Below are 60,948 nucleotides of genomic sequence, written 5' to 3'. Positions count from 1 at the left end.
CCAAATCTTTTTATATAATTATTATAAAAATGTTCGTTATACATTGGTTGTTGGGCTGTGCAGTTATGTGTTGGAGGGGGGGGGGGGGGCAGCTTTACGTTGTGCAGGGGTGGATCCAGGTTTTTCATCTAAAAATTTACAATCTAAAGGTATTTCGCCAAAAATTTGTCAAGCAAAAGAAGAAGAAATGACCTCGCGTTCAAAGGAAGGGAGTGCATACGTGAGTAAAATATGGCAGATTTACTACACAAGTTTTGATTACTGCTCTCAAAAAGGTGCCCATTAGAGAAACAGTCTTGAATAAATGAAATGTTATAATCATGTGACTGCACAATTAAAAATGAATGTCCTGTATTATGTTCATTTTTCGAGCGATATGGGAAGAGTCTTACGTAATACCAAGTAATTTGCATACCCACATAAACAACGAAACGTTCACGCATGGGATAAAGCCATCCTTCCCTCAGCTATATTAGCCATGGTCCATGCCTCAGCTCACGACACACGCAAAGCTCGAGAGACCACATGTTCTTATTATATTCTCAAGTACATGTATGATGTTCTGGATCGCACATATTTTATTCTGGTGCTACACTTTCGCTTTATCTTCATGTAATATTAAAGTACATCGCCCCAAATTTGCCACGTTACTACCATCCCGGCGAGGAGTCAGTAAGTCTGCATTTTTCTTATCTTAGATGGTCTGTACATATCTTTCGTTGCGCTATCAGAATCTGTTTTTCTTCTTTCATACTACTTTCTCTGCTTCGACTAGAACCGTCAAACGAGCCAGCAGAGAACATGCGCTGCATGTAATGTTTACAATTCTCGGTGCATGCCGGCCGGAGCGGCCTTGCCCCCATTCACTGTTGGTTGATTGACAGTTCTCGCTTGCGTGTCCGTTACGATCTCAACGCGGAGGGAGGCATACAATTTTATTTTCAAATCGGGATGTCACAGTAATTTGGGAAATCGTCTAGTAGACGAGTTCTAATATAATCACATTTTCCTACCTACTAACAACTTTTCATTCAAAATAAAGATGATTTCTAGGGTTTCTTAGAACAAGTACATAAACTCATAAACATAATTCATCTTAATTTGAGAATTTTTTAAATCAGCTTCTCACAATGTTAAACGATCCCTTTAAGTTAAAGAGTACTCTCTAGGAAGAAATTCTTTGAATCCTTGAGCGCTCGATCATGGTAGACATACTAAAGCCTGTGTAATAGTATTCAAGTACAAAACTTTGTAAAATTGTTGTATTAAGTGCTATAAAATTGTTGGATATTATTATTATTATTTTCATGGAAGTTGATTGAAATAACAAAAAAAAAATTGTGAGTTATTGTTATTATTTTCATGGAAGTTGATTTGAATAAAAAAAAACTTGTGAGTTATCGTTATTATTTTTCATGGAAGTTGATTTGAATTAAAAAAAACTTGAGTTTTAAAATAACTCACCAGCTACAAAGAACTTGCAATAACCCGCTATATCCCACTCTCCCCTCCCCCTCTTATCCAATCATGTAGGAGTACAAGCAGAGAGGAGTGATAGCTGCATCGGCAGGCAACCACGCCCTGGCCATGGCCTACCACGGGAAGCTTCTTGGTATCCCTATCTTCGTGGTGATGCCTAAGATTGCTCCGATCATGAAGGTGGATCGATGCAAGCAGCACGGAGCTACCATTCTCATCAAGGGAGAAGACATTGGAGAGGTGAGCCCATACTAGTTTGCCCAGCAAACCCTTCACTCGAGTAGGAAACAACCGTCATTGTGGTTGGTATCATAGCAAGTGTGCGCCTAACAAGGTGCTAAAAAGCTATGAATAATAATATATTGTATTGCGCACGTTTACACCTTGCTAGGTGCTCAAGGTGCTCCTATATTACCCCGGCTAAGCTAGTCTACCGAATCTGGTGTGCACAGCTTTTTGAGGAATTACTTCCTGCTGTTAACCATTTACCTCACCTGGGTCAATTGCAGCACAGTGTGGATAAATTTCTTGCTGAAGGAAAACATGCCATGGCTAGGATTCGAACCCACGACTCTCTGTTTGAAATGTGAGAGTCAGAACCACTAGACCACGACGCACCCACTAGTGAATCCAGAGACTGGGTAATAATAATTGTGAAGTGCTTTGAGCAGTCGTAGATCGATAAAGCGCTATATAAAAGCCAATTATTATTATCATTGATAATAAGGGGTCTGAATGCGCAGCCTACAATGAAGGCCCTCCGAAACAGCAAGTTTTATATACATGTGCTAGCCTTTGTGTGAAGACCCATAATTTTGTTGATCAAAGTTTCAATCAGGGTCTGTGCCTGCAGACTATTAAGGTTTATATTCTTCCTCAGTGCTTTCGTGTAAAGCTTGAAAAGTTAAACAGAAATCACAATATAAAACTTTTTGTACAAGTTTGTTTTTTGAGTTTATCAATATTTAAATTACATTTATCATTTGTAGTTTTTGTAACTCTGGGAAACAACCTTGTACATTCGCTGATGTGGTTTACGGTACACCATGTGAAGTGTTGTAGAAACAGTGGATAGGATCTTTCCTGGTTTACAGTCCTTTTCAGGACTACTTTCAAGAAAGAATACTCTACTCTCAAATCTCCACTTTCTCGCCTATCCATTTCTTCTCTTCTCCTATCCACTGTTTCTACAACACTTCACATGGTGTACCGTAAACCACATCAGCGATTGTACATACCACCATGCAAACCTTCAAACAACATCTAACCTTGTACATGTTCCTTTAACCTCTATTTTCTTTCCCGAGACATGTTTTTCACTTGTCTGAATAAAATCAGTTCAATTAATTCAGTTTAACTTTGGCAGCTCAGTATCTGTACGGAAGTGGTCATGAAATCGTGGCCAACTTCTCAAAAAATATTTTCTTTGTTAAATGTTGGCTATGAGCTGTATTTTGTGCTGTTAGACATTGGAATGTACATAAAGTTCAACTTGACTACTCCACAGTCATTTCAATTTATTTTGAATTGTAAATCTGCAAATGTTATGGGAGATCGTGACGTCACTCTATGATTGACATGTTTGTTGCTTACAGTGATTCCAACAGCTTTATGATTTGAAATGCAACTCTTTCTGCACCTTGGATTTGCGAGCTTTATCCTGATTAAATGAATTTTGCTCCGAAGCCCCCGATTTCTTAAAATTTGTATGTTCATGCTTTCACAGTCCAGCTGAACAAATAGAACAATTGAATTCACACTGTATCACATACTTTGTATTCATGTACATTTTTTAAATTTTTATTTACCAATGTACTTGGTATCTATAGTGTACCAATGACTGTGTATAATTTTCATGCTGAGTATGAAGTTTGATTACCTTGAAATATTGAATTGTTAATTTTGCTTCTTTATTTTTGTCTTCACAGTCCAAGAAGCTTGCTACGTATTTAGCCAAGAAGAGGGGATATTTCTATGTCAATGGGTAAGTAAAAAAACCATGATGATAATTTAAAGTTTTGCTGAGGTTATATTTTAGCCATACTACCTGGTATTCATTACTCCTGACCCACAATTGAGAATGTTTTCTCTTTGATTGCCACATAATCTTACAATGTTTTGACATGTCATTATCTTTTCTTTCTTTCTTTGAATCATTGCGCATCATTTTGTGCCAAGTTTGGAACTCGCATGACCATAAAATATGCTGATTTGAAAGTTTTTTTTATTCATTTCTAGCAACGAAACAAGTTTGGAATTCTAGGAACAAACAACCTATTTTTTTTCTGCAATGGCAAAAAAAAAGAAAGAATGAATGTTCTTTTAAATAATGGAAAGTTATTTTAGCATTAGGTACCCTGCCTTTTATACAGCACCAGTTGATTTGTAATGGGTTCATTGTGTGAAGAAAAGTTGTCTGATACTTTAGTCATGGCTTTGCTAATATTTTAATGAATTCTTGTTTTCCACTACTACATGTAAGTTGCATGATCTATGTTCCCATTCAAAGTTTGCAGATGGTTTTTGGTTGTCATCATTGATGGTATGCGAGAGCTTAACATTTGCATTTGTACTGTTGAATGCTATTAAAATAACATTTTGCTGGTAGGTTGTATGTAAATCTACCTTCACTTTTTATTCTGTTGAATGAATTAAGTACCATTAATAATGATATAGATAGGTAATCCAATGCAGGTGTCACAGCTTGAAAGATAATCACTGATTAAAGGGATGCTCCGGGCTGAAAATATTTATATCTAAGTAAGTAGAGTAAAATTCACAGAGCTAAATGCGGAAAATTTCATCAAAATCTGATGACAAATAGCGAAGTTATTGCATTTTAAAGATTTGCATTATTCCAGTGAAACAGTTCTAGGCATGTCTTCATGAATATACAATGAGCAAACTGATGATGTCATATCCCCAACTGTATTTTGTATTTTATTGAAATTAGATTTATTCAATTTGTTCCTTCAAGAACCAAAAATATTGGAATAACAACTGATAAAAGTCATTAGATATTCATTGCTGCAACCTATTTCATTACAAGGGAGACATATATTCACACATGTATGAAAACAAGAAACAATTATGATTTCATGTTATAACATAAGAAAAAGGAAAGTTGGGATGTGACTTCATCAGCCCATCTAATGAATATTCATGACAACATACATATAACTGTTTTCACAATATATAGCTAAACTTTAAAATTCAATAACTTCGCTATTTGTCATCAGATTTTGATGAAAATTTCAGTATATTGCTCTGTGAATTTTACGCTATTTATTTTGATATAAATATTTTCAGCCCGGAGCATCCCTTTAAGAAAAATTGCAATGTTTTTCTGTAATCAAGTAAGTTCAAAAGTGCTCGATCAAGAAAAGGGCAAACAAGGTGAATAATTGTGGATACGTCAAAATACAATGGGTGACTGATGCATAACTGCTACTTATTCTTTCATATTGAGAGGATTATTTCTTTTCATTTTCTTCTTCATATTAAGAATATTTCTTTTCATTGCTGTTTTCATATTTAAAAAGAATGTATCAACACTGATTGTATCAACTTTATTTTGTGCTGTCTTCAGATATGACAACCCACATATCATCTCTGGACAAGGCACTATGGGATTGGAGATTCTTGAACAAGTCCCTGACGTGGATGCGGTCGTCTGTCCCGTTGGAGGGGCAGGGCTTATCGCTGGTTTGGCACTCGCAATCAAGAGCCTCAACCCTTCTGTCCAAATCATTGTAAGTTTGAATTGATTTATTCTTGAATATGACTTGTCAGGTATTAAAAAAATCATTTGTACCAAATCTTGAAATAGATATTTACCATGTTAGCCTTTAGATTACTACATACATGTAGACTTTTTTTTATATGGTGACTATTTTATTAATTTATTTTATATATTTATTTTATTTATTTCATTTTATTTTATTTATTTTTTAATTTTAGTTTATTTATTTATATATATTTATTTATTTATTCATTTATTGATGTACTTCATTTCTATATACATTTTTTAACATACAAATAAACTATACAAAAATACAAATCAATTATTAGCAAAAATCAACAAAAAATCAATCTTCTAATGTTCATTAATATATTTTGAGATACCAAGATTTTAGTCACCCAGTGGCAGTGGTACTGACATTGATCATCTGTCACCAAGATAATTTGAATTGCCTTATGACCACTCACTATCTGTATCTTATTTTATTTTATTTTTTTTGAAAACAGGGTGTAGAATCAGACCAGACTAAGAGCTTTTCAGCAGCCCTTGAAGCTGGCAGACCAACATACTTCAAAGTAGGACCAACATTGGCTGATGGTAAGCTTTTAATTGCTGTTACCATTATATAGGAAATGCTTGGATTATTTTTGTCAGAAACATTGAACTTAAAAAAAAAGAGTGAATCTCTGTTTGTTGAAAAAAAACCCACCGGAAATTATACTTAGTAAAAAATTGCATTTAGCACTCAGATAATGGGTATAGAAATGTCATTTTGTTCAGAACTTCTTGAAACATGAAAACAAAAATTTTAGACATGAACAATGTCAATAGACATTCACATACTTCCCTGACATTTCCAAGTTCATTCACTAAAAAAGTTGATTGGTCATTATTCTCTATCCGTTATATCTCAACCGTACAAAGTTTGAAAGGGACAGCATGTGACCAGTCAGGCAATCATTCAGTAGGTTGTTTGCTTCAGTTCGAATTACTCCCTCAATACTCAAATATCGCCCACAAAATTCAGCACACAAATTCTTAAATTAGGATGATGATGTAAAAGAACTACAGTAGATCCGATTGTTTCTGAACTGCATTGCCATGGTATGGCATATGGTAGTCTTACCATATCGATTTCCATGTTAATAATAATCAATGATCTCTTTCACCCTCAGGTTTGGCAGTTCCAGTAGTTGGTGTCAACTCCTTTGCTACATGTCATCACCTCATTGACAAGATGGTCACCGTTGCGTAAGTAATGCTTTCAGGATGATATCAACTACATTTGTAAGATTGTATCATGTCCTAAAGTGGTGTGCCTAGGTTGTATTTAGGAAAGTTTTATTTACCAGAGAAACACAATATTTCAAAGATGTTAGTTACCACTGTTGCATTAAAAAAAACTGTTGTTGTTAGTAAAAATAAATGTCTTTGAGTTACTCTGATTAGAGATTCGTGTAGGCTTTCATTCAATATTATCAGTATCATGAAATAATGATAATAACATTTGGGTTGGAGCATATGCAAACATGAAGTGCACATTGAGTATATATGGCTCCTGTCACCTGACTTGTCACCCCCCCAAAAAAAAAAATCCTTCTTGTTTCTTGTGTGATGACAAATGTTTAAGAGTAAGTAACTGTAAATCTCAGAAAAGCCATGTACAATAAGTCACATTCAGTTGTAAATAGTAATAATTTATCTTTACTTGATAACATCCCCCAAATACTTTGTAATGATGCGCCCATGTTTCTTGTCTTGGTTTTGCAGGGAAGATACGATTGCCTTAGCCATTCTCAGATTGATTGAAGTAGAGAAGGCCGTAGTGGAAGGAGCAGGGGCTACCGGGCTAGCAGCCATCCTCAGTGGACAACTGCCTGAACTGGCTGGCAAGAGGTTAGTGGATCATAAGGACATGTTGTAATGTATTGTCATTTATTTATAATAATGGTGATGATAATGATAACGTTATTGATAATGGTAATTGTAATGGTAACAGTAATGGCAATGGTATATGGTCATTGTAACACGGAAGCAAAGTACCTTTTTCCTCATATGGAGAAATATCTGATTATACTTTGTACCGAATTTCTTTTATTCTGAAATTACACATAAATATTGTGATTAATGGCAAGTCTAAAAAAGTCTCAATCTTAGAATCTACTTATTTAGTGTTTTTATCCTAAAGTAAAGTCACTTACTTGTAAGGTGCACTGTCCAAAAAATTTGGGGGTGGGGGGATCAAATCCCCAATTCATAGTTAGGAAATTAACACCAGTCGGATTGTACATTGTATTAAAAAACCCATCAAATTATGCGTGAAAGACATATATAATTAGACTAAAGTAGGCCTACTTTGATATTGATGAAGTGTTTTTTGCCAAATTTTGTTAATGAGTCATTTATGAACAACTTTATTTTCTGATTTCAGCATTTGACTGGTTTTGTTATAAATTTATTTCGATCTCAAAATTCTTATTACAGAGTGGTGGTGCCCATGTGTGGCGGCAACATTGATACCACAGTTTTGGGGCGTGTCTTGGAGAGGGGTCTGGCTACCGACAGCCGATTGGTTCGATTCATTGTGACGGTCAGCGACAGACCGGGTGGCATCGCAGAGCTCACACAGATCCTCCTCAAATTGGGGGTCAGGTATGGATGGTTTCCATGGTTATTTATGTGTAACAGTTCATGATAATCTCCTTTTTATGTTGTGCTTTGACATAAATAATATATCATAGCATAAATACCCTCGCCAATGAGAAGGCTGTGTAATGATTACAGTCAGTGCGTATTACATGGGCTTGTGTAAATGTCAGAAGAAAAAAAAAATCATGTGATGTCATCAGGCTTGCCTTCAAGTGATGTAATACACATTCTCCACTCCCTTTGCAAGCATTCCAATACTAAATATCTTCATTACATCGGGTTATGATTGTGGTAAAGGTTTTGTTTCAGAACTATGTAATTTTCATCTGGCTTGCGTTTAAGCAGTTTATGCACATTCTCCACTCCCTCTGCAAGCATTCTTATACTTAATATCTTCATTAAGTCGGGTTATGATTGTGGTAAAGGTTTTGTTTGAGAACTATGTAATTTTCATCTGGCTTGCGTTTAAGCAGTTTATGCACATTCTCCACTCCCTCTGCAAGCATTCCAATACTTCATATCTTCATTACGTCGGGTTATGATTGTGGTAAAGGTTTTGTTTCAGAACTATGTAATTTTCATCTGGCTTGCGTTTAAGCAGTTTATGCACATTCTCCACTCCCTCTGCAAGCATTCTTATACTTAATATCTTCATTAAGTCGGGTTATGATTGTGGTAAAGGTTTTGTTTCAGAACTATGTAATTTTCATCTGGCTTGCATTTAAGCAGTTTATGCACATTCACCACTCCCTCTGCAAGCATTCCAATACTTCATATCTTCATTACGTCAGGTTATGATCGCGGTAAAGGTTTTGTCTCAGAACCATGTAATTTTCATCCGGCTTGCGTTCAAACAATTTATGCACATTCTCCACTCCCTCTGCAAGCATTCTTATACCCACAAGTATATCAGGTTATGATTTTGGTAAGGGTTTTGTTTCAGAACCATATGCATTTGGGTCAGGGTTGATGTTATGGTGTTTGGTTTGATTTTGGCTCATCGTAAATACTTTAAATGGAACAATTTTTGTCTGAGTAAATTGCATTAAACCTCACATTATTGAGTATACAACACTATTGTTTGTACAATATTGATATTTTATAATTTGTCTTATGTCTTGCAGTATCAAGGATATTTTCCATGAGAGGGCTTTCCTGAAAAGTGCAATATTTCAAGTTCAGGTAGATTGATCCGAAATTCTTATTTGAAGTAAAGTAATAGAAATCATCTATCACTATAAAGATCCGTCCTTCATTGTATAATATCCTCGAACAGAATGGGAGAAGAAGGTGGAGAATACAGAAGAAAAAGAGGAAGAAGTGGATGTGGAGAAGGATGGGAAGGAAAAAAGATGAAGAGGAGGAGGGCGAGAAGGAGGATGACAAAGAAGAGAAAAAATAAGAAAAAAAGAAGGGGGTTGATGATGATGAGAAGATGAAGATGGAAAGAGAAGAGGAGGGAGAATGAAGAATATGAGGGAGAATGAAGAATATAAGGGAGACAGAAGAAAAAGATGGAAGAGGAATAAGAGAAGAAGGAGGAGGAAGAAGAAAAGAAATGGAGGGAGATGTGGAAGAAGTTTTGTTGTTAGAGTCTGGGAGACCAGAATGAAGAGCAGGAAAAGACAAATTACAAAGGAGTTGAGGAAGCTGAAAGAAAAAGTATGAAGGGGAATGGAGATATAGAGGAAAATGAAAAACTCAGTGTGACAGAGGAAGAAATATTGATAGAATTCAGATTTCAGAAACTGATGTAGAAATCGAAGGAACAAGATTTGTAGGTATACATGAAATGACATTGATCTTTCGAATGAGTATTGAACACTGTCCTTGGCTTTCCTTGATACACCAACAGGTCAAATGCATCGTGGAGACAACGGGCCAAGCCCACGCCGAGCGACTACATACGCTGTTGAAGGAAAACTACTCCAATGTCATCTGGGGGCCTGAAGACATGTGAACTCGCCAATACCATCGTCTGTTCGGAACAAGCAGGGTGATCACACGCATTGCATGATAAACGCTCTTCTTGCTTCATACATGGGTTTTGATTGGTGTAAAATCTCCTTGTACGAGTTTGTGAACACATTATGTTTCATATCCGTTTTGTAGTCGGTATTCATCCATTCTCTGGGAAGCTTTCCTCTTTGGGTGGTTCCTGATACGGGACGTTGAGGAGTAAAGACAAGAAGAAGAAGCTTTAAAAGCTTTCAGGTTCTTGTATAATTGGGACAATCTAATAATATTTGATGGCACAGATTTTTGTCCTGTGTTTGCTCAAATCATATTCCGGGCTTGTGTTTCGTAAATTGTACTTGTGACCAAACAAGGCACACAGGGATGCAATGGAAGAATTTTCATTCAGAATCACTAATATGTTTCAAAGTGGGTTTGCTTGTATGAGCAAGATTGAAGTAGTTGTGACGGTTTTCTTTCCTTACATTAGTTTTAAGCATGAATAAATTGATATTCAATGAAAAGAGCTTTATACTCACATCTTGTTTGTGATTAGGATCTATAATGATTGGTGATTGAAATACACTTGAAATATTGCGTTTATCAACTTTATGAAAAAAATTGGAGATCTGTTTTCAAGACAATTCCAAAATTGTCAATGAGTAAAAGTGAAATTGCAAGAAATCTAGAGACATCATTCTTTATCAATAACAGTCTCTTTCATACCTTGTTTTATTATAAGTTTGCATAGTTTTTGTTTAACTCACCTTACTATGTAAATTAAAAGTTGTAAATAATAGAGTTATATAAAGTATATGTATATTTCTCCTTTCTATGCATGTCTAACATGGAATGTAAGGGCCTATTTTTAACTGAAATGGAAAATTAAAAGCTAAGGTTAACTGTAAAGGCTTATTTAAGTTAAGTTGTCTTTAATAAAAGTGATATTATTTAACACTTTGTTTGATGTTCCATTATGTTTATTTATTATGAAAGGATTGATAATTTTGTTATTTTTAACTGTGATTATGATTAATATGTCTGTATAATGGATGTGAGATATCTTGTTTTACATTATACTTATATACAAATAATTTGATTGTATCGGACAGTCTCTACTATTTGATATTACGCATGGTGAATATTCACGGGGAAACGTAATGAAACAAAAATATTATTTTGATACTTTCTTAGCACTCTGCTTTCTTATAATAGCTTTTGGTACACATATTTGTTCTATAGATGATATGACTTGCAAACAATCAAACTATATTTTAGTTCCATGTTGATATAGGCGAGGAAAAAACCAAATACTATGATAAAGATTGTATGCTTGTATACATGTATGTAATAGTGTGATAATTGGTTGTAGCTGTGAGGAGTTACCAAACGTTTTGCTCTCTACCTCATATATTACATATCACTTTGATTCCAGGCCATTATTCAATTCAATCTGCAGATTTCTTCCTTTTTCCAACTTTGCGTAAAACTCATGGTCACTTTTGGTGTTCAAGCTGCTTAAATTTTTCACCCTAGTATTTATGGAACTTTTCCGCGAAATTTTAGGCAAATTGGAATCCTCTCGAATCTACAATTGGGCCACTAGAATCAAGAAATGCAGATAAGAAAAATGATTTCCAGTGCTTTATGAACGGAAAGTTTTTCACATTACTGTACACAAATAACAAAGATAATTAAAGAAGGAAAGAACGTTATTATGACATCATTATCATTCACTATATTGTGCATAGGAGTTTACATTGACAGTGTGTGAATTCATCAGGAATGATAATTGGCCAAAAAAATTCTTTTGTAAAATGCCACATGTTGTTTTGAATGTATCTAACAGTAAATATATTTCTTTGTAAATTGAATACTGATCCAGATATGTTAAGACCACCGCACACCTTACTGGTCTGTGACTGAGTGAGGGGACATGAGTCGCAAGGTAGTCATAAGCCTCGACAACGCACACCTTGCAATCCGACTACCCTTCTGTCAGCGGCTCACGCATGCGCTTTTTGCCATAGCAACTGAGAAAATGACGCTTACTACTGCGTATGCGCGTTGCCTATCATGTACGCGTCGGTATTTAAGTGTGCCTCTCATGTCTGATTGGCTGCTGGAAGTTGGATTGAGCTTGTGATCCAGTCGTAAGGATTCAACATGTCAAATCCTTACGATTTTCCTTGAGATTTGTCTCTGACCGGTCTGTGACTCTCAAGCTGACAAGAGCTGTGACGTCACTCATTCGCAAGCCAGTCGTAGACCAGTCGGGTCGCAAGGTGTGCGGTGGCCTTTAAGCAGACGTTGGATTGATCTTACTGTGTGTGAATTGAGATCAACAACTATTCTTGCTTGTAAATTTACCCGCTTTTCAAATTTGACCACCTGACCAGGACAGTTCTGGGGCCTGTTTCACAAAGACTTAAAACCATATTAACTTAACTACCATGGTAAGCTTGACTCTGATTGGCTGCTGAGCCATGTTGCCATCATGGTAGTTAATAACAAAGTTACTATAATTGTATATCTTAATGAAACAAGCCCAAGGACCATTCAATACAATGCCTAGTGCAGAGCTGCCAACCAGTACGTTTTTGCAACCAAAAAATACGGCAGTAGGTTTTTTCTTTGAAAAATATGTTTTTTTTATTTTTTTTTACTAAATCGTAATTTATTGAGAAAAATAATCTCTATATGTCTCTATTTCATAAAACGTACACAAATATGGTTATTAGATCAATGTAATTTCATGTAACTTGTTTTTTTTTTCAATCATTTTGTTAAAACCAGGGTGAAGATATACACATGTTTTAATGTTGTTTTTTTTTCATCTGCAAGAGCAGTGCGCATTTTAGCTTGCATGCAGCTTGAGCGCCGCGATGAGCTAGTGCGGCAAGCATTTTATTATGAAATACACTTTTTTGGGAAAAATAAATTTTTTTTTATCACAAAACAGTTTTTCATTCCCAGAGGTTGGCAGGTCTTTATCTCACACGGTAAAAATACTGATTTTGGGGGATAAGAATACTGAAAATGCAAATGCAGCTCTGCTAGTGATTGATTGTAAAGATAATTTTTTCACGATTGGTAGCACATTATGATCAATGTAGTATCAGACATACAATGAATCACAAAGTTTTGTGCTTCCTGTCCTTGCTCCCAGTAACTCTTTTATTGTTGAATCTTCCCACACAGGCGTCGGCAATTTTTAAAAACCAAGTTGCACAGGGTAAATGAATTTGTAAGCATTTCATTTTTGCCGATATCTTCGGCCATGGTGCTTCATAATCATGCTCAAATTATCCTTTTAATATCTTATGCTTAAATTATCCGTGTAATATTTATATAATGTATTATGTTTATCATGTAGTTCTTGTGTGACATAGATTCCTCATTAGTGATACCTTGCATTACCATACAGGTTCTTTGAAATGACACTTTTTTTCCTCTGTTTATTTTCCAAAAGTCAACTTCTGCATCGTGGCATTATGTTTCTATACAGTGCAGGTTGTAATTTCCATGTACTAAAAAGGAGGGTAATTCATTGGCTGGCCTTTATCATCATGAATATTTGAATTTTTAGTTACATATTTGAAATAATGTATTCTGGTTTGTTTATTAATTGTATATCATTAAAGTAATGATTTTCTCACCAATTCTTTGTATTTTCTGGGTGTCTTTAATTTTTTCATTGTGAGAATTTTGAAAAAAGTGAAGAGTTGCTGTGAAAGGCTTGACCAGAAGACTCTAAATGAAGATGTCAGTTTGTTAGAGCATCTATGTGCAGAGCATGTCTTTATCCAAAGCATGTTATAAGATGTGTTTTTCTTTATTTCTAAGTAAAAAGGAAAAAGATTTTCAGTAATTTCCAATCTAGCATTCTGGATCCTCTTTTCATAAGTGCTCTATTGTTGCAATTCTCACTACCAACAATGACCAAATAGTTCCTGGATCAGGGTTCCCAGCCCATCATCAGGGAAAGTTATTTACTTTTTTCCAGTCAGGGAAAAATCAGGGAATTTGATTAAAAAATACCTGAAATCAGGGGAAATGTCTCGAATGAGGGAAAAAAAAAAATCGGAATTTTGATCGGCCCAAAAGTCGAAAGCATGGTATTCAGTCAGATTCAGTTCTTATTTGTTGCATATCAAAACAGCATCCATTGAATGACTGGTTATGGAGTTTTTTTTTTCATGTAATTACTGCAACAACTTAGAAAACGTGCAAAACTGGGAATGGGTTTAAATAATCATCAGGGAATTTTTGAACTTCATCAGGGAAAAATCACAGGGAATTTTGTTTTCTTGAAAAGCTGGGAACCCTCTGGATGTAGCTCATGCCGTTTACTTGAGTGACTTAGTAATGTCCAGTAGATTGAGTGTAAGAATACAGCAAGAGGGATAACACAAATGGCAAGTATTATGATGATTTCCTCCTCAAATGGTTAAAATATAATGAGATAAGCAGATGCAACTAGACTTGTGCTAGCTATGGTATACGAGTAGACCAGGGGAGTGTTTCACAAAGATTTAAAGGTAAAATCCACCCCAGAAAAATGTTGATTTGAATAAATAGAGAAAAATCAAACCAGCATAACGCTGAAAATTTCATCAAAATCGGATGTAAAATAAGAAAGTCATGGCATTTTAAAGTTCGCTTATTTTTCACAAAACAGTGATATTCACAACTCAGTGTCATGCCAATGAGTCAGTCGATGATTTCCATCACTCACTATTTCTTTTGTTTTTTATTGTTTGAATTATACAATTTTTCATTTTTTACAGATTTGACAATAAGGACCAAGTAAGCCGAACCATGTAGTTTTAAACAATGCCAATTCCACATGTTCAGGAAGGAATTACTTGTTTCACTTGACAATGAGGAGAAAATTAGAATATTTCATATAATAAAATACAAAAGAAATAGTGAGTGGATGACGTCATCAGTCTCCTCATTTGCATACTGACCAGGATGTGCATATAACTATTTTGTTAGCATATGATCTAGGCGGAGGCTGCAGTTATTGTCTTTGCTGTTATGCTGAACGTAAGTGATACGTCTGATCTGGCAAAGACAACACATTGTGGCTGCGTTAGCTAACAACAAAGACAATAATAACTGCAGCCTCCGCCTAGATTATAGGCTATACTGTTTTGAGAAATTAAGCGAAACTTTAAAATGTCATAACTTTCTTATTTTACATCCGATTTTGATGAAATTTTTGATGAAGTGTTATGCTTTTGTTGGATTTTTCTCTTTTTATTCAAATCAACTTTTTGTTGGGGTGGACTTGTCCTTTAAGTATGACTTAGAGTCGCACTGAAAGGCTGACGCGTACATGATTTGCAACGCGTGATCTTATTGTTACGCAGTAGTGCGCATCCTCTTGGCATGATCTGACCAATGGGGTCATGCCTTTTATACCGCACGCAACTAGGCATTTAAGTGCGACCCTAAGTCGTACTTTGTGAAACAGCCCCCAGAAGTTGTTGGGTCACACATCACTGAACAAGAAGAAGAATTTCTAGTTCAGTGCACAAAGCGAATGCAAATTCATGCTGTGTGCTACATTTGCAAATTTTTGGTTGTCGATAGCGTGATTATACTTCTGTGGAGTGCCTGCTGTACTGTCACAAAAATGTTAACAATCAACAACAGTTACTCTTTACAGTCGTGTTAGAGATAGAGATTTTATTTTGAATCCTTATTCAAATTGAAGAAAAAAATGTTTTATTTACAGTATTTTTTTTCTCAATTAGAATAAGGATTCAAAATAAAAAAATAATCAAAATCTGTAGATATTTCAATGTTATGCACCAATTATGATAATAATTATACTTATTTCCTTTATCAATGATCTCTACAATGATGATGGATAATAACCCAAGCATTTATAGCAAACAGAACATCTGTTCCATGCTTCTGAGATTGATTATTGGGGAAAATAATTGCAATGTAAAGCACTTGAAATCCAAGTGTAATAAGCGCTATATAAATGTACCTATTATTATTATCAAAATGTCCGACTTGCCATATCCCTATGCATGTACGGTTGTGAATAACTTTACAAACAATTTTATACCCACTCCCCCCCCTCGGGTGCATTTCATAAGCTATTGTTGAGTTATGCATATCTTATGCACAACTTGTGACATGTTGTAGCGCTAAAAGTTATATCCCTGATTTGCGCACTAAGCACCAAAGAACATGTTCCAGTTGATGTTTGAAGGTTTGCATGGTGGTATGAGCAATCGCGGAAGATGTTTACGGTACACCTCTCCTGAACGATGGACAGTCAACCTGCCCGAAAAGTTGAGTCTACTCTCCTGCTACTACTCAATTCACCGACTCAAGCCTTCTTCCCAAGCCTGTCTACTACTCAAGCTTTCCACTCCTTCTGGTTTACAGTCCTTTTAACGACTACACTCATTTTAAATAGAACACTCTACTTTCAAGTCTCCACTTTCTCGCCTTTCCAATTCACCTCCAATTCTATCCACTTTTCTTATCTCAGTCCCTCCAGGACTTTACACATGGTGTACTGCAAACCTCTTCCGCGAATATTCCAGTTGTGCTTTAATAACGTTGAGTGTATTTTTTGAATAGCTTTGTGAAACATTCCCCTCCCTCCAGGGGACCTTTTCATGTTTATGTAAATATTATGCAAAACTTAAATCACTACTGAAGACCAGTTTCTTTTGCTTAATGAGTCGATTTTTTCCCTATTTTAGCATACTGTGATGTATTTCCTTAGGAGGTGTTGTAAGAAAATATTTATAATTGATTTCAAATTTCAGATGTAAATTTACAAGTGATAGATCAATTTTATCTACTGAAAGCAAGTCACTTAATACTTGTTGATGTAAGAAGCAGACTATCAATCTCTTGTAAAGTTGCGATGAAATGCATGACTCATGAATGATTTTGGGACCTAAAATTATCTTGCGATCAATTGCAAGTGTCTTGCAACACTCCATTAATCACACTTTCAGAAATATTGAACTTTTCCCTCAAAATGACTCATAATCTACAATGCTTGGATTTCAACGGTAGCTGATATGGGAAACAAAATATCAAAAATTTGATTTACAATCCAAGAAGGGTCACCAGTCATTCATAAATTTGTGCGTAACTTACGAACAGCTTTATGAAACACTTGATTGTATTGGTAGACATCGAAAGACAGCTAGAATGTATTTTCTTTTACTTAATACATTTCTTGTTTGATTAATTTTCAATCATGTACTAACTACAATATTTACAAGACATTGGCAATGATTAATTAATGGGAAAAGGACACACTACATGTGTTATGCTTACACTGGTTGCAATTTGATTCCCAAAATAATCACAATCTGACATTAATAAATCTTCCTGATGCTTAAGAAAGACACCCAACCCCACCTATGGAATCTTATGTTAGTACTTTCCTACTATCAAGTCAAAGGAACTAAGAGGACCTTGGTATCGAAGTGATATTTTGTCATAATGTTTTTTGCTGTTATAATGACTCCCTTGCATCATGTAACGATTTGTTTGCCAAGTTGAAATGCAAAAATCCTTTGTTGCTTAACAAAGACTGCCTCCTTAAATGCCAGCCTCCACAGAATTCCATTCATCTAGATCATGCCGTAACGAAGACATGTACAATACAGCTTGATTCTGGGAATAAAATCTCTTCATATTAAGTACAAACTCGTTTAATTCAATATTTGACTAGTCTTCTGTTTTCATCTGCCAGCATCCAGAAGCAGTTGTCAGTGGTTTTTTAGAGTAATCATCAACATGGTCATAAAATTGACAAGTCTTTTCTTCAAATCTTCACATTCTCTAACTGGCGAGATAAGCAAGAATGTGTCAGCTTGACCTTATCAATAGTCTTTTCCTGGAAAAATCAGAGCATCCGTATTCTAATTGGTGAGATGAGCAAATAATATGGTTAGCTCTCGCTGATCATTATAATAATAATAATAACGGTATATTTACCCAGGGTAGCCACTTCAGTTCCAAAAACTGTTCTCCCAGTGGGCCCTGCTATTATTATTACCCCGGCTAAGCTAGGCTACCTATTCAGGTGCACACAGCTTTTTGAGGAATTACTTCCTGCCGGTACCCATTTACCTCACCTGGGTCGAGTGCAGCACACTGTGGATGAATTCCTTGCTGAAGGAAACTACACCATGGCTGGGATTTGAACCCACGACCCTCTGTTTAAAGGCGAGAGACTAATCCACTGGGCCACGACACGTGTTTTGAATTGACTCAACTTTTCTTCAAATCGTCCAGTGTCCATAATTTCTAAGTGGCCAGAGGGTTAGCTCAGGTTGACGGTAGATTTCGAGAGCTGATCTATCAGGTCCATGTGCTTGAAATCTGCAGGTCTCTTGTTAAAGTCTCTGAGCAACCGCATTCTGTCAGCATCGTCTGAAGCAAAATAGAGCTGGACTTGGTTGGCAAAGAACTGGGCTTGTTGAACGGTCTAGCAAAAAAATAAAACAGATGCAAGATGGGTAATTTATCTTTATATCTAAATCATTAGGATTTCAGACAGCAGAAGGGTACGATTGCTAAACTTTTCATGGTAATGATATATAACACCAATACAGCGTCTATCACAATATAATGTTTCAGTGCACTGTAAAGAAGAACAGGTAGGTGGACAAAGTAACATACTACATGAGTGAAATATACTCATCATACTTCATTTTGCAATTTTATAGTATACGGTACAAAATAATTACATTTGTACGATAACAAACTCACCAAGAATTTTGTGTCCAACTCTCCCCTCATTAGAACAATTCCTGTGGAAAGAATGGAGGAAATTAAATTTTCTGAAAAATATGTGTATGTGCAATAATTGTGCTACAACTACTCAGAACATGTAAAAAGATTTCCAGCAGGTATTTGTCTGCAGATCACAAATCAATTCAATGATGATATCAAAGGGAACAACAAAAAATCGGAACTTTACACACTGCTTTCAAAGTCTTCAAACTATTTTTTCATTATTCCGTTTTACAGGAAGCCAATGCATTGTGACATTACGTCAAACCCTTGTTGCAGAATTCGCCGCACCAGCTAATGGTTTTGCTACGGTCCTATACCCCGATAACAAAATTCTCATTGGAGGAACCATGATATTTCATTCCCAATTGCCATCAACCCCAAATCGCCTGATAATCCCTCTTATGTAATATTTCTCCTTCGCAGGCGCAATTAAACAAAAGCTGTGTGCGCTATGAACGCCTAGCTTAGCCGGGTAATATAGGAGCGCCTTGAGCACCTAACAAGGTGGATATGTGCGCAATATAAATACCCTATATTATATTATTATTATTATTAAGCCCGGGGTTAAACCACAACAGCTGTGATGTTACGTAAGAGCAGCTCTGCCTGTAGTAGGCATTTCGGAATTATATTATGTGACATTTAATCAAGTTTTCAAAGGCGTATTGTATTTTGGAATCAAATGTTATTCTGTTTTCAGTTTCGAACAAAGAAAATCGGCCCCAAAATAAGGAAACTATTAGAGAGAAATAAAAATGACTGCATGCAATGGCGAGCGAGTTTGCTTGAATCGCCGTGCTGCTTATGTAATTGTGGTTTAGTTTTTTTCGGATCCATAGAGGTCAAGAAACACATGTTTAGATACTTAAATAACTGGCCCGGGGTGATGAGATATTCAATGGTTCATAATCGGGGATTGGCTTCTACAAAGACGTTTCGCCTCATGATATTATACAACTTATATGATCATCCGGTACATAAATGAAAAAAAAAAAACCTGAATAGTACCTTTTTCTTCTTGAAGCTCAGGATAATGGGTCATGGTTAACAGAGCAGGAGCATTTTCTTGGTATGCCTAAAAAAAAAAGTTGTGTTCAATAAAAGATAAATGTTGAGTCAGACTTTCTCTGCTCATATGTTTGGCTAAACTTACATTGACACTTGAATAGTGAACTAATTGTTATTGTAAACATATTCTGCTTTAATTGTAATAATAACAAATACAGTAAATTGTACTCTCACATAAAATTGTATTTATTTTTAATACTTCTATGTGTATATGCATCTGTAATTGAAACAAACCTGATGTGAAACATATCTGAAATGCACAATAAACCAATATTAAAACATGTTTGATTCAATTCAATCCAAACCTCAAATACTGAGTCAAAACTTACACAACTACATATTAAGTTTATCTTACAATACTCAAATGTCCTAAATTGGTAAAAAGTGATAATAACATTTTTATAACATTGATTTATTTACAGCATATATATATACATATCTGCCTATGGCAACCAAAGTGCACAAAATGAGTAATACTGCTAATGAAAAACAATTACATCTCATGAACTCAAGTAACTAATCTCATCAATCAACAAATAAAAAATATAGAATTACTAAATCAATGAATTAACACTATTATAATTATAATGTGGTGGTATGGATTCTAATAAAATGATTGGCTGTATTTGATCATATGACCAGTAATTTGATTTAGCTAGCAGACTTGTTCTTATGACCGGTCACGATTTTGAGGTAAGAGGTTCATCAAATAGCAAGGATCCATCACTATCTTATAAAACAAATAATGTACATGTTTTGAGATGAGGATGGTTTATCAAATAGCAAGGATCAACATCACTATCTTATAAAACAAATAATGCACAGGTTTTGAGATTAGGATGGTTTATCAAATAAACAAGGATCCACATCACTATCTTACAAAACAAATAATGCACAATTTTGCTTGGTTATTGTATATAGCTAGACAACACCTGTCACCTTTCAAACATTCCAAATGCCCTTTGCTTTGCTTATGGCTGGTACTGATGACTAGTTATATTGACCGGTCAGGTTTTGAGATGATGGTTTATCGAACAACAGAGATTCATATTACATCTTATACGACACAATGCACATCATTTATGTTTTGGGCATTCAAATAATTACATACAGCTGTTACCTTTGAAAAAGTCCAAACGCCCTTGGCTATGCCTCGGGCGTGTTAGAACTGTTCCAAAGGTACCTTGTGCGTATAATTCTAACTAATGTCCTAAATGATGTGTATCGGTTGTATACTAAAGCCCACCTGATAATTAATTACTGATGTGAAATAGAAGCTGTTACTGTGGAACTGAGCAAAGAAGAACTCATAGCCCTCATCCATGGGTAGTGGATATAAGAACTGTATACAGTAAACCAAAAAAAATAATAATAACAATGTTATCTAATACCACTTGACAAACACATTATGGAATGAAAGGAAGGATTTATGGCAACATTGTTATTTAACTGTTTATTCATTAGCTCCACTGAGATTATGACATGGAATTGAGTTAAGATTAAATCAATGAGGGATTATTCCTTTTAGCTCTCTACCTCTCTTTATATATCTCTCATCCCTATACCAGAGTGCTGCTGTATGCATTTGACGATAATAAGGGGTGTTTCACACGCACCTCTGGAAAGCCAGCAACGTCAACATCTAAGATACATGTTTGTTCAAAAGATTTTCTAGAAATGACGTATATTCATACATTCACTGTTTTTTTTCCTTGACAATTCAGTATGCTTCTCTTTGTTTTCAAAGGACATTGAGCAAATTTCCTGAAGAAAAAGTTAAGCCATTGATGGATTTCCATATATACTTGAGATCGATCGGATCAATCGTAACTCTTTGTAAGATGGGGCCCAGATATGTTCCTGTATCTTACCATAGGGAACTCTTTCGCCTTCTGGTGAATCTTAGCATAAGTGTCTTTCTGGAAACACAAATTGGATGAAAACATACAGTATATTCAAAACAGTTTCAAGAATTGTCACATAGCCTACAATAAAAAATAAAGTACTTAGTTGTAGTAGTATACATGTACATCTACAAAAATAACACAGGGAAAAGATTGGCAAGCAGATACATTTTCAATATCTAAAAAAATGAATAAATATATTTATTTCACATCACAACAACGCAAAAGGCAAAGTTTGAGTAAAACAAAAAAAGGGAAGAGTTTGACTTTTATTTTTTAAAATTCAAATATGACCCACCCCCCCCCCAAAAAGCAAACTTGAACATGATTTTCATTTTTTTTAATACGAAAAATCGAACAACTAACAGACCAGAATCTCTGTTTCAAGTGCATTGTGCATGCACAGTTGCACACATCTCTATAAGGGCTTTTACATCATAACCCCTCCCCCTAAAAAGGACGGACAAACCCTTTTTTTTCTCTGTTACTGCAAACAATTCACTTTTTTTTTTTGGAGTTATGATTCGCAGCATGTTGTATATCACAACATATCTATGCACTATTCACAAAATTACAATAAGCATTGTGTATACTTACAGGTATAACTGCACAGATAATATCCTTTTCTCTGTGAAAGTCTCTCCATATCTGTGAAAAAAGATGATTTTTCACTATTAAAAAGGCATGACACATTCATTAAAAAAAAATTAGAACATAATTAAAGAAATATCATAACTGACATTAGTTTGGTAGATCCATGAAATAGAGTATTTCTACAATTTGGCTTTCAGCACAATTGAGTGCTTCGCACTTTACATTTTTCGAAATATCAATACAGATATCTGGCTATCAAAGCCTTTGAAATTGACTTTAAAGATAAATACCAGTTGTGGTAACGATCTCAAAATGATTTCGAACAGAATCCAATGAAACTACAACCAAAGTGTATGAATGTATAAATAAAAAATATGTGCCAAATTGCTCTGGAAAAAATGCATAATTGCTGAGAAAGAATTTTACCACATGTCAGGTATTTTTTCAAAGCAATATTGATATACTGTCCCACATATGCTTTTCTGTGTTAGTGATCATCAGAATTATCGATTATGAGCTAAGATTGCATGATTTTACAAAGTTAAGTTTACATACGTTAATGTACCAGATCTAGATGTATGATAATATTTCGACAATTAACCTTGATTTAAAAGACTATCTCATGAAATAATTGTTTGCTGCAACTACTGTCTTTTACCTTTAAATAAATGAGGAAAAATAAAGTCCGATGGGAAACAATTATAACACACATGCAAACATTTCTCTGTAAATTTTAAATACAAATACTGATAAAAGTATTCAGAGCATTCATTTATGAAAATCGCAACGTTCTGGACTAAATTATTTTTATGCGATCCAGAAATCCTTTGGCAGACCAGGATAGGTGTGCACTGGAACAATATATATTTTTAAAATTTCCTTTCATCTTTCTGATCTGAAAAAGCTTCTAATCATCGGAAGAGCTATAGGGAAATTGATTTAGTTGTTTGCAGTCTATAATTTTGAGGCAAAATATTTAAGTTATAATATTATCTCTTGATAATGTTCTCTTTACCTCTGTTATTTCTTCGGCAGAATGTTTTCTAAGGAGATCGATCTTCACAACGGAGTCCAGTCCCTGGGAATGAAAAGATAAAAAAAGAAAAAAAAGAAAGAAAGGAAAATAAGGACCAAAGAAAAAAGAAAGGAGAGAAGATCAAATGAAGGAAAGAAAAATGCAAAAAAGAATGGAAGAAAAGAATGAATGAAATATAAGACAGTAAAACAAAATTAAATTAGCATGAAAAGCAGAAAGGAATTAACAGGAAAAAGAGAAAGAAAGAAAAAAAATACAATAAAAGGTATAACAAAATTAAAAAATATAAAAAATATTCATTCATTCAATCATAATTTCTCATGTATTTCTTTGTTTTTGCCTCAAATAGTTTTGTGTTTTTAATGGAAACTGCTGACCACACTATTTCAATCATAAACAACATGGAAGCGTTTGTTGTTTGTTTGTTTTTTATCACAAACAATACAAATGCTTGGGTAGCCATTTTGGGTTGGTTTTAGAGTACTTCATTTTGTAGTTTGATCACTGATGGGATTTATTATATTCAATTCAAAGATTAAGGCTCAAACTCTTGATTTTTGTTTAAACATATATTTAATACAATTTGAAGAACAATTATCTATTACCTTATCTTCTCCACTGTTTCCAGACAGTAATTTTGGCCTTGGTTGGTCTGATAACTGTGGGGGATAAAAATTGCAATAACCAATTAAAGCAAAATCAAACAAAGATAAATCAATATTGATGGTTAAAGTGATGGAGAAACTATCATTTCTAGGTGATTTATAACGTCTACATGCACATCCCATAATTTTACAGGGAAATAAATTGACAAAGAAAAGAGAGGAGGGGGAGAAAGTGAAGGAAGATGAAAATGAAGAGGTGGAGGAGGGGTTGTGGTGAAGAAGGAGGAGAAAGAGGAGGAGGGGAATGACGAGGAGGAGAAAGAAGGAAGTGCAGGAGGTGGTGGTCGAGGAGGAGGAAAAGAAGGAGAAAGAAGTGGAGGAGAAAGAAGGAAGTGGGGTAGATATGGAGGAGGTGGTGGTGGTGAAGGAGGATGATGTTGAGGAAAAGGAGGAGAAAGAAGAAATTGGAGGTGGTGGAGGAGGATTTTGTTGAGGAAGAGGAGAAAGAAGGAATTGGAGGTGGTGGAGGAGGATTTTGTTGAGGAAAGGAGAAAGAAGGAATTGGAGGAGGATGATAATGTTGAGGGAAGAAGGAGAAAGAAGGAATTGGAGGAGGTGGTGGAGAATGATGTTGAGGAAAAGGAGGAGAAAGAAGGAATTGGAGGATGATGTTGAGGAAAGAAGGAGAAAGAAGGAATTGGAGGTGGTGAAGGATGATGATGTTGAGGAGAGGATGATGATGTTGAGGAAAGGAGAAAGCTGGAATTGGAGGAGGTGGTGGAGGATGATGTTGAGGAAAAGGAGGAGAAAGAAGGAATTGGAGGATGATGTTGAAAAAAGAAGGAGAAAGAAGGAATTGGAGGAGGTGGTGGAGGAGGATGTTGAGGAAAGAAGGAGAAAGAAGGAATTGGAGGAGGTGGTGGAGGATGATGCTGAGGAAAAGAAGGAGAAAGAAGGAATTGGAGTCGGTGGTGGAGGAGGATGATGTCGAGGAAAGAAGGAGAAAGAAGGAATTGGAGGAGGATGTTGAGGAAAGAAGGAGAAAGAAGGAATTGGAGGAGGATTATGTTGAGGAAGAGGAGAAAGAAGGAATTGGAGGTGGTGGAGGAGGATGATGTTGAGGAAAGGAGAAAGAAGGAATTGGAGGATGATGTTGAGGAAAGAAGGAGAAAGAAGGAATTGGAGGAAGTGGTGAAGGATGATGATGTTGAGGAAAAGGAGGAGAAAGAAGGAATTGGAGGTGGTGGAGGAGGATGATGTTGGGGAAAGGAGAAAGAAGGAATTGGAGGATGATGTTGAGGAAAGAAGGAGAAAGAAGGAATTGGAGGAAGTGGTGGAGGACGATGTTGAGGAAAAGGAGGAGAAAGAAGGAATTGGAGGAGGATTATGTTGAGGAAGAGGAGAAAGAAGGAATTGGAGGTGGTGGAGGAGGATGATGTTGAGGAAAGGAGAAAGAAGGAATTGGAGGATGATGTTGAGGAAAGAAGGAGAAAGAAGGAATTGGAGGAAGTGGTGAAGGAGGATGATGTTGAGGAAAAGGAGGAGAAAGAAGGAATTGGAGGTGATGGAGGAGGATGATGTTGGGGAAAGGAGAAAGAAGGAATTGGAGGATGATGTTGAGGAAAGAAGGAGAAAGAAGGAATTGGAGGAAGTGGTGGAGGATGATGTTGAGGAAAAGGAGGAGAAAGAAGGAATTGGAGGAGGATGTTGAGGAAAGAAGGAATTGGAGGTGGTGGAGGATGATGTTGAGGAAAGAAGGAGAAAGAAAGAATTGGAGGTGGTGGAGGAGGATGTTGAGGAAAGAAGGAGAAGGAATTGGAGGAGGTGGTGGAGGATGATGTTGAGGAAAGAAGGAGAAAGAAGGAATTGGGGGAGGATGATGTTGGGGAAAGAAGGAGAAAGTGGGGGAGGTGGGATAGGATGTGGAGGGGGTGGTGATGGAGGAGAAGGCAGCTGAGGAGAAGGAGGCGGAAGAGGAAAAGGAGGATAAGAAAGAAGGAAGTGGAGAAAGAGTGGAGGTGGTGATGGAGGATGACGGGGAGGAGATAGACGAGGAAGAAGGAAGTGGGGAGGGGGGTAAGATGTGCAGGAGGGGTAGGATGTGAAGGAGGTGGTGACAGTGGACGGGGGGGGGGGTGGAGGATGAGGGAGAGGAGAAGGAATGAAGTGGAGAAAATGGGGAAGGACATGGAGGAGGAGGTGGAGGAAGAAAACAGCCTACAGGGGAGGGGAAATAAAGAAAATGAAAACAGAAGAACAAAAGGAAAATGGGGGATATGAAAAAGAGGAGACAGCATAGAAATGTTTTTATTTACACATGTGCAATTTCACAAAAGGAATAACAGGCCTCATATACCTGCATTTACATGTACTACAGTCAGTTTATCTTCAGTATCTTAAAGAAGCACTTCCACTTGAAGATGAAGGAAGAAGAAATGCCAAGGATTTACAAGTGTTTGTGATTTGAAAAGACAGGGACTCGTCTGTAATATACTCACAGTTGGAGTTTGATTCTGAGTATTAACATCTTTCTTTTCCCCTTCTTTCATCACATGAAGACGGGTTTGGTATTCTTCAGGGTTGGACCTGCACAAAAAACAGAAAAAATATTTGGTTCACTTATAAGATCAAAGGAAATTTTTGCTGAATTAGTTTAGAGTGTTAATTTTGTTCTTACTCAATAGATGGCAGTATATGCCAGTTGGATTGAGTAAGAACAAAATTAGCACTCTAAACTCGTCATTGGCATTAGAACGTCCGACCTCTGCACTACGTTGGCCAGGAAACTTGTACTAGCACAATCGGCTACGCATGTGCACTATTTCTCTCCGTATTTACCGGTGCATGTATGTCACCACTAAGCAAGTCAAAGGTCATGTCATAGTGATGTTAATCGTGGGAACGTTGAGTGAACCGACTGGTAAGAAACCTCTAATTTTTCATAGTTATACTATAATCGAAAAGTATGTTTTTGAAGGTATTGCATTTATTGTGTCCATATTCTATCAAACGATCATAGGAATTGTGCATACAATGAATTTAGACTCAAGTTATAAAATACCTACGAGCTGAACTAAAAGTTGTGAATTTTATTATGAGCGCCATCGACTTCCTTTACGTTTATCTCCGTGGAAGAGACATGCAAAGCCACTTTCCAGGCCGAGGTTAACGATTTTGTTATTTTTATATTAAAAAAATAGAGCGGATAGCCGCTTACCGGGAAGAGCCCTGCCCCCACTCACATGTATTGCTATATATAGTATACTATACTAATGCCCCGCCCGGGCCCCGGTAGCGAAAATGAGTTTCAGCAAACATTATTACACTTTGTCTTTAGTTTATGAAGGATTGAACTTGAAGCGATGTTTAGTAAGTTTATCAACTTCGACTAACAGTAACACCAAGTCACTAATCCGACTTCAAATTGTGTTATCACGTTCATAGTGCCAGGTTAGTAAGCTTACCTCGCACTACGTGTGAGTGCCCCCCCCCCCCCCCCCCCATCTCGGCTTGAACATCCCCACCACATACACACACCACCAGTAGAGGCGCACGGCCAATATTAGTGACTGTCTCCAATGTGGGAGATTATCTCCAATATCAGAGACTTTTGTAAAGAATTTGGGTATCCAATTTCAGAGACAGTCTCCAGTTTAGGAGACTAGGGGTGCGTTTATCCGCCACTTTTTTACCCTAGAATCATGATCTGAATCATGATTCAAATCATGATTCTGTAGAATCACGATTGCGTTTAGTCGAAATTGAATATAATCATGATTAGAATCACAAACATGAAACACGAAAAAAGGGGCGTTTGGAAAGACGTTTCTGCAGAATCACGTACGAAAATGTTCGAATAAACGATATCGTGATTTGAATCATGATTCTATGACCTCACTGTTGTGTCGGGCTACTTTCGGTTTGACTCTTGCCTAGCTCAATGCGCTGTATGTACATGAATATGTACTACGCATGCATTTCTTGTCATGTTCAAGCTCTGTGTTGGTCATCGCATCGTCCACTACTTTTCATTTATTGGTCATGTCTTCAACTTTAAGTTCTATAGTAAATGAATTAACTGGACAGACAATGATCTCAGTTGTTGAGTATACAGTATCAATACTAAATTGGATCTACGCTGAAATTCACTTCCGAACACCATTTTGGATAAACTAACAAGATGAATAGAAGCATATGGACCATATATGATAGAAGTAAACAAAATGAGGTATAGACTGAATTCTGGAAGCAAAAGATTTTTCGAGAGCCGAAACACGTGCGAAAAACTTCCTCTGTCAAACTGCGCACTAGTGATGCGCACTGGATTGGCCCGAATCTGAGGAGAAACGGCATTGGAATGAAGGTCGTCTACACGCTGATTCTGTGATATTGTGATTCATGTTTGTGTTTTGAATCATGATTCAAATCATGATTCAAATCATGATTCTGGCTTGAGGTCGCATAAACGCAGCCTAATTTCCTTTGTTTACATTTGCGGCAAAAGGATTACCTTGGCGGCAAATAAAAATGTGATAAGCAGATTCCTCATGAAAAATTACCCCTTTTCACCGTCTACTTTAAAAATTCACCGTCTACTTTTGTTTTGATAAGGATTTTTGTTGTCAATCACACACAAAACAAATGGGCTTCTGACCTCAGTGAGACAAAATTTTGGGTGGAAAAAAATCATGCTTTTGTTGGTGTCGTTTCTTTTGTCCTTTTGCAAAGCAAGTCTCCAATGTGGGGGATTGTCTCCCATATTGGAGAGAGTCTCCCATATTGGCCGTGCGCCTCTACTGACCACCACTCATTCAATGAACAAGGTTATGATATAACCTTGTTCTCCGTTATATCTCCATGTGTGGCAAAATAAGGATGGCAATGTTTGGCTTATTTTCTCTTTTTCTTTGAGACAAATGCTTGATTTTTTTACACTGACAGTTTTCATTACACCTATTCGTCATACAACTTGGCCCTTAAAGTAAATCTGATTCTTTAAATTATTTTTTCTTAATTAAAAATAGAGATAAAAAAATGAAAATTTTCTTGCCATATTATTTTCCACCAATAGAGGGCGTACACAAAAATATGCCAAAAATTCAAGTTTTTGAGCGCTCTAGTGAATACAAAAATTATTCCCAAGATACATTACAATTAAAATGAAAAATAAATTGCAACTGTACGGAAATTAGTAATTTTGGTCACAAAAGTGATATTTTAATCATTTTTTAAAGTGTGTGCTCTGTACAGCATTGGCATGCCATAGTCCAACCTGTAGATTCCCCACAGGCAGGGTGGTTGCAGTGAACAAGTGCTGACCACATGTATTCTACATAACATAGCCTCCCTAACATATTTTATCACACGTGGGACAGAGACAAACATTACCTCTGTAAATTCTTTATCTTGTCTGCATATTTTTCATAGAAAGGATTATTTTCAATTGATGAATCTTCATTTTGCTTGCCGCTGCGTGCATACGAAACGTTCAGTGTCCTTGCAAGTGGTCTCCACGAAGCAGGAGCAAGCAAAAACTTGTTGATATTGCACTGTAACATGACTCGCATGGAGGCTGCCATTTTCGTTTCGGTGAACACACCCACCACCCATCGATAGAGGGACTCGACTCGGCTGCTCAAGCCTCGACCAGTACCACGGCACCATTACAACGAGGAGCTACGCTGCGCCGCGGCCGCCCCGGGGAGCTACGTTGCAAATTCCCGTACACATCATCATAACAGCAGCTGGCCGCAATATCAAGTTGACATGGTTGAACTTGCTCGACAAATTCCATTCTGTGAATCTTGAGCCGCTAAAATTGAATACATCTGCATATTCCAGGCTCCATCTTACTTTTTATCTAGTGACGAAGTCTAAGGTTTGTCTTCATTTCATTTTCAGTGCATTTTAGTGACATTTTTACTAGCAAAATTATTAAATTGAAATTTGAATTTCTAGTAGGGCCTACGGTACTACGGTACTACTAGTAGGATGGGGGGTCGGGACTCGGGTGTCCGGACACTTTATATTTTTGAAGCCTTCTTTTTTGTCTTTGGATTACACTCAGAATATGAATTCAATCTTTGTAGTCACCTTCTATTTTGTTCTTTATAATATTTCCTAACATTTTGTACTAAAAATTGCTGAAACTTTGCTTGTAAATTTTTCTAAATGACTTTCTAAAATTAATTGTCCGGACACACAACCCGTCCGGACACACAACAACTGGGTATACCGGGTATACAAAATTCTAGATCTGTCATGTCTGTCGATAGGCAGCCTGTGGCTGAGCCTGGCTGAGGATAGTCTTGAGGACTCCATGATGATGTTGTTGTAGTAAGTCACCCCACCCCCCATATAGGTCTTCCACCGGGAGATGGCGCTGGACCCCTTTTACTAAGTTTTAGACGCTGGAGGACGTTGGATCCCTTGGATCATTGTATTTGAAGCTGAACTCACACGGAATAGACAGGAACTAGGACATCACTCCAGGAAAATACTGGTTAGTGACTTATTCGGGAAATAATAAGATGGCAAATATAGCGATCTTCAACGCTTATATATAAGCGTCGAAATTTGTAGCCATCTCCTTGTATTAGTCTATAATATACGACGTGTCAAATTGTAGCGAACTAGTTCGCTATTTCCAGATCTCCTCTATATATATATATATATATACGAGGGGGAATTGTAGCGAACTAGTTCGCTATTTTCCAGATCTCCTCTATATACAAACGACGGGAAATTGTAGCGAACTAGTTCGCTATTTTTCGGATCTCCTCGATATATACACGAGGGGAATTGTAGCGAACTAGTTCGCTATTTTCCAGATCTCCTCTATATACATACTACGGGATTTGTAGCGAACTAGTTCGCTATTTTTCGGATCTCCTCGATATGTACACGAGGGGGAATTGTAGCGAACTAGTTCGCTATTTTTTTATTTTTCCAGATCTCCTCTATATACATACGACGGGATTTGTAGCGAACTATATATGAGGGGGCATTGTAGCGAACTAGTTCGCTATTTTTTTGGATCTCCTCTATATATACACCAGGGGGGAATTGTAGCAAACTACATGTAGTTCGCTATTTTTCGGATCTCCTCTACATGTATACGACAGGAAATTGTTGCAAACTTGTTCGCCATTTCTCATCTCCTCTCTAAAATATAAACATGGCAAACTGTAGCGAACTAGATGGCAATTTTTCTGATCTCTTCATATACACGAGGGGGAAATTGTAGCGAACTAGTTGTCATTTTTTCCAAAGCTTATATTATTGTGAAGGCTTCAAAGTGAAAATCTGCAGGTTTTGGCTGTATATATTGATGCCATATTGTCAAATTGTAGCAGACTAGTTCGTTATTTTCCAGATCTCCTCTATATCCATACGACGGGCTTTGTAGCGAACTAGTTCGCTACTTTTCGGATCTCCTCTATAAAATTATATACACGAGGGGGAATTGTAGCGAACTCGTTCGCTACAATTCCGTCTCTTGTATATATAAAGATCAGAAAAATAGCGAACTAGTTCGCTACTTTTCGGATCTCCTCTATAAAATTATATAGTACGAGGGGGAATTGTAGCGAACTAGTTCGCTACAATTCCGTCTCTTGTATATATAAAGATCAGAAAAATAGCGAACTAGTTCGCTACTTTTCGGATCTCCTCTATAAAATTATATACACGAGGGGGAATTGTAGCGAACTAGTTCGCTACAATTCCGTCTCTTGTATATATAAAGATTAGAAAAATAGCGAACTAGTTCACTACAATTCCTCCTCGTGTATAAAATTTTATAAAGAAGATCCGAAAAATAGCGAACTAGTTCGCTACAATTTTCCGTCGTATATATAAAGAGGAGATCCGAAAAATAGCGAACTAGTTCGCTACAAAAGAAGAGATCCGAAAAATAGCGAACTAGTTCACTACAATTTCCCGTCGTATATAGAGGAGATCTGGAAAATAGCGAACTAGTTCGCTACAATTTCCCGTCGTATATATATATATAGAGGAAATCCGAAAAATAGCGAACTAGTTCGCTACAAATCCCGTAGTATATGTATCTAAAGGAGATCTGGAAAATAGCGAACTAGTTCGCTACAATTCCCCCTCGTGTATATATCGAGGAGATCCGACAAATAGCGAACTAGTTCGCTACAATTTCCCGTCGTTTGTATATAGAGGAGATCTAGAAAATAGCGAACTAGTTCGCTACAATTCCCCCTCGTATATATATATAGAGGAGATCTGGAAATAGCGAACTAGTTCGCTACAATTTCCCGTCGTATATATACAGTATATAGAGGAAATTTGAAAAATAGCGAACAAATCCCGTAGTATGTATCTAGAGGAGATCTGGAAAATAGCGAACTAGTTCGCTACAATTCCCCCTCGTGTATATATCGAGGAGATACGAAAAATAGCGAACTAGTTCGCTACAATTTTCCGTCGTATATAGAGGAGATCCGAAAAATAGCGAACTAGTTCGCTACAAAAGAAGAGATCCGAAAAATAGCGAACTAGTTCGCTACAATTTCCCGTCGTATATATATATAGAGGAGATCTAGAAAATAGCGAACTAGTTCGCTACAATTCCCCCTCGTATATATATATATAGAGGAGATCTGGAAATAGCGAACTAGTTCGCTACAATTTCCCGTCGTATATATACAGTATATAGAGGAAATTTGAAAAATAGCGAACAAATCCCGTAGTATGTATCTAGATCGAGGAGATCTGGAAAATAGCGAACTAGTTCGCTACAATTCCCCCTCGTGTATATATCGAGGAGATCCGAAAAATAGCGAACTAGTTCGCTACAATTTTCCGTCGTATATAGAGGAGATCCGAAAAATAGCGAACTAGTTCGCTACAAAAGAAGAGATCCGAAAAATAGCGAACTAGTTCGCTACAATTTCCCGTCGTATATATATATATAGAGGAGATCTAGAAAATAGCGAACTAGTTCGCTACAATTCCCCCTCGTATATATATATATAGAGGAGATCTGGAAATAGCGAACTAGTTCGCTACAATTTCCCGTCGTATATATACAGTATATAGAGGAAATTTGAAAAATAGCGAACAAATCCCGTAGTATGTATCTAGATCGAGGAGATCTGGAAAATAGCGAACTAGTTCGCTACAATTCCCCCTCGTGTATATATCGAGGAGATCCGAAAAATAGCGAACTAGTTCGCTACAATTTTCCGTCGTATATAGAGGAGATCCGAAAAATAGCGAACTAGTTCGCTACAAAAGAAGAGATCCGAAAAATAGCGAACTAGTTCGCTACAATTTCCCGTCGTATATATATATATAGAGGAAATCCGAAAAATAGCGAACTAGTTCGCTACAAATCCCGTAGTATGTATCTAGAGGAGATCTGGAAAATAGCGAACTAGTTCGCTACAATTCCCCCTCGTGTATATATCGAGGAGATCCGAAAAATAGCGAACTAGTTCGCTACAATTTCTCGTCGTTTGTATATAGAGGAGATCTAGAAAATAGCGAACTAGTTCGCTACAATTCCCCCTCGTATATATATATATATATATAGAGGAGATCTGGAAATAGCGAACTAGTTCGCTACAATTTGACACGTCGTATATTATAGACTAATACAAGGAGATGGCTACAAATTTCGACGCTTATATATAAGCGTTGAAGATCGCTATATTTGCCATCTATAAAATACCGGACTTATTCCTTATATTCTAGCTTCAGGTATCAACCTAGTGGTCAAGCTGGGGGCGCGACCGCTACAGTGGCGCTGCGAGCCTGACTGTGCCTGCTTTTGTGGGCATTCTAGGCCAAATTATTGAAATTAATTGGGGTATAATTGTCTCGCGGCGAGCTAACGGCCCCCTATTGCGCATCGGACGAGCAAATCCCTATGCCCCGCTGCGTGGGGGGAAATGGTCGCCGCTCGAGTTCAAGAAATCAGTTTTGGATTGGGCTAATTACAGTTGATAAGGCTAAATTTAGGGCCTTGTCGAATTGCGTATATTCTATGAATATTGTCCCTTGTTTCATGTTTGCGATTGTCCTGAATTGAGAGGTTAAATCTTGATTTGGGACATATTTAGGCAATCGTCCCCTGTCTTTTTTGGTAAGGTTTTCGTCGCGGGGACTGATGGTAGTTCCGGTCCCGTGACGGAAATTTCCAGAAAAGGGGGGAGAACACACGTGTTGTTGTGTTGTGAGTTTGTTTTAGTTTTGTGCTTTAATATCCGTTTTTAGTTGTGGACTGTGTTTCACGTTGGTGTGATTGTGTGATTTGCTTGTGATTTTGGGTGTTTGGATGATTTTTGTGTCGTTTTGCGAGTGATTTGTGAGTGAACTATTTTTGTTGGGGTGAGAGGTGCGTAAGAGTGTGTGTGTTCCGGCTAGGTAAAAGCGCGCGGCCCGATCCAAGATTTCACGGCGATCTATTGGCGGAGAGATATTATTGGTTCTCTCTGCCACCGACCGGCGCCATCTTGTTTTACATCGTCGGCTCAACGTTTGGGTCTAGTTTGAGATCCGAACTGACGTCAGGCCGGACCAATCCATCGCACGTATACGGGTAAACAACGGCGATTATTTGGGCGAGTAGGACGGCAAGCCAGACTGACCAACAAAGGTAGGGCATTATCCCAATCCTCTCTCGCCTGCCTATTTCGGATATTTTGAATTTTGTGTGGTGTTTTAGGGTGTTTTGTCCAAATTTTGGGGGAACGTTTTGTACTCGAAGCTGGGTAGAATTCACGGTAATTATCGAGATCTAACCAGTTAGACCGCCCGATCATTTCCGGGTTTGACGTTAGATCCAGTGCAACTGTGCACGACCATTGGTTGTGTATTGCATACCTAATAGGTTGGTTTTTGGTGCCAGTGTGTAGTGTTGTGTTGCGTGTGGACCCACCCACTCGTTGTAGCGGGGAGTCCGTTGCCAAATAAATAAAAGAAATAAAAATTTTTTTTTTTGGAGAGAGTGTGGGGTGACTGTGTATGTGAATAAGTACATGTAATTTGTCTGTGGTGTGAGCGGGCACTAGTCACTAGCGTGATTGAGGACAGAACCAGCTTCGAGGATTAATAAAATAAATAGCCTAGGTAAATTAATAAAAGACAAGTTAGGCTTAACGTTAGAGGTTAATATAAATATTTTTAGAGCTACAATTATTCTTTTTGGCAGTGCTAGTGCAAACTATTAGCAACAACCGGACTAAACTAATCTAATTAATAATAAAAGCTAGAATTTTATACCATAAATTGGGTTTGCATTTGGACCTAATTTTTTGGGATAGCTTTTTTGGATAACTTTAGCAGGTTTTTGGTCGGGCTTATCACTGTGCCTAACCATTGACTGTTAAAGGTATAATTTTGGACTTTTTACCGGTTTTATAATTTTAGTTGCTAAAAATAAAAGAATTGTTATAAAATAAATTGGGTTTGCATTTGGACCTAATTTTTTGGGATAGCTTTTTTGGATAACTTTAGCAGGTTTTTGGTCGGGCTTATCACTGTGCCTAACCATTGACTGTTAAAGGTATAATTTTGGACTCTTTACCGGTTTTTATAATTTTAGTTGCTAAAAAATAAAAGAATTTATTGGGACCACTTTCAGATAAATTTAAGTAGGTTTTTGGTCGGGCTTATTATTGTGCCTAACCATAAGCTGATTGGGGTATACATTTGGACCTTTTTGTAATTTAGTTGCCAAAAGGAAATAAAAGAAAGAATTTAATAAGATAGGTTGAGACCTAGTTTTAGAATAGCTTTTGGATAATTTCAACAGGGGTTTGGTTGGGCTCAGTATTGGGCCTAACTGAACCTTGCTAGGATAACACCAATTAGGGTAAGCACAACATGGACGGGGAAGAGAAAATCCCCATTAATGTGTGCTCCTTTGAGGAGTTTAGGTTGCTAGGGCTAAGTCCAGCTCTAGCAGGGATAATCCAGGGGATTAGACTTGATCATGGGGAGATAACCCCCAAGCTTTTCGAAAGCAGCCCAGCGCTATGCAGCAATAGGGAGCTAGCACAAAGAGTAGACTTTTCGGGGGGCACCCAGGGGGTAGAGGGCAGTATTTTTATTACCCCTAGGGGGCGTATCACTGCGGGCACCCGTAGCGAGTCTGACCTGAATGGGGTGGCAGGTTCCAGGGGTGTTTACCCCTATGACCAACACCAGCCCCCTAGGTCAAGTCAAAGTAACCAGTCTAGTGGGTCCTGGGGCACCAGCTCATCTCACTTCCGGGAGGAGCGGGGGCATGAGCCCCCAAGCACCAGAGGGGGAGATATGGGGAGTGGTGTAGAGCCTAGGTTTAGGTTCAGGAATCTAGTTGGCGAGGAGGCTAATGGTGCCTCTGTCAATAGATTTATGCAGGCGAGTGGCGATTCAAGCGAATGGTCTGGGGGCGATGACCCCACCACCAAGCAAGCGGTAGCCATGAGGTCCAAGGTAGGTGAAGGAAGGGGCTCCTTGGCCCCACCCCCTACCCCAGATTTCAGCGCAAGGAATGTGCGGGCGGGTATGACACGCCCAGCCCAGTACAGTTCGTCTTCGCCGCCTAGTAGCCCGGCTGCGTCACCTGCGAACTCTAGTGCTTCCTCGGGAAGGGGGACTGGCGGTGGGTTACCATATTACACGCTGCCAAAGTCCCTCACTTTCGACGGCAAGGGTAACTGGAGGGCTTTCTTTAGGAAGTTCTCCGCCTTTGCTGATCACCATAATTGGAATGCCACAGAGCGCGTTAGCCAGCTATACTGGGGCCTGAAAGGGAAGGCAGAAGATTATCTGTTAATGGTCCTAGACCAAGAGCCCAATATGCCATATGCAGGTCTAGTGGCCCGGCTGCAGCACAGGTTCGGGGAGGAAGGGCTCTCTGAATCTGCTCAGCTGGAGTTTGTGGCAGCAAAGCAGGGACCCACTGAATCCCTGCCAGACTGGGCCGACCGGGTGCTCCGGCTAGCGACGCGTGCTTTCCCAGGGGTCGATGGCCCTTACCCGAATAGACAGGCGGTCCTTCGCTTGTGCCAGGGCGCCCTCAACCGAGAGGCGGGGTGCCATGCGCTTACGCGTAATCCATCTACTGTTAATGAGGCGCTTAAGTATATTGAGTGGCACCAACACGTGCACCGCGCAATGTACGGGCGTCCCAAGGCAGTGTCTAAGGCTAATGAAGGGGAGGTCCGTAAAGTGGAACTGCCCCAATCCTCTTGTAAGGCTGAAGGGGAGGCGAACAATGCAGCCCTTGAGCGAAGGTTGGTGAACCTAGAACGCAAGACCGATGAACGCTTGGGCCACATCGAGCGGGATCTGCAGCGTCTGGGTGGTTTGGAACGGGACCTCAAGAAGGTCCTGGAGGCTATCCAGACTAGACCCCAACCAGCGCGTGAACGCGGGAGGTCACCCGGTCGGGATCGGTGCTATGAGTGCGGCGGGATTGGCCACTACAGGAACAATTGTCCTTCGGTCCAGGAAAACAGGGCCAAGGTACAAGTTTCCTTTGTAGGGGACCAGGAGGAGGAAAACTCCAGCGGGTCGGAGGAGCTGGCCAGCCCCCGGCCCCCACCGCCAGAGGCCAAATAGAGGGTTCCAAGCTAGCAAGCAGCTCAGAGAGGCCATCCGTAGGCTCATCTGAAGGAATAGCAGAGGGCGTGTCGGAGCGCCTGATAGTCCCAGGGAATAATGTAACCCGAATAGCTACTTATGTAGAGGCTGCGGCGGGGGATCCAGTAGGTCCCTCGAACACCCGAATATCAGACCTGGGTGAAGCCATTCTGGAATCAGTTCCAGATGCTCTCCCAGGGCTTGGGTGTGCAAGCGAGATTGAAGAGGTAGTGGTATGTAGGTTGGAGTCGCGCTCTACTCTCAAGGTCTCAGTTGTTATAGGGGGGCAGCCAGTAAGCGCAGTTGTCGATACCGCAGCCGAGGTGTCCATCATCTCGGATAGGCTCCTGCAGTCACTGGACCCCCAGCCCCCTAAACTGAGAGGAGTGATCCTACATGCAGCGGGACGGGATATGAAGATGAGAGGGACAATTGTCGGTCCCCTTTCCATAGAGCTTGGGAACCAGACATTCTCGGAGGAAGTATATGTAGCCCCTATAGCTGATCATATGCTCCTGGGATTAGATTTCCTCAGCAAGCGCAAGGCTGCGATTCACCTCCAAGATCCGCATATGCAGTTGGGAGGTCGGAGGATTCCACTTTGGTATAGTGATGACCCTGGGCGGCAGATTGCCCGGGTTCATTTGCACAAGCGAGTAATTGTTCCCCCGAATGCACTCAAGCGAATCACCGGCATTTTAGACCAACGTTTAGGGGATTTCATGTTTAACCCTTAGGATGGTTTACTGCTCCTAGTTCCCAGTTCGGTTTACAGGGCTGGGAAGACAGAGCTCTATGTTGTAAACCCATCTGATAGGCACCTTAAGGTAACCTGCTCTGAGGTGCTGGGGGAAACTGAAAAAATTGAAGGGAAGGGAGACGGGATCGCTCCCTGTTGAAAAATGGGTTCACCTGGATCGCGTTTCCTCTACCAGATTACAGGCAAGCAGCCGTACTATCGGGGCTACTGGCAAAGTCCCGATACTGCATCTGCGGGGAGAAGACGGAAAAACTTCCGATGTCCCCTCTAGGATTGTAAGAGAAGCGACCAGGACGAGGGCCAACAGACATCAGCGGGTTCATATCCACTGTTGTACTCTTGGGCCTCTAGAGGTCGAGGCTTGGGGAAAAACTTTCCCCAATACCTACTTTAGCTTCGGCTGCAAGGTGAAACATTTCACCGGGGAGCAGCTGGACGCATTGAGGAAGGTTCCTCCAAGTTATTGCTGGAGACTGATTCTCCATATCCTCCCGTAGGGGGGGGGGTCAGATGTATGACCCCTGCATACATCGGGGAGGTGGGAGAACTTGTCGCCTCAGCTAGGTGCATAGGTTTCCTCACCCTCATGGAGCGTGCTCGGATTAATCATCTGGCGCTCTATGGGGTGTAGTGAGGGTAGGAAAGGGGAATGGAGGAACTTTGTCCTCCATTTTTTACGAAGGGATTCTGATTCCCTTTGCAGTTTTTGGGGTTAGGTTAGCGCGTTTAGGACCCTACATGTTTTCTGTACAGGAGGAGACCAGCTGGGTCGCCTCCTCTTTGTGTCTTTTGTGTTCGTTGTCTGTTTTCGTCTATCTCTTTTTTGTATATTTAGGCCATGTAGGAAATGCTTCATGGTCCGCTTTGGAGGGGAGTGTTTTAAATGGCCCTTTTCACATAATGGCAGCGCTGACGCCCCCTTCCTGCACCTGGGGGACCTAGATTGGGTACTGGTGCTCCAGTCTCTCAACCGAACGGGAATGCTATGTGTTGCACAGCCCGGGTAAGATGGTGCCTCGACAGGGGAGGGCCAGCGGCAGCCCACTGCTATGGGAAAGTGGAGCTTTCTGGGAAGGGGGGACCCTCCTGGGATATGGGTTTTTGTATGGGTTTTATATTTTTATATATATATACCATTGTTTTATATGTTTTGTATGGGTTTTTTAAAAGAACCTCAGGGAGGTATGGACCAAATATTCTACCTCCAGTGTAAATATTAGGTTGTTAAGAGTTATTACGGGTTTTAACGTTTTCAGGTTTTTAAAGTTTAAAGTGTTGAACAAGTTTTTAGCACAGTTGTGCCAAGTGCTTTGGATAGTTTTGGAGTTTTTATTTATAAAAGAACGGAATATGTTTATGGCTGATTACGGGTAGCAAATTATAATTAATTTTGGGAATGCAGACTTGGGACAGAACAATGCTGCATAAGTACTTTTTGCCAAATTTTAAGGAGCATTGTGTACATAAAAGACCAAAGGGAATTTTTAAATGGGCTTGTATTTACTCATGCCCAGCCGGGAGATAAGGTCTCCTGATTGGGGTGCCTAGGGAGTGGAAAATTTTTTCCTCCCTCTGCCTGGTGTCTGGTTTGGATAGCGTCCATTTGGGTTGGAAACTCGAGGGACCGAGTTTTATAGAACGGGGGGGACTGTTGTAGTAAGTCACCCCACCCCCCATATAGGTCTTCCACCGGGAGATGGCGCTGGACCCCTTTTAGACGCTGGAGGACGTTGGATCCCTTGGATCATTGTATTTGAAGCTGAACTCACACGGAATAGACAGGAACTAGGACATCACTCCAGGAAAATACTGGTTAGTGACTTATTCCTTATATTCTAGCTTCAGGTATCAACCTAGTGGTCAAGCTGGGGGCGCGACCGCTACAATGTTTAAAAAAAATATTTTGACATATATTTCTTCATCATGGAGTATTGTCTATTGAATCCCCGTCCGTTACCTCAGGCGATGTTCGTGCAGGCTCCACTCCACTTCACTACCGCTACACTACGCTCCACCTACCCGAACATCGGGACAGTGAACTAGATCAGATATTCCGAGTCATAAAAGGTGGGATGGCAATCATGGTTATCGTAAAAATTAAAGAAAAAAAATATAAAGAGGGATATGAATGACTTAATATCTTACTTTACACCTGTATTTCACTCCGTCTCCGTGTCCATCCTCCGGTTATCCTCAAAATTGGTGATTTTGGGCCAGTATCTTTTTCCTCACACGTATTATTCACGGCCGATTTCAAAACATCGCATGCGATCGGTCGCTGATCGATCGCGATCGCATGCGATGTTTTTAAATCGGCCGCGAATAATACGTGTGAGGAAAAAGATACTGGCCCAAAATCACCAATTTTGAGGATAACCGGAGGATGGACACGGAGTGAAATACGGGTGTAAAGTAAGATATTAAGTCATTCATATCCCTCTTTATATTTTTTTTCTTTAATTTTTACGATAACCATGATTGCCATCCCACCTTTTATGACTCAGAATATCTGATCTAGTTCACTGTCCCGATGTTCGGGTAGGTGGAGCGTAGTGTAGCGGTAGTGAAGTGGAGTGGAGCCTGCTCGAACATCGCCTGAGGTACCCCGTCCGTATAACTATAAGAGACACATGTACACAAAGATTTATTTCCCTAGGAAATCCATAGAGGGTGAAATCGGTTTGTATTGTCGAATTTTATTTATCTATGAACCATCGATCATCAGGCGCCTAATGCGTATATAGGGATAAAAATTATTTCACTATAATTGGTAAAAATGAGACGTTTCTTACCAGACCCGATCTCCCGTAGATCCCTCGATCCGTTTGTCAGCAAAGCAAAGACAAAAGACCTGTCCTGACCCTTGAACCGCTTCATGAAGACAAACAGATTGAGGGATCTACGGGAGATCGGGTCTGGTAAGAAACGTCTACCGTAAGTAACGGTGTATTAACCACACCCGTGTATTAACCGCACCCCCAACTTTGGACTAAAAAAAAAAAAAAAAACTTCGATACGGTACCACTACCAGTACATCTTATCAAATTGTGATCTGTGTCTTTCACATTTCTTGCATCACAACCTCACAATCACTTTCAATATTTGTCTAGCATTCGATGTTTTAGCATGAATTTTGGATACGGGATTACAGGAAGGTTCAAGAAACAAAGAAATTGGCATTTTTTCCAGTTGTTTTACGGCTTTGTGCCGTCTCTCTCGTGCGTGGCGCACGGTGTACATGGTATCTTATGAAAAGCAAACGGGAAAGAAAAAATAAGCTGGCGCGAAATGGGACTTTGAGAGGGGTTAAAATGAATAGCGCCAGCTTAAGTCGCACTAAAACCACAATACAACGCAAGCTAGCTCTCGGCTCTCGCTCAGCTGTGACAAATTATTACCGAGAATGCTTGGCGTCTCTTTGAACTTAGCCAGGGAACTTCGCTGCTTTGAATCGAGAATAAAGTCGAAATTAGTGTCATGAAGGTGGGTGCATTTGTTATGGACAGTATTTGATTAAGACCGTAATAATCGCTTCCCATTACCCGCGGCTCATACCCCTCTAAACGACATTGCCCTGGGCGGCTACGCCCGGCCACTCGATGTGTTGTGAACTGGCAGACTTCTTACATGTTCGGGAGGGGTTACGCGGGCGGGCTCAGACCCGTCACCGTGTATAAACCGCACCCCCGACTTTTGCTTATATCCCGCCGAGAAAAAGGTGCAATTAATACACCGTTACTTACGGTAATTTTTACCATTCATAGTGAAATAATTTTTATCCCTTTATACGCATTAGGCGCCTGAAGGTTCATAGATAAATAAAATTCGACAATACGAACCGATTTCACCCTCTAAGTCTAACTATGGATTTGCTAGGGAAATCCATCTTTGTGTACATGACATGTGTCTCTTATACTACTAGTTATAGATATATGGACGGGGATTCAAGACTCTATGATGAAGAAATATACATGTATGTCAAAATATAAAAAAAAACATCATCATGGAGTCCTCAAGACTAGACTCCTACTCCTAGATAAATTGTCTTTTCATATAGATGTTCATTATGATAGAGGGACCTAAAGCTAGGCACTTTGTTTACAAGCGATAAAAACCATGCCAATTTTAATTTTTGATCTAATTATCTTTCACTAATTTGTGGCAAACATTGATTCTAACGACTATTCATTGTTAAAGAACATTAAAAAGTGGCTGTCAAACAAAATATGGTGACCCTAAATGTCTAAAATGAGTTGCAAAAGGTTTGCTTTACTCAAAATGATAAATTTGCATGATTTTACTTTATTAGTTTGAGTTAATATGCAAATTAGTAACTGTAAATAAAGAGAAAGAAGTAAAGCAAAAGGTTTGCTTTACTCAAAATAATAAATTTGCATGATTTTACTTTATTAGTTTGAGTTGATATGCAAATTAGTAAACTGTAAATAAAGAGAAAGAACGGAAGGAAGTGAGCGAGGTAGGGAGGAACTAGGCCTAGGATAGGAAGGAAGAAAATGATAGAAATTGGATGATAGAAACTAGAAAGGATGGAAACAGGAAAAAGGACTGATTTCCATAGTTTCCATGTAAAAGATGAGAACATTTCAGAATCTAGAGGTCTATATTATATATCTCATTCATGTGTAGATTCTAATTAGTTCTTGTGGTTTTTCTTGTGCACTTTGGTTGTAGCCTATAATATACTTGATGTGCAAGTTTTAAAGGATTAGTCCACCCCAACAAAAAGTCGATTTGAATGAAATGAGAAAAATCCAACAAGCAAAAATTGAAAATTTCATCAATATTGGATGTAAAATAAGAAAGTTATGACATTTTAAAGTTTTGCTTAATTTCACAAAACGGTTATATGCACATCCTGTTCGGTATGCAAATGATGAGACTGAAATTGTAATGTTTTCTATTTTTTAGGGCCACTATTAAAAGTTGCTTGGCAGGCCACCAAAAATATGACATTGAGGATTTTGGTGGATCGATCAGGCCACCAAGAAAAGTTAGTGCGGAGCCTTGTTCATTATATGAAATATTCTAATTTTTCTCCTTATTGTCAAGTGAAACAACAATTAATTCCTCCCTGAACATGGGGAATTAGCCTTGTTTAATACTATATGGTTCAGTCAAGTTGGTCCTTATTGTCAAATCTGTAAAATACGAAATATTGCAAGCAAAAACAAAAGAACTACATGCAGTGAGTGAGGGACATCATCGACTACAGGTCTCACTTGCATGTCACTGAGTTGTGCATATCACTGCTTCGTGAAAAAGTGAAACCTTAAAATGTCATAACTTTCTTATTTACTTCTGATTTTGATGAACTTTTCAGCGTTATGCTAGTTTGATTTTTCTCTATTTATTCAAATCTACATTTTCTGGGATGGACTTGACCTTTGAATTTACGCATAAACCAGAAAATATAGGAAAAAGAGAATGTTTTCAGAATACAAATTTTACATTCATTGTCTCACCAAGTTGACACATAATAAGTAAATGGAGAGAATTTTATATCTAAATTGTGTGCACATGGGCAATTCCAGCGTAACGGACATGACGTTCAGACAAATTTTTGTAATTCAAAGGTTTATACAGTAGAATTAGCAGTCTTTTGATAATTGCTACTGAGCTTATCAGACACATTTGAGTATCATTTACATACACATGAAATTTCAAATCGTTTTGTTGAACAGTTGCAGAGAAATTGCACTCTTTGTCAGCGTAACGGACATGACACGAAATGGATGAAGCATTTTTACCTCCTATTGCTTATCAAAATTCCTGTGAATTCTTAGATTGCATGCACCTGACGCTGGTGTTAATTTAACCTTAAGATCATGCTCTATCCATAAAATGGTGTTTAACAAAAGTTTTACAGTGCATTCTGTATTCATAGCTCAAAATGTAGCGTAACGGACATGACACATGAAGCGTAACGGACATGACAGTTTCGTCCACTTTTTGTAAGCGAATATAATTATTTCTTTTACACCAGTTAACGACAGTTAATGATTATTTTCCAGTTACTACCATCCGCCACATCTAATTAAAAGAGAAAAAGTTGATAGTAAAGATTATTTTTTATTCATGGCTTACTATTTGACAATATACACTAGCGTAACGGACATGACACCCTTCCGAAGTGAACTTCATCAGCACTTCTTAGTTTCAAAATGAAAGAAATATGAATAATGAATGTAATTATGTAACAGCAAAGTACCTTTACTAACATTCTTAAGAAAAAAATGTAGATATTATTGGCACTTTTGGCAGGTATTATTAATTCAATAGCTATAGCCCACATGACAATTTTATATAGAAAACAATGCTTTAATAGTACCATAGGCACACTGAGAAGAGCAAATCGCATTTTTTGTGAGAAGAAAACAAAATGTACCAGACCTGTATAAATCCAAGATGAACATACACCTGTATTATAAAATGTATTTTATGATAAAGAATATGTACTAGTATTAATGTCAGTTTTAAGATTAAAAAAATTATATTAAAAAGTATTTTAAAATTTAATAGCAGTACCTGGAAACCAGTCTTTCATTATCGATTATGTATGAGTTGAAAGGTAATTGGAATGTTTGTATATAAATCGCTTCTGAGATTTTTTCATTCAAAATAAATATCATCCTGAGTATAATCATCCTTTCATCAAATCTTGGATGTTCTAAATCTTACGATCTTGCTTGCTGACAAATGTGGCTGTATCTAATTTTGTTGCATTGTCAGCGCTGCTTGTGTACAAATGAAGATACATCATTCAAATCGTGATTATGGCTGACCAAAATACTATGATGACATAATTTATTGATCACGCCACATTCCTTCCACAGCCTCTTTGCTTTGTGATATTAAGAAGTGCCACTGTAGATTCATGGATTCATAGAGCTACATCATGTAACACAGATATCTGAATACAAACTTGTTTTAAATGTGAGCCAGTGCCATCACTGAAGAAGTTGAGGGTTGGTGAAAGTCAGATACTTTGAAGCAATGTCATCAAAGATCTCATGAATTCACAAGTTGGAGTTTTATCATGCTCCAAACTGTCAGTGCAAACACCTAAGATAACCAATTATTGTTCACACACAAATGATGCAGATTGTGATCTGAGTATGTTGCCAGATTTAGCTGCATCTTATCCTAATATTATGTGGCATACCGTTAATTCTCAGAAAAATATACCAGAACAAGAGCTGAACTTTCATCATTCACCAACTTCTAAAAATAGCTTGAATGACATGCAGATTCTAGGAGTTATTACATCCAGCTATCCTCAAGCAATTGAGACTGACCACAGTCTGTGACACTGAGCCTAATATTTTGTTTTTGTGAATGCTGCCTTTTGTCATATATTAGGTGTCATGTCCGTTACGCGAATTGTCATGTCCGTTACGCCATTTTTATGAAAATGAGAAGTGGTCAGGGAAAATGATTGCTGCACATGGTAGGGGGTTTAATTCTAACATAGAATCTGAATCTGCAGTACCTTCAGACAAATTTCCTGTAAGCTGTGAAAACTTTAAGTGAAAAACGTAACGGACATGACACTGATAATGGTAAAGAAATCACATAAATCTGAAGATCGATTTCTCTAAAATTGATGAATGGCATGAAATATAACGATGATTTTCTGTTGATTTAAACATTAATCAACTATACAAAAGTTAAAAGAGACCTGTGGGACCTTATTTGCTTTTAGTAGAGACAGGAAAGATGAATTGTTTAAAAATAGCCACATTTTTTAGATTTTGCAATTTATTATTTTATTTTTTTGATGATGGAAAATTTTTTTTTTTAATCAATATTGTGATTTTTCTATTGGAAATTGAAACTTTATAGATTACTTTTTAAGAAAATTTGACTGCTTAAGTGAAATCTGAAACTTTATTTTTTCTCGAAAGTGAACATTTTCCATGGAATTGCCCACATGTGGATGTTTATCTGTAACCAGCCACGCCGCGACCTGGATTCATTTCTAACTGAAAGTGGTGTGTACAGTGCATGCTGTGTGTATACTCTCAACATGGCGAGATAATGCCATGTTGGCATACAACTTTTTGTATGTCCACTTGGCAAAATAACATATCTTGCCATTTTGACATGACTGGGACTAGTTGGATCTTGCAATGTTCACATACACTGTACAACTTTTGAATGTCGACTTGGCACTTACAAGCTGCCATACAGCTCAGAGCTCCCAGTGTCCAAAAGTTTTGGACATGCTCTGGCAAAAACCAAAAAGTGATGTTAGATTAAAAATGGTGAGATTGTTTCTGAGAAAGCATGCATTTACATTCTGAGCATGCTGAGAAAGCCATGGTGTAATTTCCTTCAGCAAGAAACTCATCCACATTGTGCTGCACTCAACCCAGGTGAGGTGAATAGGCACCCGGTAGGAAGAAATTCCTTGAATGCTTGAGCGCCTAGGCAGCTCAGCTAAAGCCGGGGTAATAATAGCAGGGCCCGCTGGTAGAACAGTTTTCGAAACTGAAGTGGCTACCCTGGGTAAATATACCTATATCATTATCATGAGACATAATGCTTTTTGTTCTTTAGGAGTTTATGGCACTTCTAGGAAGCCCAAGAAGTTTCTTGAAGAGAGAGTACTACGTAGGCAGAGACAACAAACTCAGAAGTTGGGTGACCATGCAAAAAATCACAACCTGATGGACATTTTTACGTTTTTGTACACGGTTTATGAAAAAAGAAAGTGGGCTGAAGCCCCCATCCCCCCAACGAGGGGAAGAGAGTTTTCTTAGCGTTTGGTGGATTTTCGGCTTCCTTCATTTAACTTTTCTTACATTTTCTGCCTTAGAAAACAAACTTGCAGTCGGTATGGATTGTCCCACTGTAAATTCTACAATCTGAGGTGATTGCACATTGGTTCAGGGACAGTTTACTTAGCTTTTTTTAAAGAATTTTTATTGAGGTAGCCTACAGATTAGATACAAAAACTCTCAACATCTTATTCAACAAAGAACATATAATTTTCTTCTCAAAAGAAAATTCTTTTCATACTAATTAGGACAACTTTCAAAGAATAGATTTTCTGCAAAATAACTTCGGGCCCTTTAAAATCTACACTGTGATGTGATTGCAAATTGGTTCAGTGACAGTTTACTTAGCTATTATTGCATATTGATTATATAGTTATTTTTACAATACAGATTAGGTACAAAACTCTCAACATCTCTTTCAACAAAAACATATGATTTTCTTCTCAAAAGGAATTTCCTTATACTAAATTGGACAAGTTTTAAAGCAGATATGAACCAATAGCGCCATCTCGAGTCCTCAACTTATAATATCTGGCCAGTTTCCCGACCCATAATGCTAGTGTAGTCTAGTATTAATAGAGACCCACTTGAATGATAACATGCTAATTAACTACTCAATACATTTATACCGCAATAATTATGTTACCAAGTAGCAAAACAGTTACTTTTTCCTCTCAAAACATTTTAGTTTCTCTATACAAATACAATTATGGGTCAATTTATTCTCTGTAGTATTAATAGATATTCCTGAAAACATATAAATTGAGACTATGCATTTATAACACACAGTCAATGAGAGACCACACACAGTTCACTCCCCCTGTAAAGAATAGATTTTGTACAAAATAACTTTATTAGGGTTGCAAAATAAATTGTTTTATTCACTGCTTGTACACTGATGCTCATAATGTGTTAAAAACTTACATTAAACAAAAATGATATCCTACCTTGGTACTTGAATAAATGTATGGGAGGACCCAGAGGAGAAAATTACCAGAAACAAAACGGTAAAAGTTTGGAAGATATGGGACAATGAAGTATAGAGACAATGAAGAATAGGAATATTTTGAAATTGAGATCACTATGACTATCTTAATTCAGATTGGCAACTTGGTGTGTAGATTTTTACAAGCGACAAGGACAAGTCTCCTTTTTGTCGTGTGATCTGGAGTTTTCAGTTTCTCCATGGGACCTTTGTGTATATTATAAAGCATAATTTTACGCCCTTATTATGAACGAAAGCAATAACTTTTGGAAAAAAGCAACAATTAAGTCATTTTGTGTAATAAAATGGAAGAGTTGTTTCTACCCTAAAATATCTCATTAGCATCACCTATTGTACATAATACAAATAGCGAATAGGCATGAGTGCGATGGTGCGAGATTTCGCATGAGGTGAAAGAAAGATGCTCTATTCAACTCGGCTCACGCCTTGTTGAATAGAGTGTTTCTTTCTTTCACCAAATGCGAAATCTCGCACCATTGCACAAATAAGAATATTTGCTATTTGTGCTGTACAACGCCTCGGAGTTTAGCGAATTTATGAAAAAACAAAGAGTTTTCCCTGCAGGAATCTATGAAAAGGGAGCATAAATAGTGAAAGCGAAAATCCAACAAGCGCACACGCCTCGGGCAGCATTGCGCGTTTAGCCAGCAGGCTATACGTGTATTTCACCTTCATTTTTTACTGAGCGCAATGAATTGAATCGTATTGTGACGTCACCATCTAAAGCCGTACAACGGTACATTTTGGATGTTACGTCCTGTGTGCAACGGTACGAATGTTTGACATTCAGTCTCCCATTTGCTTGCGTACAACAAGCTTTGTACAATTGTATTAATTCTATATAGCATATATCAGAAGTCCCCAATTTTAAAAGAATATGGAACTTTCTTATTTTCGTCCAATTCTGTTCATACTGTCATTTCTCTGATTCTCTGAATTTTCCTCTCTCCTTTGAAAGAAAACAACTTTCTACTTGGGTTTGATCCCCTTTAATCACATTCTGTGTGAAAATGAACTTATAAAAATAAAAATGAATAAAATGAAATTATAAAAATAAAGTTGATCTTTCCGATCATACATGAGAGCATAAAAGCACTATTGCCACTTGTCCAAAGAGTGAAGAGTCACTCAAGCTCATGGAATTGATTTTACTATTAACAACTTTTGGTTCTCGTTTTTAGCACTGCTTTTTCTTCAAATTGTTCATCACTTAAGTAGTGTCAAAAGCACAATTTGCAAACGGTTATTCATATATTTTTATTAATTTCAAAATCAGGGTTCCCACAGTCATGGAAAATCCTGGAAAAATTTGTGGTCATGAAAAGTCAGGGAATTTTGAAATTTTTGTGGGAAACCTGAAAATGAATTAATAGGGATTTTACTGCGAAATATGCACACTCTACACAGGAAAAAGGGTGGAAAAGTCTAGCAATTTTGCATCGTGATTATTTGCACACCTGTGCCACATTTACCTTGGAGTGAAATATATCAAATATTTGGACAAGTCAATTTGTGTGCTTTTAATAGAACTTAAGAGTACAAAAAGGAAGAACTCTAGTCAGCTAATGGCACAAATTTGCATTGGTTTGCCAACTAATTTTGCTCAAAACCCTTTCAGTCACCATATGCATAGTCGCATCATTTACATGCACGTTCATCAATATTCAATCAATATTGGGGTTATGTTTAATCAGACCATACATGTATTGCATTTGCACACAGATGTTCTCAGTCAGCGTCTATTATGCATGAGATTTTATGTGGTGGTTACGGCCATATACTTCCAAAGTTGGATGGAGTCAGGTCCCTTTAATTATTACAGAGTTTATCCAGTTCACTTTTAGTGGCATAAAATATTCGTGCAAGGGAGAAACATATTGAAAAAAAGTAATATGGGTATTGTGACATACATGTAAGCTCACTTATTAGATATCCATTACATCTTACTACAACCTTTTCCCAAAAAAATAAGGCAAAATGTTGAAAGTTAAAAACAAAATGGTCCTCTGAACTGGGTCACTGAATTCGGTGGAGTCACAATACTGTGTGCCATCTATCGGTTGCAGCGGACAGGCCGAAATTCGCAATGCATCATGGGAAAAAGTCGACATCTGTTGCGCATGCTAGTACTAAAGTGCTGGCCGACGCGGCTAAACCGGATATGCTGTGTACTAGGGTCCAAGAGGTAGGAGAGAAATTGGCGCTCATATTTCTTTGCGAAACTTTTGGTGAATTCTTGCCATATGGTTTTCATTTTTGAAGCACTAGCACTGTGCGCTGCCTGCGTCTGCACGCGATGTCGACCACAAAGTTAGAAATTTGGCCCGTTCGCCGCAACCGATCGATGGCGCACCATATTCTGAATCCACCGAATTGGTTGGAACCTGCCCAGGAACGTGGATGTGAACGGGTTCCCATTGAGCAAATTTATAAAAAAAAACAGCCCGTAATCAATCTTGTTTGTGTGCTCTTTGTGAATGATGATTAATTGTACACGTAGTATGTTTTCATACACTTATGTACGGTGTGGATAACTGGATAAACAATCAAGGATTTTAAAAGGGTATGTTTTTCCACGTGTGTGTGTGTAAAAATAGAAATACAATTTTTTCCAACTTTATGAAACCACAATGCATGTTACCAGTGCTCTTTTTGTTTTTATTTCACACCTCCGAAATGATCTAAGAGCCCTGGAAATTGTCACAGGTTTCAAAGTAAATTGTAATACAATGAAGCGAGTTTGGCTAGTGATCTTAGAAAGTAGTCGTGGAAAGTATTGTATTCATTTTCTCTCTGATTTCAAGCTTATATATATATATAATTCACCCCAATTTCATCAACCAGCTTGGGAATTAAATTTTTTGTATTTTTTATAGAAGTGTTATTTTATTAAACTCCTACATGAACTGTACCGTTTAGTGAGAAACTCCTTTCAAATTGTGAAGATAATCAATATTATATTATTTCCACTTCCACTAGATGAACACTGTGAAATACAACCTCAAGTACGTGTCGCTAGGCGTCCTGATCGTCCAGACGACGACCCTCGTCCTGACGATGAGGTACTCTCGGACCGTTCAATCAGAGGGACCTCGCTACCTCAGTTCCACGGCTGTCGTGTTGGCTGAATGCATGAAGATAGTTGCTTGTATATTGCTTGTATACTTCCAAGAAGGTGAGTTGTGGTAGTTTTGATGGTGTAGTGCCCCCCCCCCCCAACACTCATCAAGCAGATAAACATTTTAAGCATTATATATATAGATATATGCTTATTAATAATTCTAATAACATGCAACATTTACATAGCGCTTAATACAAATGTTTCTAAGCGCTGCATACTATTACCCCGGCTTTAGCATGGCTACCCTGATCAGGCGCTCGAGCATTCAAGGAATTTCTTCCTACCATTTACTGCACCTGGGTGGAGAGTGGCACATGTAGGTAAATGCCTTGCCAAAGGATGCAAGTGCTGCAGTGGGCTTTGAACCTGGACCTTGTGGTTGAAAGTCCGGAGACTTATCCACTGAGCCACAACACCTCTACATTCCAGATTCTTGGAGAAATACTGTGTAAAGATGGAATGGGTAGAGTTTTGTCTTCCTATCAATAGTATCATGGCGTTTTGGAACAGAAGCCAACAAAATCATACCCCTTATTACAGGTATTTGGAAGGAAATCTGATAAAGATACCCCCTCCCCCCAGGAAAAAAATGGAAAAAATCTGGATTGTGTTTTGGAAGATTGTAGTTCTACCCTTTAATTAAAGATATTTCTAGAAAAAGTGCCACAAGTTAAGTAATTTAAAAAACAAATCCTGAATGTAGCCTCTAAAATATGTAATATTTATGTGATACAGATAACTACCCGAGGGCGGGGACATCTTATGATAAATCAAATCAGTGATGCAATAGATGGTTCTTGCCATGACCCTTTTGTGACATGGAGCCTTATGTCTTGGAAATGTCAAACATAAACCACTACTGTGCTTTGTCTGTTTCATTTTGCAGGGGGCGGAACGATTGATGGCTTTGCGAAGGTGATGAGAGAAGAAATCGTTAACAAACCCATAGACAGCCTCAAATTGGCAATACCATCCGGTCTGTACACGCTTCAGAACAATCTTCTCTTCCTTGCTCTCTCCCATTTGGACGCAGCAACATACCAGGTATTTTTTGCATTTCGCTGCTATGGTGAGAAGACCTTGCATCTCATATTCAAATTCAAATGTTCAGGAAAGATAGAAAAAACATGGCTGCCATTATCAAATACCAGTTGGTATAGTCTTCCTCCCCTTCGATGCTACAGTCGCATTAAGAAACGGACTCCAAACCGACCAATGGTATGCCATTGAAATAGCATAGTATCTGTGATCAGTCTAGGTCGGTTTTGTTTGTGTGAGTGACTGTAGCATTATCAATTCTTGCAAGGAATGACTGAAGGGGCCCGCAGTATGGTTTACAGTACATTTCATCAGTGATCTAGGATTTCTTAAATGAGTGGGCCGTTTCCTCCAGATTATCCAGACAAGGCCACTGCCCTTCGAAAAAAAAATCAATCAATCAATCAAATGAATGAATGAAATAATGAATGAATAAAATAATTAATGAATGAAGATATAAATGAATATATTAAAATATATAAATGAATGAATGAACAAACAAATTAATAGGCAAATAAATAAAATGTATATATGCATACAAAAATATATAAATGAATGAATAATTAAAAGAAGTAGACAATAATATTAAATATGAAAAAATATAAAAAGCTATCACTTCGAAACATAGAGGCACTTACCATGTAAGAGGAAGCATATTCCCAACTTAAGCTTGATGGGTTGGGGCTAATGCCCCCTTCTCTCTGTTTTCCCGTGCCACCCTTGATCCACCTGTTTGCAGGCGTGTATTTATGTAATTGCAGATAAATCTTTTTTCTTTGTGAATCTATCCAAATAGGTGACCTATCAGTTAAAGATTCTGACAACGGCCATGTTTTCAGTGTTCATGTTGGGCAAGCAGCTGAATGCATCAAAGTGGATCTCTCTAATCCTTCTAATGGCAGGGGTAGCTTTGGTCCAGGTAGGTAATCACTTAAGATCCCTGTCACATTGTTCCGGGCAAGCCTTGCGCGTGACTTGCTTGTGACAATTTTTGCTACCTGCAGTTCATCCGCATTGATAGTATAGCATCTCCCACGTAGTTTCCCTCAAAAGCATATAATAAATTGCCACAGGAAAGTTTCCAACATGCTCAAAACTTTGTTTGGGGTGATTGCTCGTAATTCATCCACAAGGATTGAACGGAAAAATGTCACAGTAGGTGGTTTCAAACCGCCTCGATCACAAGAATCCCCGTTAAATTACGAGAACATTTTTAGGCTAAAAAATACCCATTAATTATTCCTGCATTCAGACCGCCACGAAACATACACTTCGGGATAAATTCCTGAAGTTAGGAGCATGCGCAGTATGGTCTAATAAGCAGGCAAGGCGCGAGATTCAAAACTACTAGCCCAGCAGCCACCCATGGCGCCGCACCCAACGACACGCTGGGCTAAAAGTTCCCGTAATTTGCTTTCACATCGCCAAAATTCCTGCGACCTTGGAAAAATCCCTGCGAAAGTTCTCGTAATTTCGCCAAGTACCTACTATTTCGCGGGTATTTTCTTTCGGGGAAATTACGTTACGCGTAGTTTGCTTTCACATTACCAAAATACCTGGTATTTTCTGATCGGGGTAAATTTCCCGATCAGAGAATACCTGGAACTGACGAACTTCGAGGCGGTCTGAAACCACCTAATAACTGATATATTAAGCTAGCAGTCTCCATTCACTGGCAGCTCGTTTCCTGGTGAGAATCAACTGTAGCCTTGCATGTACCTCACCGTACGTTCAGTGATTTTATCAAAATAGTGCCTTTAATCTGTCGTTTGATTGTAAAGCTGATACTTACAATTGATCATGCAAAATAATCAATGCAATCAATTGTAGAAATAAGCCTCACGATCAACCGCTAATTTTGTGTTATGAGACCCAGGTCTCTGACCGTTACCATAGTTACAATGACAAATTTTCAGTGCTGAGAGGCTTCTGTTTTCATAAAAACATCTTGTCAGTGATTTCACTGACAAATATGCTCTGAGCCAATTAGATACAAGATTTCAGTAACTTATAACATAGGTCAGTGAAAATGACCTGGTGCAATGAATGTGTGGGGGGGGGGGCAGGTGGGTTGTTGGTGAGGGCTGACACCTTAATCTCACAAATGGTGTCATTGTCAGATAGTGCAGCCCTTAGATACGGATTAATGAGAATTATTAATTTGATAATTTTTTTTCTTCATTTTAATCTACCTTTTTGTGTGTATTTACTTTAATCAATTTTACTTTAATCAAATTTAATGTGAAACAATGTAAAAGCATTTGTAATTCAGCCTTTGGCTGCAAGAATGTGTTGAAGTATCAATAAAGTCCATTATTATTATTATTATATCTTGATTTTTGTTTACAGATGCCATCAGAAAGCAAGCCAAAAGAAACGGAACAATCGATGTCATCGGAGCTGATCGGTCTGATAGCGGTTCTGTGTGCCTGCTTCTCCAGTGGGTTTGCAGGGGTTTATTTTGAGAAGATCCTCAAAGGCACCAAGCAATCATTATGGCTCAGGAATATACAACTAGGTAGGTCTGGAGGATGGTTACAGCAATCAAACTCTTCATGGCGGTTATGTCTACCTCTTTCGAGATGGAAGATTCTTCAAAACTTGTTAGTTTGTGACCAGTGCAGTCTATAATAATAGGCATTTGTATAGCGCCATCTATCTAGAAACAATCTATTCCGAGGTGCATTGTTGTTGTTATTATTATTACCCTGGCTTTAGCTAGAGCTGCCTTTCAGCGCTCGTGCATTCAAGGAATTAATCATGCCGGGTACCCATTCACCTCACCTGGGTTGAGTGCAGCACAGTGTGGATAAATTTCTTGCTGAAGGAAAACACGCCATAGCTAGGATTTGAACCCACAACCCTCTGTTTGAAAGGCGAGTGTCAGAACCACTGCACCAGGAGGCACCCACCTACATCATTTTATGTGCCATTTACAGTTTATATACAAAATATTTACTCATCAATAATGACTATCAGTCTAGTTATATATCAAATTCTTGATAATTAGCTTCTTTGTTTTTTTAATGACTTCTGCTTATGAATCAACAGCTCCTTGTTATTGCGAATGGATTTCTAAATTAAATCTGAACCTCTCTTTCTTGTCAAAACTTACTCGGTGAATGAATATTTTCACTTTCTTGTTTCCGAATTGCCTCAAACAATGAGTAAATTTCAAAGACACTTGTACGTAAACGTGTCATTCTGAAGTGTAAATCCTTATCTCATTGGTCAGGTTACCTAATCTATATCTGCCCATAACCTCACGATTAAGTTGCAAATAAGGCTATTGGGTCGTTGTAAGAATCGTATGATTAATTACAAATATATTTGAGGTCCCCAAATCATCTATTCAATTTGCAATTGATTGCTGAACTGCTTTTTGAAATTAAAATTTTTAGCTGATTTCCTACAGCTAAAATTGATCACTAATCGCAGATATTTTCTTGCAATACCCCCGTGCAGGGTGCTACATAAGCACTTGCCCGATTGCCCGAGGCAAGTAAAAGTTAGAGTCGGGTAAGTGTTTTGAAGTAAAGACCAAAACTACTTGCCCGAATTTGGGCAAGCAAAATTCACACAGTAGAAAGCAACATTCTCACAGTAGAATGACCAAAATTAGGGTCGATATGATATTATATTGACCCTAATTTTGGTCATGGCAGGAAAGATAAAATCACTTTGGAAAAAGAAATACAATAACAAGGTAGATATGTTCATGTCAAAAGAGAGAAAAAGGTAAATGGTTTATAAAACCACAAAACTTTCTTTTGAAGAGGTAAAACTTTTTTTCAAGGATTTTTTCAGGCAAGTGAAATAGATTTTCGGGCAAGTATATTCCAACTATTTGAAAATTTACTTGCCCGACTGGGCAAATGCTTCTAAAAAGTTATGTAGCACCCTGCCCCCATGTGATATTGATTTGTGAAACCAGTCAAATCTCTTGATACAGAGATTTTTTTCATGTTAAAGATAAATACCAGTTGTGGTAACGATCTCAAAATGAGTTCGAACAGAATCCAATAAATTACCACTCAAGTGTTGTTGTTTTTTAGTACAAAAAATATGTGCCAAATGGCTCTGGAAGAAAATGCATAATTGCTGAGAAATGAGCAAAAAAAATAAGCACGGAATTTCATCAAATGTCAGGTATTTTTCCAAGTGATATTGATGCAGTGTCCCACATGTGCTTTTCTGTGTTAGTGATTATCAGAATTATCGGTTTTGAGCTAAGATTTCATGATTTCACAAAGATAGGTTTACATTAGTGTTCCAGATCTAGTATATGATAATGTGTTGAAAACTAACCTTGATATAAATGACCTTCTCATTAAATAAATGTTTGCTGCAACTACTTTATTTTACCTTTAATATTTCTTTCCGTTTCATCTATCTCTTACCATATAGCTTTCTTTGGAGTAATCTTTGGTCTCGGTGGTGTTATAGGAAAAGATGGATCGAAGGTTGCAGAGGATGGTTTTCTTCAAGGATACAATACGATCACATGGGTAGTAGTGATATTACAGGTCAGTATTCCCTACTGTCTGTCATTCAGGGGAGCATTTCATGAAATAAGTAATCAGTGGTTTTCACTGACTTATTTGTTATAAGCTACTGAAATCCTTGCCTCTGATTGGCTCAGAGGAAATTTGTCAGTGAAAATTGCTGACAAGGTGCATGATGAAAACACACTAGGAGAAGGAACGGGAATATTTCACAGTCAGTCACCTTTACTATCAACTGTTACAAGCTACTGAAATCCATGCATCCGATTGGCTCAGAGCAAATTTGTCAGTGAAAATCTCTGACAAGAGAATTCATGGAACATTTTCCCTAGTGTTAATGCGAAGGCAAAGTCCACCCCAATAACTAGGAGACGGAACAGGGGAATATTTCACAGTCAGTCACTTTTACTATCAACTGTTACAAGCTACTGAAATCCATGCATCCGATTGGTTCACAGCAAATTTGTCTGTGGAAATGACTGACAAGAGGCTTCATGAAACATTTTCCCTAGTTTTAAAGATAAATTCCAGTTGTGGGAACGATCTCAAAATGACTTTTTACAGAATTTAATATAATGATCACCAAAGTGTCTGTTTGTATGAATAAAAAATATGTGCCAAAGGATTCTGGAAGAAATTGTGTAATTGCTGAGAAATAAGCAAAATAAGCGCGGATTCGGTCACTTCCGTCGGGTCTTTATTCCAGCAATAATAATACACTGTCCCACGTGTGCCTATCTGTGTTGGCGATCTTCAGTGTGATCGTTTTTTTAGCTAGATATTATGATTTCACAAAGTTCAGTTTATGTTACTGTACCAGATCTAGATCCACGATGATATATCAATACTTTACCTTGGTTTTACAGACTTTCTCACGAAATCAGTGTTTTACTGCAACTATACGTTCATTTAGCTTTAATGCAAAGTCCCATCCCAATTATGTGAATAGATAACAAAAAATGCATTGTAATGAAAATTACCTCCAGGAGTGGATGTAAAATGAGAAAGCTTCACAATAATCATGTTTTATAATGTAATCTTTTGCATACATTGACGATGTTTTCCATGTACATGTGTGTTGTATGAGCCATATTTTTATGTGATTCATTTGATACAATAATTACTTTCCTCTCTTTTTTTACTTATTGTTTCAGGCCCTTGGAGGTCTAATTATAGCAGCCGTCATCAAGTATGCAGATAATATATTGAAAGGATTCGCTACATCGTTATCAATCATCTTATCAACTGTAATCTCTTATTACCTGCTGCACGATTTTACTCCCTCGAGGTATGTATCTACTTTTTCAGGGCCCCCAAGCACTGGCGTACAGATGGGGAGGGGGCGTTGGGGGGCCAAGGACCCCCATAAATTTTTACGATGAACAAAAAAAGGAGAGGAAGAAGGAAAACAGTGAAATATGATATAATTTTCTGAATATCAAACCCAAATCTGTATAAAAAAAAAATAGATTTTTGCATTAAAAAAAAAAAAATTTGCTCGTTCCCTTTGCTTGCTCGCTGTGTTTTAGAAATTTTTGTCAAATACCCCTTGCCTGCCCCCTCAAACTTTTTGGTCCGTTATGCCACTGCCATCAAGGAAATCAATTGTGATTTGCTACCCCAAAACTCACAATAAATCACCAAAATGTTTCAGAAATGTATAAGCACCAACCAATGAATGCATATACTTAGTACTCCATCCACCTCCCCCCAGCACAAAGTTTTGCAATGAACTACATTATAGCAATGTCCTATCAAGATCTTTTTTGCATCCACGTACTTATCATCATACCCACTGTCCACCAATCGGCATTTATCAGGGTTCCCAGCCCATCAGGGAAAATTATTTTACTTTTTTCCAGTCAGGGAAAATAAAGGAATTTGATAAAAAAAATACCTCAAATTAGGGAAAAATGCCTCAAATGAGGGAAAAATCAGGGAATTTTGATTGGCCCAAAAGTTGAAAGCACGGTAGTCGGTCAGACTCTGTTCTATTTTGTTGGATATCAAAACAACATCCAATGAATGACTGGTTGTGGTGGTGTTGCAATGTTTACTTATTAGTTTTACACTATTGTTTTTATACTGAAAATACATGTAATTCACTGCAACAACTTAGAACACATGTGAAACTGGGAATGGGTTTAAATAATTATCAGGGAATTTTTAAACTTCATCAGGGAAAAATCAGGGAATTTTGTTTTCGTGAAAAGCTGGGAACCCTGTTGATGTTAGATGTTTCTTATTGGATTATGAAGAACTAAAAGCAAATTTTCCTATTGAATATACTTATAATCTTTCATGTCATCGATGTTACCTGGTAGATGTAATTTCTTGAATGCAAAGAGCACTGCTGATTAAGTTGTAGCTCGAGATAAAGCTGGGATTATTATATCATATTGGATGAATGGAATACCAGAAATTCCAAGGGTTACGGCAAATATTCCATGAATCGCAGATGAGTGGAATATTTCTGGTATTTCATGAAATAAACCCATCCAATATAATTATCATAATCATTTTATATTTTTGCTTCAACGAGTCATGTCACTTGTTACAATCAGTTAATATGGCCTCACTTCATAAGGTCATCGTAGAAATGCGACTTAAATGTAGTTCATTGTGACATCATCAAGTGTCATTGTGCTCTATGCTGCGTTTATTGCATTCATTGTTCTACGCATTGTATTATTATTCACGCATTCGCTTTAGACTGTTGAATACGGTCTCATATTCATCAGCAATTTTGTACAGGTGCCTATGGGATATTTGTTGGATTTAAGTCCTTTTAGGAATACGCTCTCGTATTGAACAGGCGATTGATGCTGACCAAAATATGCGTTTTTAATGCATCGCTAAAACAGTATATGTAGATAATGACTGTAACCTTTGTATCCTCTGGCCAAAAGCACAGCACAAATCAGGTATTATCATTATTACTACGTTTTTCTTCTCTCTTCAGCTATTTTTTCATCGGAGCTGCATTTGTCATTTCAGCGACGTTTCTCTACGGCTACGTTCCTAAGGTAACTCTGGATCCCAAAGGATCAGAAAATGTTTAGTCATAAGCATCACGCTAAAAAAACTTATACGAAATATTATACAATGGTTTGAACGGTGTGCGTGTGTGAACATGCATTGTGCAGCTATCTCTGGATGGAAATGGTCACGCAATGTTTATTCTAAAGATATCATATCCAAGTGCTTTGGAAGCGCATAAATGTTTATTCTAAAGATATCATATCCAAGTGCTTTGGAAGCGCATAGGGACGTTATGACATAATGTGATATACGCTATACAAGAACTGCGTTATTATCATTTAAAAATGTTTACAAAACTTTGAAAAATATACGGTAATCACCTTTTTTTAATGGTGTGTGTGAAATTCTACTCATGTAATTTGCAGCTGTTTTTCTTCTGTGAAGAATATGTTATAACGTTTATAAGAATATTGTGCAAATAGTCTTTTTAAATGTAAAATTTAAAATGTTTCCAATTATGAATATCAACGTTAATTAAAAAAGATTTATTTGGGTTTTTTTTTCAAAAGAAAGCTGATTTCTTGCATATTCCATCTACTTCAAAAGCTTTTTTGTACATACAGGTATACTCATATAATATCCAGAATCATATATTCTATTATGAAATATGAGATAGGTATTTATTATTTAAGCATGTTTTGAAAATCTGTGAATGTACATGTAGTTTTTCATGTAAGGTTTTAGATGAATTACAGACGGAAATGCTGAAAATACATGTCTGTAAAGAGAAAATTAATGAGGTTGTAAATAAACACTCCTCTGTCTTTCATTGCAGTCAATATATTAAACCTATTTGTGTGTGGAAAATATTTAATTTTTTGTTTACACTTAACATTGATTTGGTGTCTGTCATCGGTAAATCTGATGAAAGGGTTCGATAGATTATTGATGAGGTACTTTGAGATATTGTCCTGGGCTCACAATTATGTGGTAACTAGACTTGCAAAGGTTTTGTGAATATAGGCCTGGTGGGTGTTTCATGGAAGTTGTCAGCACTGACTTAATTGTCAGTGCTGACAATTTCAGTGATATCCTTGGTTTTGATTGGCTGAGAGGCACTGGCCTCTGACTGTTACTATGGTAACTGTCGGAGAAAGACAACATGTCAGAGCTGACAACTTTCATAAAACGGTCCCCTGCTGTTTGAAGAGCTACGTAAGAGCCGAGGTGTAAATTTCACCCAAGTAACGGTCCTCATTAAATGATATTTCCCATAGTTTTTGCCTTTGGCAGAATCCCAT

The 60,948-nt window shown here is 37.9% G+C and overlaps 3 protein-coding genes across 5 annotated transcripts in view; 2 read left to right on the top strand and 1 right to left on the bottom strand.

The window, feature by feature from the left end:
* The first annotated feature begins 499 nt into the window (after window positions 1–499).
* LOC129270742 (L-threonine ammonia-lyase-like) lies at window positions 500–13,488 on the top strand. Of its 2 annotated transcripts, none has more exons than XM_064106486.1 (10): window positions 500–672; window positions 1,534–1,719; window positions 3,408–3,463; window positions 5,069–5,231; window positions 5,728–5,818; window positions 6,397–6,472; window positions 6,992–7,117; window positions 7,706–7,873; window positions 8,995–9,052; window positions 9,726–13,488. In XM_064106486.1, the coding sequence occupies exons 2-10, from the start codon at window positions 1,588–1,590 to the stop codon at window positions 9,828–9,830; spliced, it is 975 nt and encodes a 324-aa protein (XP_063962556.1). In that variant the 5' UTR covers window positions 500–672; window positions 1,534–1,587; the 3' UTR covers window positions 9,831–13,488. The 2 variants fall into 2 exon arrangements, with proteins under 2 accessions (XP_063962556.1, XP_063962557.1); XM_064106487.1 differs by lacking the exon at window positions 500–672 and adding an exon at window positions 753–959.
* Window positions 13,489–16,890: 3,402 nt separating this feature from the next.
* LOC129271413 (ATP synthase mitochondrial F1 complex assembly factor 1-like) lies at window positions 16,891–29,803 on the bottom strand. Its single transcript, XM_054908774.2, has 10 exons — window positions 29,218–29,803; window positions 26,328–26,415; window positions 23,830–23,883; window positions 23,204–23,266; window positions 22,192–22,242; window positions 21,562–21,609; window positions 20,937–21,032; window positions 19,631–19,697; window positions 18,596–18,636; window positions 16,891–18,311 (listed from the first exon to the last, which is right to left on the bottom strand). The coding sequence occupies exons 1-10, from the start codon at window positions 29,406–29,408 to the stop codon at window positions 18,147–18,149; spliced, it is 864 nt and encodes a 287-aa protein (XP_054764749.2). The 5' UTR covers window positions 29,409–29,803; the 3' UTR covers window positions 16,891–18,146.
* A 21,177-nt stretch (window positions 29,804–50,980) lies between these two features.
* LOC129270741 (UDP-N-acetylglucosamine transporter-like) overlaps window positions 50,981–60,948 on the top strand; it is a 16,833-nt gene continuing 6,865 nt past the window's right edge. The window contains exons 1-7 of one of the 2 annotated variants that reach the window (XM_054908060.2): window positions 50,981–51,176; window positions 52,009–52,166; window positions 52,957–53,079; window positions 54,510–54,678; window positions 56,568–56,686; window positions 57,820–57,953; window positions 59,628–59,691. In XM_054908060.2, coding sequence (XP_054764035.1) covers window positions 50,981–51,176; window positions 52,009–52,166; window positions 52,957–53,079; window positions 54,510–54,678; window positions 56,568–56,686; window positions 57,820–57,953; window positions 59,628–59,691 — 963 coding nt within the window. Of the gene's footprint in view, window positions 51,177–52,008; window positions 52,167–52,956; window positions 53,080–54,509; window positions 54,679–56,567; window positions 56,687–57,819; window positions 57,954–59,627 lie in introns of both variants that reach the window. The other variant, XM_054908058.2, reaches the window with a different exon arrangement.

Source organism: Lytechinus pictus, chromosome 11 (genome assembly GCF_037042905.1).
Source record: "Lytechinus pictus isolate F3 Inbred chromosome 11, Lp3.0, whole genome shotgun sequence".
In the NCBI taxonomy this organism is placed as follows: Eukaryota; Metazoa; Echinodermata; class Echinoidea; order Temnopleuroida; family Toxopneustidae; genus Lytechinus; species Lytechinus pictus.
This window is presented reverse-complemented; position numbering and strand designations above follow the sequence as displayed.

What these genes read in the sequence shown, in the direction of transcription:
- LOC129270742 (XM_064106486.1), top strand. Translation starts at nt 1,588, where the DNA reads ATGGCCTACCACGGGAAGCTTCTTGGTATCCCTATCTTCGTGGTGATG. An exon ending in AGGGAGAAGACATTGGAGAG is followed by an intron (nt 1,720 to 3,407) that starts GTGAGCCCATAC and finishes TTGTCTTCACAG; the next exon opens with TCCAAGAAGCTTGCTACGTA. An exon ending in GACAAGATGGTCACCGTTGC is followed by an intron (nt 6,473 to 6,991) that starts GTAAGTAATGCT and finishes TTGGTTTTGCAG; the next exon opens with GGAAGATACGATTGCCTTAG.
- LOC129271413 (XM_054908774.2), bottom strand. Translation starts at nt 29,408, where the DNA reads ATGGCAGCCTCCATGCGAGTCATGTTACAGTGCAATATCAACAAGTTT. An exon ending in TTATCTGTGCAGTTATACCT is followed by an intron (nt 21,610 to 22,191) that starts GTAAGTATACAC and finishes TTGTGTTTCCAG; the next exon opens with AAAGACACTTATGCTAAGAT. An exon ending in AGGCGAAAGAGTTCCCTATG is followed by an intron (nt 21,033 to 21,561) that starts GTAAGATACAGG and finishes TACTGTATACAG; the next exon opens with TTCTTATATCCACTACCCAT.